The sequence below is a fragment of the Melospiza melodia genome, chromosome 1 (assembly GCF_035770615.1).
Source record: "Melospiza melodia melodia isolate bMelMel2 chromosome 1, bMelMel2.pri, whole genome shotgun sequence".
NCBI lineage: Eukaryota > Metazoa > Chordata > Aves > Passeriformes > Passerellidae > Melospiza > Melospiza melodia.
The window spans coordinates 144,566,596-144,638,684 of NC_086194.1; the positions used below are offsets into that span (position 1 = coordinate 144,566,596).

Sequence of the window (72,089 nt, forward strand, 5' to 3'; positions counted from 1 at the left end):
GTGCCTTGCATCCTGATACACCTGTTCTCATCCCTTCTGCCTGCACCTCAGCAGGGAGCCGTCACAGTGTCTGCCTTGCCTCAGCTCACATGCTGGTGTCTGAGAATGGGGATGTTTCTCTCCCCAGACTCACTTATAGACTTTACTATTCTCATTTAAAGAAAAAACCTAGTTTAGTTTTTAGCATCATCATCACTGTCTCAAAGACAAAGCTAGCCTTATGCCCATGCTCTGAGTGATGCTTCACTCAAAGATGCTCTTCACTGACTTCAAGGAAGCTTGAGAAGCATAATTGTGAGTGACCAATTCTAGGGAAGCAGACACAAAGGGAGAGCATCACAGCTAGGGATGGCATGCAGTGTGGGCTGTGCAGCTGCAAACAGCCCCACACAAGGAAGAACAGCGGTGCCAATGCCCTGCTTTTCCCACCCACCCGTACACACCCAGGAAACACATCTACAAGGAGCATCCTCCAAATTGCAAGCTGAAAATTTGCCCAGGGCCCTGTCTGTCTGGAAGCAGCGTGGGAGTCTGGTATCCCTGAAAGCTCTTAACAATAAGGCTGGTTATCCCCTGAGAGACGCAAATGAGCTCCAGCTGGACAGTGAGATGAGAAGGCAAAGGTGGAGCATCCCTCTCTTTGTGCCAAGGTCTTGGATACTGTCTCCTCTAGGCCAGCAACTGCTCCCAGGCCTACAAGGTGTACAAACAGGTCCCACCACTGCCCTGTTTCTAGCAATGTTTCTAGCAATTAACCTCTACCACATTTGTTTAGTGACTGCCAGTTATGTCACTGGCTTTCCTCTTGCCAGGGATAGAGAATTCTTAAAATTAGTGTAGGGAATTATTATAACGTGTCCATCCCCTTTCATGTAATGACCACATGAGATCCCATCCTACACACTTTATCAAGGGAATCAATCACATCTTCCCAGTGACTCTTACCATAGTGCATCAGGGAAGTAGTTACTGACTTCTGTCCACATTTATCCTGTTCTGGGATTTCCAGAGCCCTTTGAGAGGGTAAGCAGGTCACCTGCCATTTCCCAAGGTTAAGAAAAGTTTGATATGACCAAGGTTAGTTCTGGGGACAGTAAAACAATAAAAAAGGTACTAAAATGCAGAAACATTCAGTATAAAACAATTGCATAGGATATCTGTGTACCCTTGCAGGAGGCAAAAATAATCTGAGCAGCTGTTTTACTGAAATGGTCTAGGAAATCCCTTGCAATGGTCCCTCTTCTTGTTGTATCTTTGGAATGAAATATGTTAAAATGAATTTGTGCATGTTTTACAGGTAGCAACAGCAGAGCCCTCAACACCAATAGGCTTTTTTCATGTAAGACATAAAACATTTGACATGGAATGTACTATTAACACCAGACCGAGGGGGGAGAAGCATCCAAGGACTGATTTCCATTTCAAACTGCATTCTGGCACTTTGTACTCCAGCACCATTGGTGGATCAATATTTAATGCCCGGAGATTCTGGCTCTGCAGGAGTCATGTCAGGGGACCTCTCGAGCCAATCTGCTTGGGTGGAGGAGTGATAATTATTCATGGGCTCCTGCCTCTTGCTCCTTCTCTTGCACAGCCCCACTCTGCTGACTCAGTGCCTTATTCAGTCTTCTCTCCCTCTCTCCACTGCTGTAGCTGGACCCCTTTGCCTTCTCCGCCTCTGAGAGCTGCACATCCCAGCATGGCTAAAACAGCAATGGGTAAGAAAACGCCTCTCTTTTCCTTCAGCCAGCACTAAGGCTGCTGTCTCCTAGGTCTGCTACCTACCCTGGGTGTTCTTCTCGCCCTCCCAAAAGTTTAGGAAAAAAAAAAATCAAGAGAACACTGAACGTATTTTTTATTTCATTGATCAGAGAAAAAAGGAGAGGGTGGGTGGGACATGGGGATGTTTTAACGTTTTAGTATCTAACCAGAGATCGGATTAATTATATAGCAATGGGTGAGGTCGGCATATGAGCACGGCATAATTTTGAAACGGTTTTCATTATTTTAAAGGTTAATAGATATTATATATACATATATATATATATGCATATATATAACACAGATATAGATAGATACTATATATGTGTGTGTGTGTGTGTTTATATATGTGTATATGTATATATATATATATATATATAAAGAAAGAAAAAAAAATAAAAACGAACGGTAAAGTTATCCCTGTAGTCAATGTGCCTCCACCCATCCCCGCCGGCCGGAGTCAGCGCTCCCCTCCACCTCTGAAACCGGGTGGGGAGAAGAAAAGAAGAACGGGGGAGCGGCACCGCCGCCCGAAGGGGCTCGGCGCGGCTCGGGGGCTGCGGGCGGGGCCGGGCCGGGCCGGCGGGCCGCGGTGCGGTGCGGTGCGGGGCGGGGGGGCTGCGGCGGGGCGGACCCCGCCAGGCGCGCACTGCGGCCGGCCGCGCCCAGCCCAGCCCGGCCCGGCCCCGCACGGCACCGCGGGGCTGCGGGCGGGGGCGAGGGGGAGCCGCGCTCGGCGCTGCCCCGGCGCTGCCCGCACCTGCAGTCCGCCGGGGGGCGGGGGCCGGTGAAGTAGGTCACTGCATCACGGAGAGCCGGTGTGCGCCAGCAGCGCCCGCCCTGCGCTCTCTCTCGGGGGGCAGCCGGCGGGGCTGCTGTTACCTCGCGTTTCGCAGCGGCACGGAGAGCATCCATCCCCCTCCCTCCCTCCGTCCCCCGCAGGAGCCGCGCCCTGCCGCCGCCGCGGCGCCCCCGCCCCTGCCCGTCCCGGGAGCGGCCCCGCGGGGCGCGGCCCCTCCGCCCTGCCCGGCCCCGCGGGGCTCTCGGGGAGCGCCTGCCCGCCCGGTCCCTGCTGCTCCTGGCGGGAGCGAGGGGCGGTAGCCCGGCACTGGCCCCTTTGTTCGAGGGAGGCTGCTGGGTAGGGTGGGAGAAAAAATCCCAATGAGGGTGTGGAAGAAGGAGAGGGAGAACAGTCGTGGGGTCGGACTGCTGAAAGCGTCCAGACCCTAACGCTCCTTACGGTTGGTTTTTTGTTGGTGTGGGGGGTTTTTTGGATTTGGGTTTTTTTTCTTTTTTCTTTTTGAGGAGGAAAGAGGCTGGACCTGCATTTGACGCATTCAAATTCAAGTTGTCACAATCATTCACCATTAATGTCATGCACACGCAAATCCCACAAAATAAAGATGAAGTGCTCCCAACACGATTAGCGTCCTCTCCAAGAAGCAAATCCAGTTCAAATTTCCATTTGTGCAGATTCTTGTTACCGCTATTCATCGCATTGCACGAAGTTACAGCAAACCCTCCTGGCACCGGCTGAACCCGATGCATTACCCCAAAGCGTTTATCTGAATGCTGATGTTCCGCTCCTAAGGAACAATTGCTGTGCATTGAAAGCATTCTAACCCGGCTGTGGCACCCTTGGGAGCAAGGCATGAGACAGCTGTAGATGCAAACAGAGCAGGGACGTGAGGGCTGCGGGAGCCTGGCCAGCCCTGCAGTGCCGAGCACGCCGTCCCCTCCCCACTGCAGCAATCCCGTAATCAGTATTGATAATTTGTGCTCGGCCGGGGACTTAGCGCTGCAGAAGGCCTGTTAGGAATTCTGTCACAAGGGAAGGAAGGGCTCCTCAGCCTGGTGTTAATGATCTCTCATCACACAAATATAAAGATTTCTGCGGCAAGGGTGATGCCAGGAATCATTAGGTTTACCCAGAGACAGAGGGACTGTGTGGCGCCACTTTGTCTGTTAATCCCTCGTTAACGAGCCACCTATTCCAGCTATAAAAAGCCATGCAGCCACCTAGCTCCAGTTTCCAAAAATACTATTTACAACAACATTCAATTATAAAATTAAAGTTACTTTATTAAAAGCATCTCCCATCTTTAAACTCACAAAGCTTAAAGGATCCTCCTCACCATTTCTTTAAACTATATTCTTCCTTGTTATCGTTATACATAGACAACATTTGTCTAGACAGCCTATTAGAATAAACCACTTTATTTCAAGAGATACAACAAAGCAAGAAATTTTATTTTCATGTGGAAAAATAGATCCATTCTCAGTAATGCACATTTCCAGTTAGGGCTAAATGAGCTACATTTGTTCCTGTACTCAAACTTTACCCAGTAGAACACTGAAAGAGTTCTGATTTTTTTCCTGTTGAGCACCAGATTTTGCAAAGCGGCAATAAAGGCTAGGTCCTGCTACCACTAGAGCCAGCAAAACGTTTCTAATCAGCTTAAACCAGCCCACTATTATGTTTCTGGCCCTGGTCCAGCAAGGCACTTAATCAGGTGTCTGAGCATGTGAATAGTCCTACTGGCTTTGGACAGAACTCTTCACATAACTCAGGTTAGGCAGATGCAAAACACCTTGAACAAGCCTGTGTTCATATTCTGCAATAGAAAGCAAAACTAAGCCTAAATTTCTATTAAGCTGTGTAAAATAAAAGGTTTTCAGGGAAAGCTCCTTTTACTTATATGTAGGAGTTTCAACAGCTGCAAGAACTTCTGGAGATCATTACACCCTGAATGCCCACAAGATTCTTCTTTCTGTTTAGTTTACATAGTATATGAATGATACATGCCACACAAGCATCTTTGGGGGGTTTTTTTAAGTGTGTCTTTTCTTGAAATTCCATGTAACACTGCTGTACAGAAATTCTGAGGGCTCTAAACTTCGTCCTCCCCCTGACACCATCTTAATTGTGTATTAGATAGAGGGACTCCTTCACACCTTAAGCTCCCAAGCAAACAGGAGGTGTGTTACATAAATCAGGGCCTTTGCCCTGATTTATGGCCCACAATCAGGTCACTACAGACCAATCAGGCCACATATCTGGTTTGATAAACTTACTTAGGGAAAAGTACATTGATGGCAGTGTGGAGGTGAAGCAGTGTGTGATGCCATTGGAACTGAAAAAGTGTTTGAAATCATTATTTCATTGTTTTGTTGTGATGTTTTATTTAAAGACTATTCATTGTTCTAACATCTTCAGACAACCATCATATAGAAAATCTCAGTCCCGATTATGGTTCTGGTTTATTTTATAGAAAGTTATTTAACATAAATACGTGGGGTATGTGTTAATAGTATGTTATGAAAGTGTTTTAATGTCAACTCCTTTTGAGATAGTCAGGAACCCTGTAAGATGATGAATGGGTGGGATTATGAGGATAGAGGAATTGAGGCAGCGCCATGCTCCCTCTTTCTCAGATATAACAAATAATAAATTGTCAGATATAAAATATCTGAGTGAGACTGATTGAACCATTGTAGAAGTACTTCAGAGTTGCTGTTCTGCTTTGTCATTTGCATTTTAGTTATAAGCTCAGACCTTGATACTTACCTTGATGGATGCAAGGCCACTGCTGAGTTTTTCTGTTAACTGAGTACAGCATTATTATTTAATCTGGTATGTAACATACATAAGAAGTCATAAAGAAGTGTATGGTTGTTGATTTTGACTGGTTCCATTATTTTAATAAGTGGCCTTTTTGTACTGCAAAGGGGTAAGAGTTCTGCCTGTAGTCTGCCGCTACACTTAAACAATTGCTTGATTGTCAACAATTGCCCATGAGTAGTCATCTGAATATGAATGGCAATGACAAGCTTCAAGTTAAACAGCATATGGCTAAGTGCCAGGCTGAATTTGGACTGAACACGCTTCTTTCCATATTATTCAGTTTTTAGCTGAAGGTTTTAACCTTCCGCTTTTATAAATAAATGAATATACATCAGCTCTGAATTATTTCCAACTGCCACAGAATTACATGTCTGTAAATAGGAAGTTGCTTTAAGAGAAGAATGAACATAGGCAAGTAACAGAAAGTTATTTATTGTATCATAATTTTGGCAGAAATGTAATTTGACTGAGATACCACTGTTTCAAATTTTTTTAAGAACTAGGAGAAGACATCACAGAATATGCTGGGTTGGAAGAGACCCATCAGGGTCACTGAGTCCAACTCCTGGCCCTGCCCAGAACCACCCCCCAGACTCACACCGTGTGCCCAAGAGCACTGTCCAAACATTTATTGAACTCTGTCAGGCTGATGCTGGGACCACTTCCCTGTGGAGCCTGTTCCAGTGCCCAACAACCCTCTGGGTGAAAAAAATGTTTTCCTAATATAATTTTGGTGTGATAAGGAAGCTGAAGGGGTAGCATTTCAATTAGTTTTTTTTTCTGTGAACTTTTATTACTGAGCTAATATAAAAATGTTGGTAAGTAAAATTTACTAAAGAACTGAGGTTAACACCTATTCATATTCTTTTCTTGGTTTTTAAAGACTTGATTACTCTTCCTACTATTGAGAATTAAGACAGGAATAATTTTAAAAAGAGTCCATATGGCTAAGGATTTATATTGCCTCATAGCAGTTCTTTACTTACCCTGAGGTGTACAGGCAGGAGGGATGGAACGTCATCTATTCCATTTTCTTATGGAATATAACCCATCACACACTGAGGAAATAAAAATAAACTTCAGCAGCTTGAACACTTCCAAAATGTTCTCTCACCTCCACCTCCATTACCATCACCTCTTTGTCCCAATATAAGCTCTAGTTAGGCTAAAAACTTCCCTGTTTAATAATGTAATCCTGTAATTCATTCACATAGATTTTGTGAATTTGGATTTTCTTTGATTTTTTATTTAAGACTGGAAATTTTTTACTATTGGTATTTGTTCAACAATAGTACATTTCTCTATATCACATTTTGCACATTGATTTTTTATTATATATACTGTGTAATCTAACCTTATGGTTAGATTTCTCTCAGGTGACGTATTAATTTCTTTAGAAAAGAATTCTCCATTTTCAAATTAATAGCATTCATTTGAGAAAAAAAAAAAAAACCTCATTGCAAAAAAGAGGTGGGGCACTCACATCCAGCAATATATTTAGGTAGTTTTAGCCTTCAAAGACTATATTGATTCTTCTAATTGCTTGCAGAGAGAAGTCAGCATTTTTTTGTAGTCTAAAACACAGATAGCAGAAGGTTCCCATGACAGATCAGTCTGGGCAATACTTGACCTGTGCAGCATTTTCATGTAGGTCTAATTTAACTACTATAATAGTTCACAGACAAAACAGGCAAAGAGATGCTCAGCGCTTCTGAAAAATAACAAACATTAGGAGTCCTAAAGTAGGCATCCAAAAATGGTGTCACACCACATAATTGGTATAGTGACTCACTAAAAGCTTTGCTAAAGCTGGTACAGCAAAAAAAGCTGAAGATAAGGGACTGAAGGTGGCACCTGGCCCTGTGACCAGTAGGCAAAGAGAGAGAATGTAAATTTGCCTTTCAGCTTAGGGTATCAGGCTTCAAAATCCTTTATCCTGGCACTTTTGGTCGCTCTGCCCAAGAGGAGGAGCAAATGGAACACCATGAAGCAGCAGTGCTTGCTTACCTCTGCAGCAACTACCTGCAAAAAAATCCACTGTCAGTTCTCCATACAAGTCACCTTTAAAACCAAAAAAGTATTGCCATCCTCAGCTGGCTTGTAGAGAACATGCCTTCTTCAGCATTTATCCATAAAATGGATGATAGATGAACCAACTTTGAAATGAGTCTTGCCTCACTGGAGCCAATGGATTGCAGTACAGCCACTGGCCCCAGCACAACCAGCTGCTCTTTAGTCCATGGGGACACAGAGACTGGCAGCTGATTTGGATGAATGGCTGCTATTCACAGTCCTTTCTAGGCTGCACACAACCCTCACACCATTCCATGGATGCAGTCTGAGGTGGTGTTGGTTTTCATTCCCATTAAAAGGACTGTTGCTCTCACTCGGAAGGGCGGGTCCCCAGTTCCACCGGGGACAGGTATCTCAGTCCTGCAAGGTGCTGGGTACCATGACTGCAGTGCAGACAGTACCTGTCCCTCTAGTGTCTCAGAACTTTTCAAACATGGACAAAAATGGCTTTGGAGACCTCAATCCACATGGACCTGCATCCTGAGTCAAAAAAAAAATGGACTGATGCATAAATGCTGGCTCCTGGGAACTAAATACTTATGACATCATGTGTCTGACAAATACCAGCATACAAAGTTGATCTGAAATTATTTCATTTTCTCTTCCACTTATGTTTTTCTTTTTCCTGTCTTCTAATACATAATTTAACCACTGAAGTAAATTTAAGCTATTTCTGCCAGGATGTGCAGTTAAATTGGACCGCATCTGCACAAAATATTAGGCTTTGCTGAATATATTCAGAAATGTTATTTTTCTGAGCTATAGCTTTCACTCCAAGCAGTTCATAAATAAATTATGATTTATGCATTCATTCTAAAGCACAAAACCTATCACTGTTGTAGCAGTTATTATGTGAAATTGTGATCCTTCACAGACACTACTACAAAACAGGATTATTAGGAGTTTTTTCACCAATCTTGCCCCAAGCAGTAGTTTGGAGAGGTGACTGAGGATAGGGTTAGTAGTGAGATACAGGCATGGCTGTCCCACAGCAACAGGGAGAGGTCAGCACCTCTGGCTATGGTCAGGGTCTGCCCAGAGTAAATGTACTCATAATTTGGTGGCCCAGAGGAAAATGTCAGGAGGAATGGTGAGACTTCCACTGTCCCTTGGACTCCTCACACACAGCCTTAGGGAAGCCCTGGCTCGGTCTCTTCCATTGTGGGGAGTGGAGAAGGTGTGGCAATGGGTGCCCTCCTGCTCCTGGGCCAAACAGCTGGTGGGTGGCCTCCAGCTGTGCTGCTGGGGTGTGGTGGCCCTTGTCCCTGTGTGTCCTCCTGCCCACAGAATACCAGAGCCACCAGCTGCGTGTTCTTTCCACTCTCCCGTGGGAAGAACATCATGCTAAAGAGAGGAAAAGGGAGCACACAGGAGGGAGGATGACCTACACCTAGGAGCTGGGATCCCAGGGGCATCACTGGATTTTGCATATATGGCAAAATAGAAACAGTTGTGGAAGCAGCAAATAGAATCTGAGTTCCTTTGGGTGACAGGATGCTTTGGCTTGAGTGGAAATTTTGGGAGTTTGACCCCAGCTCTGGCATTTTCCAGTCAAAGATGTCAATGTAGGCAGTTGCTCCAATGGGCAGGAGTAAGACAGCCAGCAGCATTCCTTCTCAGCTACATTTTAAAAGAAAACTGTGGCTTGCTCCTGTGTTTATGATGAGCCCTGTGCTACCTATGTGTGCCCCACACTGCCAGGAAACAAGCTACACAGATTTCTTCAGAGGACTGGCTGTGAGCTGGAGAAACACACAATTCCCAATGTTAGTGGCTTAAACATTTCAAGTCTGAGCTATCCTTGCTTATCCAAAGTTCAGTACCCTACAATGCACACCAATTTAAAGAGCACAAATTGTGGTTTTCTGTATTCTCATGACCTCTCCTCATCTCTGCAGGAATCTCTGGGTTCCAGATCCTTGATTTCGAAACCTGAGTTTTCTTAAGCATCATTTTAGGCACCTAGTTCCTTTATTGGATTTGTAGGTTAATCATTTTATGACCTGACTTTCTCCTCTTTAAGATGGGGATAATCTTGGGTACTTACCTCAGAGCTGGGATGTGAGGTTATGTTCCATACTGCATGAAAATGTGTAACCATGCTCTGATATTATAGAAGTGCCAAAATCCATACTGATCAGATTAAGAAGCAGAGCAACTTACCTGCTAAAGCTGTATTAGCATTCTGTGCTATTGAGATACTTTTCTATAATCCTTAGGGAATTTCTTAGGGAAATAAAAAATAACAATGTGTGTATTTTATGCTACTGAAGGCACAGAGTTCTACAAATTCAGAATTTTCCCTAAGCTAAGGTATACGCTACTGGAAGGTAGATGAAGTATCTACATTTAAATATATTCACTTATCTCTAAGTAGCTAAAACGTTTGATCTTGATGCTTTCAAAATTGCTGAAAACACAAATTGTCCTTTTGGACTAAGATTTCTGATATATACATGTTTAAATTCATCCTCTGATTTCCAGTAGGATGACTCTGGATGTCATTTCATTGGTGGAGCTCCCTGAAGTGACTAATATAATCATGTCTATTATTTTTCTTTTTCAAAAGATTGTGGAGACCACAGCCATGTCAAAGATGCACAAAATGTTTTTAGCAACATTGCTATATGGAATTGCAGCAGAAATTACCTTTTTTTGGTTTACAGGTATTTTTGTACTGCAAATCCTCCAGTTACCTGAATGGAGCTGTAATGTACCTAGGATATCTTAAAGCAAATGCATCAATATCCATAATTTTTCAAAGACATTTTTGGAAGTGAAATACATTTCTGTAACCCATTTCATTAGTCTGTTAACTATTTTGATGTATTTGTTGCTTACTTTATTCATGTGAAAAGAAAGGGTATCTTATGTCACTCAAGTCATGTTTGTATCAATCACTTGAATATACCTTCTTTGTCTCCAGGTGCTGATTTTTTTACATAGATGTAATACAAAAAGCTATTTCTAAGCTGATATTTTTCTATATGTTCAGATATCTTTTGATGCTGTCAAGACTGTAGTTAGGGGACTTTCAATATTGTATGCTGTAGATAGGAATGAAACTCTGATTCCTGATTTAAAAACCTAAATGTTTAATATTTGTCAACAAACCACTTGTTCTCAAGGCAAATAACTTTTACTGGGAAATGATGTTTTAAGTCTAAATATCATTTTCCAAGTAAAAGATCAATAATGACTTAAGAAAAGTAATAGTAAGGTATTTTTTTAAGCTGCATTGACAATTCAAGTTCCTCCATTATTTTTTTCCCAGTGAAACATTAAGGGAAATATCTTACTTAGGGAATCATTCTGCATTTGATTAACAGTGTAAAGTATTTCATCTTCTTGTTGTGAGAGGCTTGAAAAACAGGGATAAACATGACAGAAGTACTTTCAAGTCCTCTGCAAAATTGTAATTATCAGTTTGCATCGTTTGCCAGTGCTGCTCTAGAGGTCTCATCTCTGCTGGCATCCTGGTTTCTCCACAAAGATGTAGCAAGTCTGTCAAGGGTAGAAATTGCAATAAGAACAAATTCTGAACCCATGCAGCAAAATGAAGGCATTTAGATAAGCAAACAGGTAATCTACAATATGAAGGTTGCAAAAGTATATTTAGTGCACTTCTATGTAGTTATACAAACTGAATTTCCAAGATTAAAAAAAAAAAATTAAGAAAAAGTATCGTGGAAACAGAACATTATATCAGATGGACCCCAGTCTGTCCCTGAACTGTGACTACTATTTTTATAGTCACTTAATGTAATTTGTATGTAGGGGAAAGTCTGAGATAGCAGTTAGGAAAATTTCTATTTGATAAAACTCCCAATGTTCTTGTGAACAATCTACCATCCTAATCCATTTCCCATCTACCACATCCCCATGACCTACTGATTTCCAGTCTCATCCGTTTCCTTGGTACCCTTTCCCTGATTTTCTCAACCTAGTTTCATTATCCAGTCAGTCAAGTGTTATCCTCATTCTTGATCCAGTTTCAGTCATCCTATTCCTTAACTGACTTTACCTGCTTGGTTTTCCTTCTTTATTTTTCTTTAATTTTTCTGCTCTTGGCAATTACTCCCGCAATGCAGATTCAGCTCTCATCTCTTCACACAGCTGCTTCATTCTTGTAGTCCTTCATACTTCCATGAGGTCAGAAGGGGAGGAATTGAGACCACAGGATACAACTATCCTCTTTTTTTTCCAGTTTCCAGTGCTCCTGTGGTCCACAACATCACTCTTTGTCCACATGGAATCAGAATCCAGCACAAAGTGGCTTGAGAGAAGCTGGCTGTAAAGCTGTTTTGTGTCTCTCAGACAAGGCTTAAGGCTGAAATCTGATATTTCACTGACTTATTCCCAGGCCAGGCCTGGACAAATTTTTCAAATGAAGAATGATTCCCTGGCACAAAGCACTAGAACCTTTCAAACAAGTGCAATAGCCACTTGCTTGGCTTACCCACACACATGTATTTTTCCCTAGTCATCATCACGAAAATAGTGAAATGTTTTTAGCTAAAACCTTCTCCAAAATTCAGGAAGAAGCAGCCTTCCAGCCAAGAAAACTGTAGACCAAATTGCAGTTTAAGGATGTGATGTTCAGTGGAAGGACAGATTTTCTGATGCAGTGGGAGAAACAAAGCAGCATAAGGTGGGAAATAGCAATGGCTGACAGTGTTGCACATTTAAATGGCTAAGATGTGCAAAGGCCAGGAACACCAACCTGGACAGAATTAGATACTAAACCAGGGGAAATCTGTGGGTGAAGTAGACTCATGTTGGTTTACATCTGATGAGCCTATTTTCCCCCTTTAAAACTCCCAAAGCATCAACTTGGGAGGAAACCTCTCCTTTATTATTTTTTAAAATCATGTAAGAGCCAGCTACACTAAAAAAGCGGGAGAATTTTATTATTCAGAAAAAGAAACTTCTTTTTTATACTGGAAAAAGATCATATAATGAAAAAGACAGAATAGGCTGTTGCAAATTGACATTTGGGGATATCTAACTCCTGCTGCTTTTAGAACATATTAAAATGCGATGGACAATCCAATTCTGGAAGTTTGAGAAGTCTGTTGTAAAGAACAAGCTAAAAAGCAAAGAAGTTCTGATTTGCTGTTAATGGCAGATTGTTGATGCTGGTGCACAGTGCCCTGAAAATTTCACTATTGCAGGATTCTTTTTTTTTTTTTATTCTAAATGAGACAAACACCCTTACAACAACAATCAGTGGATTATCTCTGCAGGGATCAGCTCCTCATGTGGTTAATTTAATAGCAGAGCAGTGTCTCTGAATTCATCAAGATTTTCTTGTAAGTGTAGGCTGGTATTGCAGAAAAAATAGAGAGGCTCAGACAGAGAGAGCTGCAGAGAGAGATAGACTGAGAGAGCAAAGGTGCTCTAGAAATTTTCAGTAATATTTTGGAATGAGAAAAATACCACTAAATTGAAAAACAGTAAAAAAGAAGGAAGGAGAAGAGAAAGATGAAAAAGAGAGGTGGGTCATGAAAGACTGGGAAATAATTGGGAGCAGTCATATTCCCAAAAGTTCCTATAAATTGCTATAGCATAATCATAATCATTTATGCATCAATTTTACATCTTCAAAAATCAAAGTGCTTCTATTATGCAAATCAGAGCAAAGCTACTTAAAACACAGGTCACTTCACTGCAAGCAGTAGCTCTTGTTCTAGTTTTATTGTAGCATCAATTGTAATAAAAAATATCGTCCCAGCAAATGTTCCCTTTCAGCCAATTTAATCAATTCTGAATAATATACTAATTTCTTTGCACCATCAGTGTCATTTCCAAGAAGAGGCGCCATTCTTTATCTTTCTTTTTTTTCTTGTTAATTTTTTTCATCTTCTGATTAGCATACTCAATAATATTTATAATTTATGCCCAACCATGATAGAGTTTATATGCTGTTGAGACGTATCATTATTTTCATTATGGAAGCAATCAAATGTTTGCATGTATGCATAAAGTCATGGCAGGATACAATAGCAGAAATATAAATCTGGTAATTAGTAGTAATAACTGCATAGATTGTTTAGGTAAAGGTCACATAGAAAACTCTGAAAGCCACAGAGTGACAGATGTGTGTCATATGGAAGGGTTTGTTTCATGAATTTGAGCACCTCATTTAGTGTGCTCACTACCTTAAGCCACCTATTTTCCCAGTTATTCCCCACATCCCTGATAGCCCTCCACTGGACTTTCAGGTATTCTTCCATGTCACTCTGAAATTGGGGGATCCAAGACTGAATGCAGAACCTCAGGTGCAGCTCCACAGCACCAAACCTTCAATCAAAGGTGAACCCAACCAACCCCTCCTGCTGATTCACACCCACCTCTGCTGCTTCTGTCTTCCAAACCTGGATGTTTAAAAGAAAGATTGAAGAAATAGGGGGAAAAAAATGAAAAAAAACCCACAAACTCTCCCTTGTGAGATTTTTTTATGCCAGCCTACACATGCAGAATTTATTTCTACAAACTTTTTAAAAAAATAAGTCACTTCCCCAGTATCCATTCCTGTTTTGGTTCTTACACTTCATCCTTCAGCATTGATAGTTATGGGTTTAGGATCCCATCATCTGAAGCCTCACTTGGGCATTTGTACTTTTTTTGGACTGTGAAGAAGACTAACAGAAAATTATCTTATCCCCTTCCATTTTGTAAAAATAGATTTCCACATTAGCCCCAGTTTCTAGATTTGGTGACCTGCCAAAAGATACTTCTCCTAGTCATTCTGCTGCCCACTTGTTAGCAGAAACACCAAGTGAAAAGATGAATTTTACAGAATTGACTTTGTATCAACGTAGTTGGTGAGGGAATTGCTGTCATTTGTGCTTACTCTGTGCAGTGCTTTCAAAGTCCTTCAAACCCTGAAGACATTATTTTTTGAATCAAAGGATTTCTCCAAAGATACACATGCCTTTGATAGGCTTCCTGCATAGGGAGACTGTTTTAAATTAGGGATTACATTTCTCTAAATCCAGAAATTTCATCCTTTGTAATAGCTCATAATTAAATACAGCCCCTTACGCCCACATATACCCCACTAAGTAGACTTAAAATTGTATAAAAACATTTACATTCCAATAGTCTTTGTTATGAAAAAGGGGATCTAAGCCATACAACATAAAGCATCACAGTAACACAGTTTCCATTATCACACCTCCTCGGGTTTAAAGCAAAATCTTCCATAATTATGAGGTATGTTGACAGGCAAAATCTAATATCAAACAGTTTTATATGGAAACTCAGGACTTATATACTAGGAGCTTATTTTGTTCTGGCATTCAAATTTAAAATACTACTGTTAATTAACACAATTATAATGTGTGTCCCATTGTATAATTGCAAGGATTGGGATTCTTCCTTTGTAAGTAATCTACTTACATATGTCATTTGCAGTTGTGTGCAGAAAGCAAACCCTGTAAAGAAAATGCCTTTATTCGAACTGATGAGACATTCTTATTTTATAATGTTCCACAAAATTAAAATTCCATTCAAAACCCAGAAGTAAATTGGATTTTCCAGACTGCCTCCTTTCATTGTCTTTTGCATTTTGACATTTAGTCGGTAGCCATGGCAGCCAGTAAGAATGATTGTGGAGCATAAAGATGCAGTTGCACATATTTGGCTTTGGGTTAAGTACATTAAATACATGGGAATTGCTCAAAATCAACCCATAAACTTACACAAATCTAGCTTTATATACATACATATATATTAAACATATATATACATATACACGTATATATACTTTTTTATGTATAGACATATATATAAACTTACTAATTAATGATTCTATGTGTTTGGTTTTCAGACCCTATAAAATGTGTTTTCTAGCCTATATATGGAGTGATTAGTTTTGAAAGATACTATCTACAGCACTCACAGCAGTATATTTTCTCTTAAATGGATTCTTCTGATATTTGTGGTGTGAAAATAACTGTGATAGGTTTTGCGCTCAGTGCAATGACTCAACAAGCAAGGAACACATTTAATTACTGGAATGCAAAGATTGAGAGTCAACCCTACAAGAAGTTGTAATTGCATTTATATCATATTGTACAAACAAAAATTTCTACTTAGCTGATTGCCCTGCTTCTTTTTTTTTTTTTCTTTTTGTCTAAAGAAAAAAATTTTAAAAAAGGCACCTTCCATTTTATCTGGCTTATTGTTCTGAGCCTCAAGACACAGCTAAATAATGTTTTGGCCTTCATTAGTTCAAAGCAAAATTTTGAAAATACTGGAAGACATTAAAGCTATCTGCACTTTGGAATGGCACAGTGTTGTTTATAAAATGTATATGAGTTATAAAATATAATATAATATGAGTCATATATTATATCAGAGCTGTAGTTCTGTTAAAAGCGTGTGCTTATCTGAGCCAGAAAAATGGCAAGAATCAGCCTGTCTGATAATGGAAACTGTCACTGTGGTAATCTATCTCTGGTCCCTTGATTGAGGTACTCCACAACAGCTTAATGATGAAAACAGAAAAAGTTTTCTTCTTTCTGGCCCATTCTTTCCTAATTGCTTGCTTTTCCTGAACCATTTTGAGCCATTTCTTTCCTTGATGCTGTATCAATGGCTTGCTTTCAAAACATGTGGGCAGTTCTGCTAATACTTGCTTTCTGGAGAAGCTCAGTATGAACAATTTGACTAATCTCAGCACAGAGGTGAGGGGAGGGACTTCATCATGTAATGCCAGGTACAAGTCCAGGAAGGATCTGTGTCCAGATGGAAAGAAACAGTTGCAGAACTCCGATTTCTATCACCAAGATCGGCAGTAGGCAAGGTGATGTCATTAGTCTCCAGGGATGATAAAAAAATAGCTTGGAGTAAAATGACACTCAGTGTCAAGTGTCAGTGGCTGGTGCATGGCCAGGTGATGCACAACCAGGACGTGTTTGCCCAGCCAACATAAAGGGATAAGGGTGATGCAAATTTAAGTCAGTGGAAGCCCCTGAAGACATCACGGTGAAAAACTAAATAAAGGCCTCTGTTCCAAATACACACATGGATGACAGTGAGATTCAGATAAATAAAATACTGGCAGCCAGCTCTCTCACACCTGCTCTAGTAACCCAGTCTTACTGTGCTGGAACAGAACCCATTTGTGATTCATGCCTTGGGAGGATGCTGTTTGATCATAGTGGCTGCGTGACTAAACCATTGCCATTCTACTTCATCATATTGGATTTGCATCCTCCCTCAAGGCTGCAGACAGCACCTGTAGGGCCTGCAGCGCTGCAAAGAGGTGTCACTTATACAGAATTCAGGAGAGCTCTGTTCCCATGGGGCTTTCCTACAGAATAGGTCTGTGTCCCAAGGCATTTCTTTTTTCATGTCTGTGACATTTTATCCCCCAGCATCCCTTCCCTCTCCTTCTCACTCCATAAGCTCTTTGGCATAGGGTGTTTGCATCTGACACATTTTTACAGAAAGTAGCACAGATCTCAGCTGAGCCCCCGCATACTCCCACAAAGTGGTGATGAGATGACCTTAAGAGCATACTGGGAGGCAGCAGCCATCCCTGATAGCCCAGTTCTGGATGTACTGCTGGGTTCTCTGCTTGAGACACCAGAGGAGATTGGAGTGCCCAACACAAGGACTCCAAATTTCACTTTCCACCAGTGCTGGCTTCAGCACCAAGCTGCAGACACGATGCTGCTGTGGTGGCTGAAGCCTTCATGCTGCTGAGGGAAAGTGGGCTGCTTGCAGGCTTGGCAGCTTCCAATCTGTAACTCACTTCTCCCCACCCCACGCTTAGAAAGACACTGAAGAAGTTCCAGCTCCTTTGCACGTCCTTCCCTGGTGCTTCAGCCACCAGCATGGCCCCGGAACCAAGGCAAGCACCACAGGGAGCAGCTGGGCTCGGGGAGCTCCTGGGCACTGCATGTCCACTTCTGAGGGGGGGATCAGCAATCTGGGATTGTCTATTGCAGGGAAGTCCTGAAGCAAAGTCCACTACGCTGATGTTACAGAAGGCAAGTACAGTTGGTAGCCCCCATCCCAGGAATGCTGAGCCAAAATAACCTGCATGCAGCAAGGCTGGGGTGGTTATGTTGAGAAGAGTCTTTGAAAATCCTTCTGCTTCCCTGGCCTTCAGACAAGTACATCAGGACTCCTGAAAACACTGTTTTTTCGCCTGCATGTAGATGGACATCATGGTTCAGTGGTGCCTACCAGGAGGGATCTTCAGAGCCATGCTAATGGAAATTTTGGAGTGAAATATATGGCTTTTTAAGCCATTTTATATGTAACCTGTCTCAGAAGTGTAAAGGAGATTAATGTCTGTGTCCTGGTGAAAGGGGCATACAACCCTTCGGGCATACAATGCAAAGGAAATGCATTACACACCATGAGCACTAAATCATGGCAGGCAAATCCATCCATTCAAAAACTCCAGAGCTCAAGGTTTTGTTTCTTAAATCATTCATATAAGATTCTAAGTGAGAGATCAGGAGACAGAGATTTTTCTTGAGAACAGGAAAATTAGTGATAGAATCAAACCCAGAACAATACATGGAGAATCCTTACTACTACTTTAGCAGGAGTTCTCAGCTAAAAGTAAAACAGATTTTTCTGTAAGCCATGACAGAGCTAAGCTTGCTACAATGCCAGTCAAAAGAAGCTGTTTGCCCCAGGTGCAGATATGTAACAAAACCAACAACAGTTCTTGAGGAGGTAATGTGAGCCAAATAAGGAAGGTTATTTCCTCCTGGTCTTGCTGCTTTCCTCCTGGTTCTTGCTGAAAGCCTGTTCACTTTTTCCATCCAGTCCACATTCAGGAATATTACTTTGGTTCAAATCATCGCATTGCTGAATTTCCACAGACTTTTTTGCTTCCAATGAATACAGGAGACAGTTCCTGGCTGGGGCTGCCTTAATAGTTTTCAAATTTTGATGTTTGCATGACTTTCACACTTAAGTGATAATCAGAAATTATCTGTGTCTGTGGAGGTCTCTTGTGAAGGTGGGTGTAAGATCGGTATCTTAAACATCAGTATCCTGCCAAATCATCTGAATAGCAGGGTTTGAACTTCTGACTGCACAAAAATTAAACAGTCATGTTCAGTTAACCAGCAGGAAATAAAGCTGTTTTAGGACTACTGTAGCCTTTAAGTTCATTCTTCACTCTTCATCCACCTCATTGTTTTCAAAGTCTGTTTTAGTAACTTACATCCTTTCCTACACAGAAAGCTCGTGGGAAGAAAACTGGGGGAAGACAGATGGGTGTCACAGACATATTTTATGAAAAATCCTTTCATTAGGATCTTTTTTTCTGAGAAGCTGGGAAGTTTCAGCTTCTCCATGTTTTGCTGCTTTGGAATGTGGTTTGTAGGGTTGTTTACCCAGCATGTGAAATTGTTTCTACTTGATGACCAATCATGGTCCGGCTGTCTCAGACTCTCTGGTCAGTCAAAGATTTTATTATCATTCCTTTCTATTCCTTTCAAGCCTTCTGATGAAATCCTTTTCTTCTATTCTTTTAATATATAATTTTCTTTTAATATAATATATATCATAAAATAATAAATCAGTCTTCTGAAACATTGAGTCAAGGTTCTCATCTTTTCCCTCATGCTGGGACCCCTGCGAACACCACCACAGATGGGATGTAGAGGTGCAGAGAGAAATATGGTGAAGGATGCCTTGTAAAGGCAAAGCAGACCTTAAAGAAGGCTGTATTTTGTATTTCCCCTTGTAAAACAAAAAAATATCTCTAGAATTTTTTGTTTTCACCTTAGTTGAAGTTCTCTTAAGTTCAAACACATTTCAAGAGGGCCACAGTCCAGCCAGTATTAGTACTGGCTCCTTAGCCTTCCCCTCAGCCCCAGAGGATTCTGGAACTGAGCTGCCAAGGGCTTCTTCATGCCAGCGTGATTCATGGCTCTGCAAAGGGTGGCTCAGAAGAGAGTGCAGCATCTGCTCTGCCACTGCCATGGGCCAGTTTCTGCAGTTGAAGAAGGAGGAGCTAGCCCATGGCTGTCTTGTCCTGTCTGCCCATGTTTCCTGCAGCAGGCAGTGTGGTGAGGCTGTGGGGCCCCAAGTCCACTGACAGGCATTGAACAGGCACATGTCTGCTGTGCTCCTTCCACACGAGGAGGAAATGTGTGTGCCGCCATTTCAATGACTGGAAAGCACAATGTGACTACAACAGAGTCTGCATCAGTGTTTGTTTGGAGTAATCATGACAAAGTTGTTGTTTTTTTCAAATTCAAAAAACCACTTAATCCAAATCTCATTTTGGAAATGGGTTTACATTAGCTCAACAAAGAAGTCCCATTAACTCATGTCACAGATGACTGTAATAGTCAGGGTTCAGTAAATGGGCTTTCTTATTGTTTCAGCAGTGAAAATTACATACATTGAAATAATACAAAACAGTAACTTTACATCTTAAGATGCTGACATCATAAAGTGAGCAAAGACATTTGACTCTCACCATGCACAGTAAGTAAAAACCAAAGACATGGTACTTGAAGTACTCCAAAAGGTCATAGTCATGATCAATGATAGATTAGGTTGTAAAATTTGGAGCAGTTTTTAATGAGACCTGTGCCACTCTCCAATCTGCATGTTTGCATGCATTTGTATCCCTGCACTAGAATTCAAGAAAACCATTACTGGACAGTCTTTCCATAAGCAAACAGCCTCTTGTGTATTCCACAGGATGGGTTTTCCAGCCAGATCCCGTGCTGTAACCTAAATTATGCTGTGGAAATGCTATGCCAGGCCTTGCACTAGGGGACAGGGTTTATTGGTACAATCTGACACAGTCTTAATAAGAAGCTGAAGGTCAGATCTGTTGCTTGCATTTGGTTTTTTGTGTATTTTGAAGAACTGATGCTACACTGATCCCTGATTTCACAGCCACTATGTTCTTTTATGGATGACACTAATGCTCGATTCCCTCCCAAACAGTTTTAAAGGCTTTTGTTAAGAGAGTGAAATGGATGATCTTTCTGCCTAAACCCAGGAACATTAATGAGGGTTACAAAAATTAATGCTTAAAACTATTTTTTCAAACTCCCAGTTGCCACAAAGGCAGATTAGAGCTGTCCCAAGCTCTTCCTTTCTCATTTTCCAGGCATATTTTAGGAAATTCTAGAGTCACGGTTGACAGAGGAAACTCACTGGTTAGCTCTTTTTTTCCTGGATTTCTGTTTCTTGTTACTTTTTCATAGTCCCTGTTTATTCTATTGCCTAGATATAGAAATATCAAAAAAATCAGGGACAGGGGACAAAAACAAAACTCTATTCTCGTCTCCAGATTAACCTGCATTGCAGTGTATAAAGACTGCAGTTTTAAAGACTTGGTCCCCAAAGAATGGCCCCAGGTGAGTGGGAGTCCTGTGCCACCATTCTCTACAGTGAAGTAGGTGAGCACTGTAGGGATTAAAGAGTCCCTAAGCTGTGAAGCAGCTTTATTTTTGTTGGGGAAACTGGAAAAGTACACATAAAGATAAGATTGTGAGATGGACTCAAACTAATACTCTGGTGGGCAGTGTTTTGCATTCAGAGAGTAACAAAATGAGCCCCACCTATGTGAACCACCAAAATGAGATGTCACTCATGGCTGAGAATAAGGAGTGGATATGATATATTTACTGCAGGGAGTTTTGCTTTCATTCTCTCCATCACTGGTGACTCTATAAGCCTATAAACATCCTTAGGCTTCCTGACACTGAAGATGGATTTGCTGGTCTTAAGACAACCTAATTTGTTTGACTTCAGACATCTGAATGGGACCATCATTCTCTGGTAATGCTAATCTCTCCCTTGACTGAAAAATAAGCTTTCATGATTTCTGCAAAGTAGCTCTCTTAAATAATGGTCAGCATTAATTAAAGTGAATCCCAGGCTAATAGATCTCAGACATGCTAAAAACTAAATGATACCTAGAAACTGTACTAGTCGTGCCCCATCTTGAATTTTAATTCTCCCAGTCCCATGTACTTGTCCAAGTACAAGCCACCACTTTAGCAGCACTCATCATGTAACTTTCTTCAAATACCCCACCCGCTGTGGGAAACAACGCAGTTGGGATTGTATAATGTCCCCTTGTTTGGCAGAAAAGAATGCAGCACATTACTAAAATGGATTAGTAAAAATAAAATTGTAAATTACTGGTCAACAGATTGTGGCTGCCAGTGTTCACAAAATTATATGACTTAAAGCATTGCCTTGACAAACCAAAAGCTCTAGCACCCCAGAGGGAGCATTACCAAAATGACACTTGTAACAAACCACATCGTCAATAACATCCATCAGAAATCCATATAAAGGATGGGTTTGATAGGTCTTCTCTATCTGCATGTCATGCTTAATCTCAATTCTTAATGCTTCAGTGTCTGCCAGAGGAGGAAACTAAGCAGAATTTCAGTTCAGTCTCAGAAGGGCAACTATCACACAGGCTCCTGCCGAGGGAGCACAGGGCTGAGCTGTGTTATGGGTTCCACACTCTGACCATGGGCAATGTGCCAGTTTCCTTTTCCTTCCAGTTGTACAGAACTTCAAGAACTAGTTGACAAGTGGTATTTGAAATGTCAAAATACAGTAACATTACAAATTCATGTACGTGACGTATACGCATAATGTATGTGATTAATATTTATATATATTAATGTGTGTATAAAATACATTTCTTACTTGTGGACCAGATTCAGTAAGGCAAAAACAACCAACACATTTTCCTATATCAGATGTTAATTATAAGTAACATTAACACTTTTCTCCCTTCATGTGTTAAAAATAGACTTGCTTATGAATAATGGTCTCTGCTGTGACACAGCAATCTGTCTGAGCTGTGTTTGCCAAGGAACAAAATGTGACCCAAATTGCCCATGGCCTGTCAGTCAGGACAGATTTTCATTTTACAGTGTAAACTGTAAAAGATTCCTTATAGCTATTGGATAGCAGATGAGGACAGACAGTAAGGGTTTAGCAGTGCTTTCCTTAACCTTCCCATTTCTCCCAGCAGTAAATGTAAATAGGTGGTTGCTGGCTTCTAATGGCAGCCATAGCACTCCACCTTAGCAGCTTCATTCATTGGGCAGGTGAGCTGCAGGACTGGCAATGGGTACAGCCCTTTTCTGTCATTAGCAGAAGAATGCAGGATATATCTGAATAAACATATTATTTGAGATCAGTAGAGCATTTCCAAAGAGGATCATCAAAACACCCCAGCTGACCATGCTTTGTTTCACACATCAGAGCAATCTTGGAGCACAAACAAGTTTAGTTGATAGGTATTGAAACTGGGAGGTGTGTATTAGCAGTATATCCACTGTGCGCCAGGCTCTAATGGTTGTTCAGAGCATGGGACCAGACTAGCCTCAAGAAAAGATCTCCAAAATTATACATCATGGGCATGAAATCCTTAGAATGGTTTCCTGCTGTCCTTCCCTTCTTGCTCATCAGTTTTAGGACTGGAACCCTTAAAAGGCCTCTGAAGGTCTTAGACAGACAAGCAAGTAGAGCCCAAAAAGGAAGAAGATGGATGTTCACCCAACAGAGGGAGTTGTTTCACAGTTTCTAAATACAGCTGTTAAAAATAATTCCACAAGTTTGAGAGAAAGGGTGAGGTTGGCTTGAAACAATAATATTAAGATACATTTGGGACTTTTTCAGAAAAAAAATAAAGTCATGCATTTTTTATTTTCAAAGCCATCTGAGTTTAATCTCTTCTGAAGCTGTCAAACATTTAGGGGCATTTCATAATATTTCTAAGGTTTTCTCTGCAACTCTGAATATGAGGGGCTTATTCTTAAAAAGTAGATGAGGTTCTAGAATAATCACACAGTTTCAGAATTCAAGACCTATAAAACCTAGTATATTCACAGCAAAACTACAAGAAATGCTAATATTTTTTGTTTTAGCAAAAATCAGTGTTCTTAATGCATATAAACATTTAGATCTTGCTGCATATAACTAAAAAGATTCTGTTGCCATCTTTTGTCAACATTGTTCTTGCCTAGCAATTTCCCTATCAAAGCTTTTGTAGTATTACGATTACCATCATTTACTCTCCTTCATTTAACTTGCACAGTTAATGGAATGATATGTAGCCTACATGACTGCACAAGGAGGGATATAATTAGAAAGCCATTGGAAACACATTTGGAAAATAAACTTCATTGCAATCACTGCTGGTCTTCAAGGGTTTTGAAGAGCTCCACTATGAGGCAGGTAATTTTTGTGCCTCTTTCAGGTTACATAAGAGGTCCTGTGCAGATTGCACAAATGCTCTGCCCTAGGTTGTGTGGCCTGGGTGTGCTGCTTTCTTAACAGAAAACCTTCTTGAGATAACAGGCTTCCATTGCTAAAACACTAACCCTTGGGATTTGGGAAAGTACAGTTATCTCCCTGTCTAACCTGTATGACATGGGTTTTTAATCCGCCCATTTTAATTCAGCCATTTTTATCTGACCACCAACTGGGCTGACATTACTGCTTTCAGATTTTTTAACATGGATTAAGGAAGTGTTTAAGGAAAGGAGAGCTGAACAAAGCAGGGCCCCTGCTCTTCAGAGCTGAGCCTGATCAAGGGGGACAGGTCATCACAATGTTGATGCTGGACACCAGAGGAGGTGTGTGCCACTTCAGGTCCTTTGGCACCCTCAGCCCTTAAGTCTACAACAGGAAAACCAGTGTTTGCCACCATGGAAGGTTGCTTGGTTCCCAGGGCTGCAGAAGCCTCCAGAACCTCTGTGAGTATTCAAGCCAAGCTCCAGCTACAGTTAAAGGAGTCTGTAGGGCAAGTGCAGACTAAATCAATACAACAAAAAAGCAAAAAGTAATTCTTGTGAAGGATGGAAAGTCATCTTAATTCTGCCAGTGGCCAGAGTGAACTAAGACGATTTTGCCAGCATGTTTTCAGTGGAGCCATTGCACTGAAGGAAAGAGAGCTGGGAATGTTCTTATCTTTCTCCTGCTGTGTTTTGCAGATGGCAAGCTGGGAAAAAGCTCACCTTTCTCTAATCACTTAAAATGTTGTTAGGAAGCAAAACATATTCAATGTCATGCAAAGATAAAAAATATTAACAAAGGCCTCGAAAGGCAAGATTCGTAGGATGCTGCTTTGCATGCCTTTTCCTACAAAGATATTTCAAGATATACATTTTAGCAGTGATTCAGCAGATCTTGTACAAGATTCTGCCTGTATCATCAATGGCCATGTCTTTAACACACAGCCCAGTGTCCATTTTCTCTGTGTTTAGCAATCTGCCAGGGTTTGATCTGCAGCCACTCCACAACCTTGCTGCTGAGAAGAGTGCAATTCCATGGTATCGGCAGCTGGCTAGGCAAGCCCTCCTCAGGGAAACGTCTGGAAAACCACACCTGTGTGCTTGTTGGGTGGAAGTCTGAGTGAACAATTTATTATGTTAATCATTATTCATAATTCAGCATACATCACATGGACATGATTATAGTAAAATTAGGGAGTTCTCGATGTCTGGGAAATTATTGGTATCTGCTCTATGGCTTTGGAATGCTGAACATTCACTTTATTAAAACTATATTATATTACATTATACTATATTAAAGAGACATAATATACTACATCATACTTGCTTTCTAACTTCTAACTACTGAACTGAAAATCTCGTGACTCTCTGTTCGAGAGTCCCGACTCACACACGTGGATCTAATTGGTCACCTCAGGTAAACAATCTCCAGAATGCATTCCACTTGCACACAAACACAGGAGCAGTAAATGAGATAAGAATTGTTTTGATCATTCTTTTCTCTGCTTCTCTCTGTTCAGAGGGCATGTGAATACCACAAATGATTTTTCTCTTCAGAAGATTTTTGAGTAATCCCTTGCTACTTAGTTGGTACTTAGTTTTAAAACTAAAATCATGTCAAGACCAAGCTTCCATGACAGCCTAAGTTCACTGAAAGCAAAGTCTTCAGTACCTTCTTAACCTCAAATCCTGTCCTTTACCAATGGTTTCTGAAAAGCTCTATCTCCTTTAGGTGATTTATTCAAGGAACATGATTGCACAAGAGGCCCTTGTGCAAAGCTTAATTAAATTATCTAATCCTTTACTGGCAGCTAGAAATTTTTTCTTGAACCATGGATTATTCAAATACCATCATACTGAGCAGCTCCCAAAGGCTCTCAAACCCTCATCATCAATCTCAGGTTTCTTTCTGAGTAGGAAAAGCAAAATCAAAAACCACAAGAGCATCCATAAGAAAGGCTGATTGAGAATTTCACTTGTATCCACAATTTGAAGATCCAAGGACCATCAGATTTTCCTTTAGCAACAACAAGGGCTAATTTGGTCTAATCTGTTAAATACAATACTTTGAGCCACACGTATTTTAAGCCACATTTTCACATGCTGGCAGCAAATGAGTGTCTGCCTCTGTAGATGTGATTTTGATTATAGCAGGGGTTTGTGTGATTCATCATCAAAAGATGAATTTTGAAGCACCCTGCCTTAACATCCATGTGTTATGGAGTGTGGGCAGTGGGTAGAGTGCTGCCCCAGGACCCAGAAGCCAGCTCCAATCTGGGCTCTGCCATTGGCTTGCCAAGTGACAAAGTATGAGACTGTTTTCTTTACTTACAGGCAATTAGGAAGGGTGAGCACAGTGCTCACTGCATAATGATTATATATTGGTATGACCATTTTTAGACCAGACCCTCCTCAGTTCATGACTGGGGCCTACAGGCATTATAAAGTCAGCAAAGATAGCACCATAAAGGTAAATTACAAAGGTATTAATGGCATCAGCTAATATAGACTAGACCTGAGTATGAAAGCCACATATTTTGGCCAGTAAGTGGGGAATGAAAAGCTTTGTTTCAGGTAGTTAAGCATATTAAGGACATTATGCAAATGATTTGATAAATGTATCCTCATTTCTGCTTTTATTTTTAATTTTCTGGATGACATTTTCATTTGTGAAATAATGTCCTTAGCCTATGGCCAGCTTTTCATAGCTGTTCTCAATTGCATTTGGATACATCAGAGGAACTGTAAGAGCTTCATGTCTCTCCACCTGTCAGGGGAGAGTGGAGTCATGGCACTCTTCCAATGCTAAATGCATTTCCTGGTAGCCAAAATCACTTTCCATAAATCAGAGAGGACTGCCTGCATTATGCCCAAGGCTGAGGTCATGTAGGGGACCAGAAGCCAGTTCTGAGAGTCTCATTTGTGATTTGATAAAGGTGCAATGTTGAGAAGAAATAGTTGAAAGTAAATATTCTAGAGAAATCTGCTAGGTGGGTGATGGAGTAGGCTTTCTGGTCTCCAGCCACTCATCTCAGCTCAAGATTCTCAGAGGAGGAGCTGGGGAAGTGAAGCATGCTAACGAGATCTCTCCTTTCAGCTTACAAGGAAAAGATGAAGGAGCTGTCCATGCTCTCGCTGATCTGCTCCTGTTTTTACCCGGAACCTCGCAACATGAACATCTACAAATATGATGGTGAGTGATGTTTACTGGAAGTCATCCTGCAGGTCAGAAAATGTGCTAGTGCTGGGAAATGACTCAGTTGTCCTCCTAGTCCATAGTATTAGTTGGTGAATATTTTGCTGATTTAATAATTTAATTGCTGGTTTGGGCAATTAATTTCTGTGCAGTGTGCAGTAGCCACAATGGTGGATATTGTTCCTAATAGGAGCTAACTAAACTTTTAACAATAACCCTCTCATACTGAGCTGTTCTTTCCCTATGCCCCATTTGAGAATTACAGTTCTTCAAAGCTGGCATAATTCCCAAGAAAATGAAGAAAAAATGAAAGGATGCCTAAAAAATTAACCAGCTTGGGCATTGCTTGCAGGGGGCGTGAAATGGCACAGAACCCTCATATGCATCCAAAATTGCTGTAAATTTTTATCTTTATGAGATTAAGGTATAATTAAGCAATTACAAATAAAATGGAATGTACTCCCGAGAATAGTTTTCAGCCCATAATCTGCCATTGCATTTAAAATGCCCAAGGCAAAGATGCTAAATAATTTGTCTGTGCTTCTGATCCTACTCTGATATCAGTGCTGTTTCTCTCCTGAATACTGCTGGTGTATTAAGGACTTATAATTTCCTACCTTATTGTGCAGACATGGAAGTGAAACAAATCAACAAACGTGCCTCAGGCCAGGCCTTTGAACTGATCCTAAAGCCGCCGTCTCCAGTCTCAGAAGCACCACGAACTTTAGCTTCTCCAAAGAAGAAAGAACTCTCTCTTGAGGAGATCCAGAAAAAGCTGGAGGCTGCAGAGGAGAGGAGAAAGGTACCTTTCCTTAAAAAATTATGCTAGTAATTAGACATGATTTAGTGTACAGAATAGCAGTTGAGTTTCCTGTCTCTTTGTGTGTTTTCCATTGCCATCACTGAGTCATGGTAGCCTGCATGGACAAAAATCATCAATATATTTATAGAAATTAATTAGTTCATTGTCCTTCAACAGCTTTCAAGCAAGCCTCACTGGTCTCAGTGCTGGGGAAGCAAGCATCACAAAATAGACCTAGCTTCAGACAGGGGCCAAGAGGGCTCAAATGCACTTGCTTACAATGTGAGCATAACTAATGCTTCATTCAGGGCATTAAAGCCCTGCATCAATTGCACTGACATCAAAGCCAGTGCAATTATTTTGTCTGAGTTTAAGAGGCAGATCTGCAATTCAAGCAGATGCTCTTGGTGCTACCAGATCTTGACTCCTCGTAGCATCCATGGAAATTATTCACAGGGTCTGCATAAGGCAGCAAAAATGTCTTATTTATGCAATATAGAGGAACATCCTGAGTAGAGTGAGTTTGGGATCATTCCCACACACTTGAATGAAGGCACTAGCATGGCACAGATGCTAAGAGACATTTCTTGCAGTTTCAGTAGTGATGGAAATTGGCTTTCTAGGGTTTTGCACAGACTACGTCTTCCCCTCTTTATGATCCTACCCACAATGGTAAAACACTGTTTCATAATCACTAAGTTTGTCACATGGCATTTGGAAGAGTTGTTACACCTTTCTCACAAAAGTTGGCACAAAGGCAGCTGGAAATACCCATTAACTGCTTATTTGCCTTTCAGCGTGACTGATGTGTTGAAGAGGTCTTCCTTTTCTCTAAGTTAGAGCTAAATCAGGATGCTTTTTCTTTTTACTTTTTACAAAGAGAAAAAGACAAACTCCAGATTAGATAAAACAGAAGATGACAATGAGACACTTACCATAACCAGCCTGAATTGCCAGGCTGGAAATTATCAGTGTTCTATATACACAAAGCATTTGTGCTGTGTTGCACCATTTCAGAAAAGTCATGACTGTCTGCAATGACCACAGAAAAATTAAAATTGGTAATATATTGTCCTGATTAATTCATGTTTCTTTTTGCTGATAAACAAAAGGAAAGAAGCAGAAGCTTTAGGATCTTTGGGCTGTGTCCTTCACCCAGGAGATCAATGTTATTTTGTGGCAAATCAGCTTGCACAATTAAATAGGCATTAGAAACCCCTTCTACCTGCCCATGGAGTCTCTCATAGAGGGTTTCTGAAAATGAAACAAGCTTATATGTCTCTTAAGCCATTTATTTCTCTTTTAAACAATGTAATTTCTTGTTAAAACTGCTGTTGACACAGCTTTTCCTGATGTCATCAAAAACATATACAGAAGTTCAGGTACAGCATCTGTGCCACAGATAGCCAGGAAAAGCAATTCCATTCTCTTTCTTTGCTGTCAGACAAGATCAGGGTCACTGCCAAGAGCCTCAAGGGAATGATTACTCTGGGGTGTGGCTTGTTATGTGTCTGCTGAAGTCAGTAGATTTGGATTACTGACAGGGCTTTAAAACCTGGCACGTAGTTTGGATTTAAAGTGAAACCTGACTATTCTGGACCTCACTAATTTGAACAATTCATCTAGATGATAACTGCAGTGTTGCTACTTTTGTCATTTTTGCTGGCTTGCTAACAATGACTCTGTGGTTCCAGCACACACTCATTAGCACTATCCCTTCTTTCAAACAAATATTTCTGCCAGAGCATTCATTTCAGTAAGAGGACATGACTGTATATCCAAGGAATTTCCATTTGCATTAGCACCTGCAGAGAGGGGTGAGCTCTCACTCATCCCAGTTATGATATTCCCCAAAAACTCAGTCTGTGAAGTTCCTGTGTGCTGAGTACAAATGCTCAAGTAAAGATACAGACACAGAATGAAATGACAGCAATAAAAGGCCTGATATTATGCATATACTTGGTGGAAATTACAAATTGAGTGTTTCAGAGATTTCATTCCATTGATTTCATTACTGTTCATTTCCTCCTAAAGAAAAACTCATCATGCAATAGATTGGTAATCAGTGATAGCAATAGAGACACCTGCCATTTCTTCCCCTTGATACTGTATTCATTTTGAATGAACATATAACTGAGTTATTTTAATAGACAAGATCCTCCACATTAGCATTGCAGCAGAAATTGCTGGGAAAGGAACAAAGAACAGAACAAAATGTTTCTTTACATCACTGTTAAAATCCCTGGTGTTCTCACATCTTAACTATTGACTTCATTTTTGACCCAAAAAAGCATAGTGCAGAGAAGGATAAAAAAGCAATTAGAGGAACAGAAAATCTTCCATAAGAAGATAAATTAAACAGTCCACTTTTCAGCTTGGAAAGAGACAACAGATGAAAGATAAAATATAAGTCTACAAAGTCATGAATGGTAATGGGAAGATGAATAGGAGCAATTATATTCTATTTCACTCAATCCAAAGGGGAAAAAACATTCAAAGAAATCATCAGACAGATATTTCAAAAAGGAATCATGTTTTCATATATTGTTTATTTAAGATATATTTGTTATCACAGACTGTTTATAGGTTATTAAAATGTTATTTGGTTCAAAAATATAATAGCAAAATTGATAGAGCACTGCCTTGTAGGAAATTATGTGAATGGAACTTGTGACTCAGGAAATATGGAACTTGCTGACTGCTGAAAGCTAGAGATATTTGCCCAAATTCATCTAGAGTTTCCCTCAGCATCTTCTTCCACTTTCTGATGCTAGACAAACCAGGCTTTTTCCAAAAGCCAGCATGGCTGTTGTTATCATACTTTTCAATCTATGTACAAAGCTGTCAGGCATGTCCTTCCAGCACAATTTTATCTCAAATCAAGCTTAACTAATGGATGAGAATTGCCTTTTTGGAAAACAAGTTGCTAACGAATTTTACGCTGCTTAGGAATTAGGTTCTGCTCTGTTAATTAGGCAGTGTTCATTAATAAATGTTCAAACTCATGAGACCATCTAGAGCAATACATGCACTTCAGCAGTCTCCTGCTTAGGCTTTTTCCAGTTTGTCATTCTTGTTTATTTCCTAGTAAGCTTTTACAGGGCTCCTTTCCTTTTCTCCCATTTTCTCTACCTCACCTGACAGCCATGACCTCATACTCTCAGAGAGTTTCACCTGAGGCATTTTGTATTTTTTGCATTACACAGCAAAGCCAATTTGGGCTAGTTACAGATTAGTCCTTTCCATTATAGAATCCTCTTTACAGCATGTCATTATTATCTTTTTTTTTTTTTTTTGGCATATATGTGCTATATTTTCCTACCTTGGTGGATAATCAGACAGATCTTTTCATCCTTCTCTGTTAAGAAATTAGAGCACTGCGACATTGTATGCAGCAGAAGTTTTCCTTACAGATATTTAACATTTATCAATTTTTACCAATTGACCTTGAATGTTCAGCTGTTATTATTAGTGGTATACAGACTTCAAGGGGCATATATCAAATTATTTGTTTTTATTGTCTATGTTCAATTTACTTAGTAGCATAAAAAAGAAACACTAAAGGGATGTGCATTTCTTCTAGACTGTGGATTATAGACGAGAAATTGTATGTAATTAAATCCTTTTAATGGCTTTGTGTTGGGATGAAACTGAATCAAGCTTATCCCTAGAGCTTAGTGTGACAAAGAATACAGGAAAACAGTCATATTTTTTTTTAATTTCATGCTGTTGGATACAGACTTCCAGCTTCCTGGGTTTTTAATGCTGTTGCAATGAAATGCCACAAGACAAGCCTGCTGTCCAGGCTGGGCTTGGCTCACTATGCTCCCCCCAGCTGCAGCCAGCCCAGAGCATCTCTGCTGGGCTTCAGCACCCAACTCACTGCCCCTTTGAGCCAGCAGCCTGCCCGGAGGGGGCTCTTGGCACTCTTAACCCATCTCTGCTTTTCCATCCATGTTTAGTGTTCTGTACAGGAGGCTGCTGGGGGAAGGCAGCAGAGCTGGGGACAAATGTTCTCCCCTGGACATTGCATGGCACCTACAGAACTGCTGCTCCAGGTGACAGGCAGAGAAGGGATGTGCTCCTTCCCTGTCAAAAGTCAACGTTTCTTCTTCCATCTAATTTCTGTTACCCTTTCCTACGAAATTTTAAGGTGAGAAGAATGGGAATGAAGACAGGCAATGCCCAAGACATATGTCTCCTGTCTTGCTCACCTATTGATCTTCCTTTCTATTGCTGCTGGCCCTCAGCTGCGCTTCTGTGGAGAAGTAACAGAACATGAAGCATTTTTCCATGTAAAGGTCCCAGTAATAGGTGTAATCAGCACCAGAAACAGATCTTTCTGTCACATTTTGATTTATACCATAGTGTGCCAATACACAGTTCACTCCTAAGTAACCAAAGAAATCAAAGATAGCAAAAATTCCAAGAAACTTCACAGCTCCTCACCCAAAAACACACATTAGCCTATAGAATGTGGGTCTGTAGGAAGATGTTTGCTACCAACAAGGAGAGGATTTGGTGTCAGGCACCAGGGTCTGTCTTGGAGCACATGGAGCCATGAGCATACATCCCAATGCTGGCAAACATTCTCTCCCCACTCTGCCATGAGCTTCTCTGCCAGTAATGAACAACCATCAGACAATTTGACATTGATCCTCATTAACTTTATAATGCCAGGCCTCAAACTGCAGCAGACCATGAGGGCAGAGGCTCAGGTGGAACTTCTTGCATGTCCCCAACATGCCTTGTTCAGCCCTGCAGGTCAAACCATGAGAGCAGCAATTTTGTGCCAGCTGAGGAAGAGAAAGTTTTCTTGAATCACAACATGGAAGGGCTTTTTATTTTAACTCTACATCTCAAAGGTTGTTTGGAGACTGTACAAAAATAAATTGAAAAAGAAATCCCCACCTAAATTTAAGAAAAATTTTTCATTATCTAGCTTCACTAGAAGCAGAGCTTCACCCATAGTTACAGATCACATCTCTGACTCTCCTGCCAAATGGATATTTCTGAGAGAAGTCTAATTTGACACCATTCCCATGTTTTTACATGGAAAAATTCCAGCCTCAGTTCCTTCTACTGAAAACATCAGTACTTCAAGTCACCATACCAAGGCTTCACCTTGGCATTTACATTGCAGTAGGAGCCTTTCCTCCTGTCTTCACAGTCTGCTCATTAATAGTTACTCTTAGATACACACTGTATTGAGGAACACCAACATTACTGCAGCTTCTTCTGAACAACTGCATTGTTAAAAAAGAAAAAACAGTCAGTGAACAAATGTGTTGTGAAAGAGGAGCACTCAGACGCCCTAGTAACTAAAGGTACTGCTATCTGAGGTTGAATACATTCAAGCTGAAATTTCCAGCTTAAAAGCAGTTGTCTGAACCCATTTCTTGTTTAAGAGCAATAAAGAATTAATTTTATCTCTGTATCAATTACTTCAATATTTGGATATATCTGTCAAACAAAGATAGATAGATAGATAGATAGATAGATAGATAGATAGATAGATAGATAGATAGATAGATAGATAGATAGATAGACGTGAGAAAATAAAGCAGCTCTTACTCAGATAAGGAAAATTTTCTTCATGTGAGTAATAATTAAACAATATATCTCCAAAGCCAGTTTCCATAACTAATTTTGCTCATGAAGTGAGTATTTAGTAGTCTGCATCTATCTCTGGCCAGCTAGGTACCAGATGTAGATTTCCTTTTGAACCACTCATCTCTGGAAACTGAAGATGCACATGATAGCTTAAATAAATATGACCTGAACATCACAGGAGAGGAGTTTGCCTGCAGTTTTAGCCCATCAGTATGTTTCTTGGAGCAAAGGTATCTGTACCAGGACTATTCTCCAGTATTTTTATTCCTCCATATTTAATTATTAACAAATAAATATTTTTGTTTCTCCACATTATTTTGAGGCCATTTAGTACCTTAAGGAGGCTTGTAAAATGGAGGGAAAGTGGTTTTTTTCCAAACACAGATAGTGATAGAACAAGGAAGAATGGTTTTAAACTAAAAGAGGGGAGATTTAAATTAGATGGTAGGAGGAAGCTCTTTAATGTGGGGGGCTGAGGCAGTGACACAGGCTGCTCAGAGAAGCTGTGGGTGCCCCATCCCTCAAAGTGCCCCAGATGAGGTTGGGGCTTTGCACAATCTGGTCTAGAGGAAGATGTGCCTGCCTATGGCAGGGGGTTAGAACTGGATGATCTTTAAGGTCCATTCCAGTCCAAGACACTCTATGAAGCTTTGATTCTGTGATGTAACACTAGATGCTGCAGCTGGAGCTGCATTGGTTATGCCTTGTTATATTTAAGAAGTGTTCTGAATATTCCCCCTTGAATATTGCTTTTTTTGCTCCACCATTTCGTATTTCTCTCTCCTTATTAGTTTTCCTTATATTTCATCTTGCTAACAGCCTTTTTTTTTTCATTTCCTCACCACATCTGTGTAAGAAACACCATAAGCAATATACAACTGTGTTAGAACTATCAAAAATTTGAAAATATCCCTTCTAGCGCTTCAAACAGTGTCAAAAATAAATTTGAAATGAAAACCTCCTATGTGTGTTGGAATCCTGCATCACTGTGGAGCTGTGTGAGTCCAAACACAGCCATTTAAAAGCCAAGACCAACAACAAAGGGAGTCTATTAATCCCAGCTCCCCTGGGTATCTAGGGTCATTCATTTACCCATTTCTGGATGTGTAGTAGACTTTGAACAGACAGGGTGGCCAAGTTCTTTTGCCAAATGGGCTGGAAACAGAAAATAATTTGACAATCCAGTACAAACACATAGCAGGCGCCTTCCAGAATTGTCATAAGGGGATTTCAGAATGATCTGAGCACCAGGGAAACAGCAGACTGACAGCTGGGGTGCAAGGCCATTAGAGAAGGGACATCAGTCTGAATGACATTCTACCCTGTGGATGTTTCATGGCAGGGAGGGGGGTTCCTTTATTTTGAACCAGTGCCAGTGATTTTCCTGTCTCAAAATTTGTCACAATGTGCCCTTAAAGACGTATTGTACAGGAAAATCCCATTAGGGGTTTGCAGTCACTTCCTGAGGCCTGGTTCAGCTTTCAAGCAGTCTCTTTCTGGTGCCAACCCAATTTGCATCCAGTAAATACTGAATTAGAGGATAAGGATTTTCTTCATTATCATGAATTATAGGACAAATTACTTTTGAATGTACTGTCTGCCAGCACAGCATCCAGAAATGCGTGTACTTTGATATGAGGGTCTAATTTTTCACTGTTCTCCAGTATTTATGATAAAAAGTCTTTCCAGAAGGCAAAAGGTTTGAATGAAGAAAACAAATCTTGAAAAATGGGCAAGTGCCTCAAAATCTCAAAGGCATTCTGCTACCTCCATTGAAAGCAAATGCTCTTTTAAAAAATGCTTCTTATCTGCATGGTCCAAATCTTACTTTTTATTAGCGCATGGCTGTGTCCTTGAAAATTGTTTTCCAAATCTGAAAAGGTCTGATTTTATAACTCATTATATATGCATATTTAAACACCATGAATGCTAGCCTTTCAAATTTACAAGTCACTTCTGAAATGTTTCATGGGAAAGGACATTATAATTACTCTGATGGTGTCTTTTCTATTCAAACTGCCTAGAGGAAGAGAAATGAATTCCCAGATTATCCATTACTTTTAGATCATTTAAGCAAAGGGTTCACAAAATTCATATCAGCAAACAAAATTTAATGATTGTAACTTTTCCAAAAGTAGATGAGAGATTTCTGTTGAGTAGTAAATTAAATAGAAAATGCAGAATAACTTTAGAAGCACTAGTCAAACTGGGCCACTCAGGTTTGTCCACAAGTGGGAAAGAGATGAAGATATTTAATTATTTCAGGTTTACATTGCATCAGATCTCTTGAAATAACTTTTTTACTTTGTAAATTAACCTACAGTTAAGAACTTTTAAATGCTAAGTATCTGAAATCAAACATTGTGTTCCAAAATAAACTACTTTTATTATATTATTATTTAAAATTCTGATATTTTTATTAAACCTATGGGGCTTTTATGATTTTTTATTGCTCTACAAAATTCCTTCTTTGCCTAGCTCTACTTGACTTTGGCTCATCCTTCTTCTATATTCCATCAGTGAAATTCCATCTGCTTTTGGCTTCATCTATCTGAGGAGTTTTGTTCCCATGTGCAACATCTTTCATCTGGCACAACAGAGTCAGAGACATGAAAAGTGCTTGCTATATTACTCTGTTCAGCATATGCTGCAAGGGAGAGAGGAGCCAGGAAGAGTCTCAGGGAGGTCCCAGCCCTTCCAGGAGGCCATTCCTGCCAGCAGGTGCTCCAGGGATCATTTTGGGAAATGGAGAAATGAGCCTGTAGCCAGGTCAGAGGTGAAACCCATTAAGTGATAGGGATGGAGGGAAGTGGCTCTCTCCTATCATCTCAGGCAGGCCATTACAGCCTTTCAAAGCCAGATGTGTTTTACCCCAACATCTTGCTGCAAGATGTTCTGCCCTGCCTTTGCAGCCTTTTCTAGAATCTCCTTTATTTGCCCTGTCAGTGCATTTGGTTTTATGCATATCTTACTTTCATTAAAATATTTGTTTTCTCCTAGTTGAGTCTTGCTCATATAGAAGAATTGCAGCCTTTTTCAGTCCATTTAAAGCCACATGATAGAATTTTGAATGTTTCATTACCACTAATTGTAATTAATGGTTAAACCCCTTAATTTAGGCCACAAACTAACTCATTTTTATGGATCACAATGGCAACAGTGCCTTGGGATCAGCACTGAAATACACAATTAGCCTCCCAGTGCCCTTTTTCATTCTCTGTTTTTCTATTTCTTCTCATGCTGCCTCTCATTTATTTTATCCAAAAGCACATGATGTTGCTCATCTTTTCCAAATAACTCTTTTCAACTAGACTTGCCTGGAGAATGGGCCCAATGCTGCAAGTTTTTGGCTTCTTTCCTAGGATTAGTGGTTTCCTGTTAGAAATTTCATTGAGTACACATAACAAAGCTTATGCTTCTGAGAAGTGAGAGAAGGAAGAACACAATATTAAGCATGGACTGCATGTGTTTAATTCCTACTCACAGTTTTCATCTTCCTTGAAAAATAAAAGCTTTTAACTAAAAATTTTTGGTATTTTCTATGCAATAAAACACTTATTTTCTCTTCCTAATGAGTGAGATTAATCTGAATATAAGTGTAATGGGAAGAAACATTGTCTGAGTTGATGCTGCCTGTCTTTCATGACAATAAACTTCCAAGCCTGTTATTAACTATTCAAGCACATTATAGAAGAGTCCAGCCTGGGTGAAAATTGCACCTGTCCTGCATCAGTAATCTCCACAGAAATGACTCTACATTTCTTCAACCTCAGGTGCCTATCTCTAAAGATAAAATGTCTGTAGCTAAGAGACTGCAGCTGTCAGAGGTTGAGCAACCACTGCAGCGATGCAGACGAGCCAGGGCAGCAGCACCGCAGCATTTTTGTTAACAGAAGTGCTTCGGACATTTCTCTGCTGCTGCTCCCTCAGGCGTGTACCCCACATTCTGCCCGTGCTTCTAAACCTAAAGCTAACCTAGTTCGGTCACAAAGTAACCTCCTAAAAAAAGGCAGCAAGCTTTACACAGTTTCCACACTCAGGGAATTGTTGCCCTATGGCAAGGAACTGTGCTCCTTGGCAACATGCTTTGCTCCACATGAGTATTTCTTCTCAATCTGTGTCTCTGTTTCCAGTCCCAGGAGGCCCAGGTGCTGAAACATCTGGCAGAGAAGAGAGAACATGAGCGAGAAGTGCTTCAAAAAGCTTTGGAGGAGAACAATAACTTCAGCAAAATGGCAGAGGAAAAGCTGATACTGAAAATGGAACAGATCAAAGAAAACCGTGAAGCTAATATAGCTGCTCTTATTGAACGCCTCCAAGAGAAGGTAACCACACCATCACTCCTCACCTTAGACTAGAGAGGAAAACCTAATCAATATTTTGCAAAGATGATGTGCATAGTCCATATCTCAGCTGCTACACTTGAGCTATTTTTAAGTCAGAGCTACTGATGCCTGTCTAAACCCTCCACGCACTTTGGAAAAGGACTGAAGTGCTACAGTCACACAATCACAGGGTGGTTGAGATTGGAAGGGCCCTCTGGAGGTCATCTGGTCCAACCCCAGGCTCAAGGGGGGCCACGTAGAACCAGATGCCCAGGGCCACGTCCAGGTGGCTTTTTAATATCTCCAAGAATGAAGACTCCCATTCCACTCTGGGCAACCTGTGCCAGTGCTCAGTCACCTCACAATGACAAAGTTTTCCCTGATGTTCAGAGGAAGCCTTATAGGTTTTAGTTTTTGCCCATTGCCCCTGATCATGTCACTGGGCACCACTGGAAAGATCCTGGCTCTGTGTCTCCTTCATTCAGGTATTTATAGATATTTGTAAGATCCCCCTGAGCTGTCTCCAAACTGAACAATCTAGCTCTCTCAGCCTTTCCTCACAGCAGAGACTGAGAGATGCTCCTTAATCCTCATGGCCCTTTGCTGGACTGCCTCTAGAGAAAGGCTGGTTTTCTAGCTTTTAAGAAGTTCTGTGAACAAATGAAAGGTCACTTGTGTTTAGATTTTAGCTTCTAAGAAAAGTCACTGATCAAATCAAACAACTGCCCTATGTCTGTAATTCTTGGTTTCTCAGAGGAGAAAGATGAAAAATTATGGGGAAAAAATCTTTCATATACAGCAAAAGAGGTCTGTCTTTCCACAAGTCTTGCAAGGAAGAGAGTAAATTTTCCTGGAGATCTTCGGTACATCCAGAGGAAACAGGGAATCACAAACCCTAGATGCAAGATGAATATGCCTTTCTCCAAAAAAAAAAAACCTACCACACAAGGGAGAGAAACATGCAAATAAAGATTAGAAGTGTTAAGAAAAAATTAATTAGTTCTGCATGAATGATCATTTGTTTCTCTCAATAATGAACTTCTAATATATTCTGATACACTATTTCAATAGTAATTTGGCTAAAGAAAATAGCTCTCAGGTTTTCAAGGCGACCTTCATAAGCACGTCTACATCTGTGATGGAGACAAAAGTCTTTGAGAGTAGGAAAGAAACAACAGAATCCAAAGGATGATGTCACAAGTAACTACACAAACAGGATGATTCTTGAGCTTAAGAGCTATACCCAGATTGCTTGACATTTTTGCATGAGCTTCATTTGCAGACACATTCCAAGACCTTATGAAAAAAAAAAAAAAGGAAAAGCAAATTAGTTATTCTCAAAGTCCAAAAGGAAGTGGGAAGGACAGCTGATGCATCTCTCTGTCCTAGGTTAATGTTAACAGACTGTTAAACCCTCAATGTGACAGCATATATGCATGAAACCCAAGAAAGACTTCTGAGGAAAGATGACTGTAACTTACTTGGAAACATTTGCACTGATCAGTAATTTAAAATACAATTTTGCCAACACCAAAACATAAAAAACAGACATAATTTGCCAACATCAAAAGTGAATTCTTAATATACAGAAAAAGAAGTGAGACATCTGTTCCAAGTCTTCTAAAGTTACACTGAGATGTGAATTCCTCAAGGAATTTGTGTCTGCAAGCTACTGCAGAAATAACTTCTGTATGCTGCAGTTAATAGGAACACCAAGCAACAAATCCCTTATAAAATCTAGCATTCAGTATTACAGATCTTTCAAGGACTGATTTACAGGTTAAGTTAGTGCAATAGATGATATTCTTTGTCATAGCCAGAGAAAGACTCAAGTGGACAGGTAGCTTCAGTGTTCAGACTAAGGAAATTATTGAGATGTTCAGATTGACTTATCTCATTGAAACTAAGTTCTTGCATCTTTATTACAGTTCCTAAATGCTACAAATAACAGAGTAACTAACATACAATGTGCAGGCAATTAATTCCTCACTCATCCTTCCCTATATTTAGTTTAATATCCAGGAATTCAAAGGGCAAATGTGAGCATGTGGCACATTTTGTGCTGCAAGCAGCACCTCTCTATGTGGCTCTTTTAAATGAGACTCTGTGAGGCACTGAGGATTATAAGACCATATCAGATAAAAGACTGAGCTCCAGAGCAGGAGTAGAAAGTAAACACAAAATGTGCCTCAGGCTGGTCTGGTGGATGACACCTCTCCTGTGTTGCTTCTTTTAAAGATGGTTGTGCTGTGAAACAAGTTTTGCACAAGCATCAAATGCATGACCTAAAGAGCTTGTCAGCTTGAACCTCCCTGGGCAGGGGGAATGAGAAAAGGATTTGATTTTTCTTTTCTTGATGTTTTCCAGGAGAGGCATGCTGCAGAGGTCCGTAGAAACAAGGAGCTCCAGGTGGAACTGTCTGGCTGAAAACAGCAATGGTGGATGTGACCCATCCCCACCATTAGTAAACTCCCCCTGCCTATATTATTATGGATCATGCGATATAAGTATGGGAAATGTATGACGTGGTTTAAAAAAAAGGTAAAAACAAGAACTCAATAAAAAACTTTAAAAAGAAACAAAAAAAATAAAAACAAAATTAATGCGGTCTCTTTGCAGAATGATTTGCTTGATGTTTAAAAAACTTGGATCTTATTTTGTAAATACTTACATTTTTGTTAAAAAATACAATTATTGCATTATGCAAGTTATTTCATAATCTTACATGTCCTGTAACAGGCTTCTGATGTTGTCTATTTCCACTCGGTTGAATTTGCTGGGTCTGTTCATTTGAAGCACCTCGTGTCTAATTCCATTCCCTGCGACTTCTCATTCCAACCCACCATGAGGTCAGTAGTAGTTCTATGGTGCTAGAGGCCAATCATTGCCTAATAACCTAGACTGCTTTGCCATCTATAAGCTTTCTTGAAACAGTGACTAGATCACAGGTATTGTGACTTCACATTCAGCTGCCCAAGACAAAAGGCTCTTAAAATGGTTTTTCAAAGGCAACTTATGCTGCAGGGCTCTGTACTGTGCTGTACAATTGAGGTTGAATCGCCACGTAGCGTGTTTGTTGCTTCAACTATTTGAGGTGAGAGGCAACAAAAACACCTGTGCAACAGAATGAAATGAAGCAAGATCAGTTTGAGACAAATTTAAAAGAGGCACGTTGTAACCATCAAGCTATGACAAGTTTTGGATTATCCAAACAGCCATACAAATGCTAATTGTAAAGTGAGCTTAATTCACCACTTGAAAATGTATTGATGGAGCAACTAATAGATAGCATCAAGTGGCTTTATCTGTAGGTGCCATGATCTATGATACTTATCTGATGCTACCACATTACATGCGTAATAGTACAAGAGGCTACAGAGTATTTCACCTGGAACCATGAGCCAGTTGTTACTGTTTTTTTATGACACTGCTGACTTCCATTCATCATGACCTTTACTCTTCAGTGTTAGCCAATCCTACCTAGGGACAGACATCTAGGACTAAGAGGGCTGAAGCAGGAGGAATGACTAGACAGGGTGCTTGTGCCAAGTACAATATCACCAAACCCAACACATCATCCCCAAAATAGCTGCAGTTTTGAAGTTGTCCCTACCCCCCCTGGAGGTTGCTGCCTGCATATTCTACTCTTCATTAGTGCTATTTTCCTGTATGTCATTGTGAGCAAGCTGTGATTAATAAAGAATTGGGGTTCTGTGAACTGAAAAAGGGCTTGTTTCTTCTCTCTTGCTCCATTACCTCTCTGGCATGTGCCCATGTAAGGGGAAAACCTAATGTGGTCGTAAAAGCATGGAAATGAGACTTAAACAATTATTAATAGACCAAGCCTATTTCTCTGCTAATATGGGACTAATCCCTGCTATGCATTTTCCAGTGCTTAGGCTGGCTGTTTTTAAAGATTACCATATAAACTGAGCCTATAAATGTGACCACTAGCACTGAGTTTATTAAAAAGAACTAGCTATATACACATGGACATGCAATCCTTAATCCTGACTCAACATTGGGGGGAAAATGGAATCTGGGGAAAGAAAAGTAAATAATCTATCTCTGGGTACGTACATCAATAACTACAACAAGATCCTGAGTGTTAACACACTGGTTTTCAGGGTGGAAAACATTAATTTATAGGATTTATTGAAGAACAAAATCACTTGGGTTCCTGCTGAACTACAGAGCTGAGATGTAAAATCGAATTAGACTCCATTTTTAACTGGACAAGTGATAAAGAATTATCCCTAGGATTAGTAGAAAACTAAACTAATTATTTGAAGTCATCAAAGTTGCATCATTTACTCACTCTTTCAGAGAGGTGGACTTTATGCTCTACATCTGCAACAGTCAATTTTTTATTTTAGCAGATCATTTTGTTTCAGGGCCAAGAGGTGGCCTGCAGTCAAAAAGCAGCAGAAGTTGAATGTGGAGAAAGGCTGTGAGCTCAACTCTGTGTGCAGTGAACTCAGAACCACAGAATGAAATTAGTACTCCAACTTGTTACAGCAGCTAAATTACTTATCTTTCTCATGAAATTACCAGAAGTAAACCTGGCATGGGAGCCAGATAGCAGATGTTGAGTCTGGAAGACATGAACTTCAATGTTGCCAAGCCTATAAAGTTTGTATATTGCTTTAAGCCCCAGTAAAAAAAAAAAAAAAAAAAAAAAAAAAAAAAAAAAAAGACATTATTGTAATTAAATTTAAGGTCCAGGATCTTAGCTTGAGGGATTGTGGACTCTGTTTTCATTTCCCAATGGCAAGCCACTTACAGTTTTCCCTCTCCATTGATTTAACAAATTCTGGAAGTACTTCAAGGCCTTTTCCTGTTTGTCTTCCTGGCTATGGTTGCTCAGAGAACAAGCCAAGAACAAATCTCTGCTGCTGAGCCAAGCAGGGCAACCTGCATCACTGCCATGGGGTTCAACTCTCTTCCTCCCAAAAAAGGGTGTCCACACCCAAAGTGCCAGCTGGGATGGTCCCCAGCACACTCTCACTCTGCCACAGAACTGTGCTTTACCTGCTAAGTGCTTCTTGACAGGCGCCCAGGCTGCACCAGGGAAAAGAGTGAAGATCCAGACAGTGGGAGCATTGCTGCCCCAGGTCACAAACCATGCTCTGCTCCTGCTCACTTGGCTCTTTGAACAGTGGAGGGTCTACAATTCATTCATATTAATGTATAACTATGCTTTGAAAGCCTGTTTGCAAATGCACTGCCTATTTAATCTCTAATAGCAAAAAAAGAAAATATCTGGAGACCTGCAGAATAGCCATTTCCTTCTTTTACTCCTTCTTTACATTTCCTTATATTTTGCTTTAGCACTGCCTTTTTAGCTCCTCCCTGCTTGTGCTAGCAAAAGTGTATTTTGGCCGTGGGTCTCTCTTCATGTGTAGCTTCAGATAAAGAATCTCCTTGAAAAGTAAGAAAATATAAGTATAAAACAGCTGCTTTTAAAGTATTACCATTTGGGTAAGACAGGGCTTTTTTAATTCAATGGCAACCAGAGGGTTCAGGGCTTTTAGATCAAAAAAATTAGGCTTCTTGTTTGATTAACTGTAGATGCCCAAGTCCATGCCATGAGCTGGGAGTAGCTGCTGCTGAGCTGCGGAACATTTTCCACAGACTGCCTGAGACCTCCCACAGGACAGGAGGGAGGCTGGAGCACTGGCATTGCACCACACAGATGTTTCCTCCTTTCACCGGGCTCTGTGATGCCTCAGAAGCAGGGCAGAGCTGTGCACCACATCTAGAGAGGCACTTCTGGCCTCTGACCTCTGCAGGTCCAAGGACTGCCACTCCAGGTGTGGTTAAGGTTAGATCTCCTCTTGGTTAAATCATCAGTTGTGTCAGAGCTGCCACAAGGCGACAGCCTGAGTAATCAAACAGGAATGGCTCAGACCTGTCACACTTCTTGTGGTACTACCAAAGCCACAAAATTTATGGTCAAACCAATTCACAGAATCATTACAATCACAACAATCATTTAGGTTGGAAGAGACATTTAAGATCATTGGGTCCTGGCATTATTAACCTGGCACTGCCAACTCCACTGCTAAACCACGTCCCTAGGTGTCACGTCTCCACATCTTTTAAATACCTTCAGGGATGGCAACTCAGTGACTTCTGTTCCAGTGCTTGATAGCCCTGTTGGTGAAGAAATTTTCCTAATATCAGAGTCACAGAGTCACAGAATCATTTATGTAGGAAAAGACAATTTAATCCAACCTATGACCAAACACCACCATGTCAATTACACCATGACACTAAGTCCATGTCCAGTCTTTCCTTAAATACATCCAAGGATGGTGACTCCACCACATCCCTGGGTATCCCATTCCAGTATCTAATTACCCTTTCTGTGAAGAATTCCTTCCTAATGTCCAATCTGAACCTCCCTTGGCACAACTTTAAGCCATTTCCTCTTTTACAGTCGCTTGTTAGCTGGGAGAAGAGACCAACCCTGCTACAACCTCCAAATATTTCCAGAGTCAGAAGGTTTGGATGTATGGTTTAAATCCACCACCAGTTCAGAACGTGAAAACAATGCCTTTTCTCTCCCCTTTGTTATCATGCTTCTTGTCAGATGAAGGGTTTTTGTTGCTTTGTTTTAGAATGACTGGAAGACAACGCTAACCCTTCTATAGCCAAATAGCAATGTCTGCCCGTTCCTTCACTCCAGAATCCCCAAACATGTGGCTGATGTACAGCAGCACTGTACACACACTCAGAGCTGCCTGCCTGTCTGCCACCCAGCAGCCCTGACAGAGAGATGGGCTCTGTGATCAGCACAGGAGAGTTTTACTCCCAGCACCTAAACCATGAAGAGAAGAGAGGAACTTCTCTCCCCTCTCCCAGAAGGAGTGAGACATTAGGGCAGCACGAATATCTTTCTCATCCCACTGTTGCCAGATCCCATCATGTCAAATCAAACCCTCCCACCAGGTTTAGATGGAGAGAAGCAAAGATTGCACAGGAACAAGCAGCCCCACATCCATCTTGCACCACATGCTCTGTCCTGAGCACATTCCAGAGGTGGGAAGAGGAGACATTCACTCAGCAGAGGGGATATCACCAGGGGGATATTGGGATAATTTCAGGCAGCTTTCCCCGCGCCTCAGGGCTGGTAACACAGTGATGTTGGTGCAATACTGCCGTGCAGTGGTCAGAGTTTACAGGGGGGAGCATCTCTGAATACACCAGGGATTGATTGCAAGGATTTTCTCTGAAGAATATCCATCCCATCTGCTGCACAGTTTACACTTTATATGAGGTAAATGGTGGGTTTGAAATCTGAAGCCTGAGTCCAGACATTTTTAGGTTTAACTCCTCTCTAACAGGAGTGGCACGACCACAGATAGCTGTAAATCCAAAGACATGACTGATATTTTTGTGTGGAACATGGAGCAGCCAGAATTAGAATTATTGCAGCACCACCATCAGAAGCACTCCTGACTATGGTAAATCCTGCATTACTGAAACTTCAAATATGTCTAGAAAGCAACATAATGCACAGCAGCCAGCTCAGAAAAGAGACTGAGACAATTATAAAAGCAATGTCTAAAGTACAGGGAAGGGCAAAAGAAGCTACTTCAGAAACCATCAGCAGATTAGGTACATTTGAAAAGTAGTTTTCATCTCCCAGTGAAGGAGAGAGCATGGTCATCCTTGAAGCTGTCCCCCTTGAAAAACACTGAACTCTTTCTCCATCCCCACACCAATTCCAGCCCACATTATATATGTGTATGTGTGTGTGTGTGTGTGTGTGTGTGTGTGTGTGTGTGTGTGATCCATAGCTCTGTGAGCAATAGGAACCAGAATATGCTTGGATTATCCATGGATTAGGGGGTTCTCCAGTGTGCAGTAAAATGCCTGTGCTCTAGCCATTCATAATTCCAGTGCTGTGCTGAAGCTCTGATGCCATCTGATCTTTTAGTTTTACTCCTGGGAGATACATGGAGATTCCTTTTGCTATTCAAAGACCATAGGAATGCAGATAATAGATAATTTACTTAGGGAAATATTTGCCTGCTTCAAGTCTACAATATAATGCCATGCTTCCATTCTTTTGGGTGGCAGTAAGTAGCTGCTGGAAAATGTCTTCCTGCTGTAGCAGTTTGGCTTTGGTGAAATGGGTCACAGAAAAGGGAGATCCTGGGCTATTCTTGATGGAGACATGAAAGGCATTATCCCAGATACAGCCCAGACAAATGTGATATGAGGAAACAGCCAAGCTACAACTTAAATTTCTTTTAGCTATGATAGTTGCAATGGATTTTTAAACAAACTTTGAAAAATAGGTTCACCCTATCAAAATACATTTTAAAAACATTAGTTCTTTAAAGACACAGCTTTCCAGTAAGTTATTTAGATAATAATTTCTACATATTCACAAAAGCTAAATTTCCCCATGTACAACTGCTTCTGACCAGAAGATGGCAATCTCTTATTATTTAATAGGCAACTATAGATGGCAAATTTTATTTTGAAGAGCCTTTCAGCCTCTGCAGAATCCTGAAATCCTGCTATGTGGAGTCAGATGTTCCATATTTACCCTAAAATATGGGCTTGGGTTTATATAAAACATAAAAGATAACACTTTTCTCTTCAAAATTCATTGGTTTTGCTACATTTCCTTAAAAATACAGCACTGGGCAGACATTTAAAATAAACTAAAGGATAAGGTGGCCATATGAATGAACAGGTTAATATTAGCTGTTCCTTAGTCTGGAGCTTAGAGGCTGATTCCTGCTCCCAGCAAGTCTGAACCAGCTCTCCTGAGGGCTGGATGGAAGCAGGAAAACATCACTGCTCTTCAGAGAGATTTCACACAGGCTGAAAAGGGTGATGCTCTCAGCATAGGAAAGTGGAACATCCCTTTCTGCACTGTGTTTTGCACTTAGATGTTTGCAAATGATGAAATGAATGGTGGAGTGCAGCGGCATGTGAAGAGCTGTCCACGAGCAGGTTGCACAGAGTGCATGTTTCCCTGGCACAGGTATGAGCTGGGAGCAGCACTGGATGAGAGCACATCTTCTGCCTCCAGGGACAGGTTTGGAGGCAGCGCAGCTGCTTGCTTGCAAACACAGCCTGTGCTCAGATTAACAGTTCCTGTCAGACCTTGGATGTCCCCATGAAGGGCCAGCTCAGTCTGCCTTTTCCTGCTCCTCAGACACCCCACCAGTGCTGGAGGGAGCCTGACCCACCCAGCTTCTCCCTGGGTGCCTGTCCATGCTGGCACAGCCTGTGGCAGAGCTGCAGGGAAAGATGTCATCTGGGAAACAGAGAGAAGAGGAGGCTGATGGCGGCCACTGAGAGATAGCAGCAAACTGGCAGCAGCAGCCAAGCTGGGGGAGAACAAAGATGAAGCTGGAGGATGCTGCTTCTGCTCTGAATTTCCCCAATCCCTGGCACCTCAGGATGGGTCCTGTGGGAAGGTGATCCATGCATGGAAGTCATGGTTTAATCCAGCAGGCAGCTAAACACAACACAGCTGCTGGCTCATTCCCCCCACCAGTGGGATGGAGGAGAAAAATGGGGAGAAAAAAGTAAAATGAATGAGTTGACAGTTTTATACGACAGAAATTGAAAGGTAATAATAATAATAATAATAATAATAGTAATAATGCCATAGCAAAAAAGGGATGCAATGCAATGCAATTGCTCACCATCCACTGACCAATAATGCCCAGATGTCATAAGGCATTGAATATCCCCCTCAGCAGCTGCGTTCAGCTGATCCAGCTGTGTCCCCTCCCATCTCCTTGTGCCTCCCAGCCTTCTCAAAGGGATGTGGTGTGAGAAGTTGCAAAGTCCTTGACTTAGAGTTAGCACTGATCACCAAACTTCAGTGCATTACCAACACTGCTCTCACCCTGAATCCAAAACACAGCATGGTACCAGCTCCTAGGAAGAAAATTAACTCTATTCCAGCTAAAACCAGGACAGCAGGGTCCCAGGCATGCTGGGAACTGCACTCTGAACCCACCCAAGATGCTGTCCAGCACTGACACCACTGCAGGGGTGTGTGCCCTGTGCTCCCCAGCTCACAGCAGGTCACCAGCACTGGGCATTATCTGCTTGTCCTCTGGCCAGCTGTTGGCTCCATGTCAGACCTAACTGTAGAAATGAGGCTACTTCTGCATTTTACAGTGCATTTTTACCCTCATCTTTTACACAATAATCAGGTGGTTGGACTGGTTTCAAAAATGTATTTTTTTTCCTATGGAAAGATTCATGATGAGTTTTTGAAGGCATGCAGGCTTCTCTGTTCTCTAGGGGTGCACCTCCACAGCTTTGATAGAGCTCATTGGCAAACCAAGCTGGAATTTACAATGTTGACATTAGAGAGATTCCTCCCCATTGTTTTCCATTAGTTTTGTGGTTATCCAAGGTGTAGAATTTCTCCACAGTGAAGCTGAAGGCAAGACTGGACATCTTCTTCCAGGGCTCTGGACCATGCAGAGTTTACAATATTGACAGGCTCTCCTTTGGCCTGTGCAAGATGCTGCTGTGCCTGGCAGATGCCAGGCAGGGCTGGGGAGTCCCCCATTCCTGGCAGGGAATGATCCTGGGATCATTCCTGGGACACAGGGTGCTCACACCAGCTGGCCTCAGTGCCATCACACGTTTCATGCTCCCAGAGGCACCAAGAGGTCCTGGCTGCACAGAGTCCCCTGCCTTGCCCAGGGCACCTGCAGCACAGTGTGGGGGTGTGTTCAGACAGCCCCACGCTCCTGGCCTGGGCTCAGAGCCTGCTCAGCTCAGCCAGCTTGGAACCAGGATCCTCCCCAGCCAGGCTGGGAGTCCCAGGATGCTGGGAGCAAGCACTTGGCTGCTGAAGCACAGCCACACAGGCTCCAGCTCACCCTGAGAGGCTACTGCTTACTGCTGCAAGCATGGAGCCCTCTCACAGATTTTATGGAAAACCTGGATATTTTCTATGCTTTAATACTGGGAAAAAATCCCCTCCTCTTATTTGAACCAATAAAATATAGGAACTGCTTTTTCATCACTCAATTTTTCTCCTTTCTGAGAGAAATTAGATCTTTCCTAGTTTAGAGGAGAAAAATTCCCTGCACTGAAAGAGAATTTCTCCTTTCTCATGGACTGTAGCACAGGGGGACAACTCAGCAATCAGATACTGTTTTACCTGCACTCTTCTATGGATTTTCCAGGCAAAAAAAAAAAAAAAAAAAAAAAAAAAACAAAAAAGAAGGGAAAGAGGTTTCTACACTGAAGATAATTTCTTCCCAGGTATGTGGAACACATAGGTGTAACCTGTACATCCCCTTTTCTTTCCATCACATTTCAGACTACTTTCCAGTAGGCTTAAAGGCAGGACAAAAGCAAGAAGTCAGCCAAATTTATTACAGTTTCCTGAAGAGCTCTGTCTGCATTTTGGAGCTCTAAAGTCCTTTGCCCAGCATAGGATGATGTGCAAGTCTGAGGTGTAAGCAAAAATGAATAATTAAAACAGAAACACACCATTTTCTAAGCAGCATCTTGATTTCTGTGGAAAGGGGAATTGCACTTTCTCTCCCAGCAGTGAAAATCAACCACAAATACTTCAACATTGATTCCTGGCATGTCCATACCCAGAAACTTAACCTTTCTTGGTTTGCCTAACATGGGAAAAATTATCTTTCTCCTTATTCTGCTCCATGATTTATTCATTATTTTGGGGTTAACAATGATTTATTTTCTTCTTGCTAGCCTTGTAGTAGAAGATATAGTTGCCTGAAATCACAAGAGGTTTTTCACAATGCATATTATCCCACTAAGAAAAAGGTTCAAAATAGGACTTTGCATCTTTGCATCACTATTAAGACTTTATTGGTCTCCGAATGACCGCTATGCTCACCGTGGTCTTAAAAGAAAGTAAATAGAAATTAAATACAAAATTATCTCCATTACACTTAGGCAGACAAGAACTGACTGAAAATAGAGGTGGAAGTAGATAGAGTTGCAGTTTTATTCAGCAACTGGTCTTGAAGAAATACCATACATTTGAGACTATACTAAAATGCCTAGAGAAGTGTCAGAACAACTTCAGTTTTTCTCAGAATTAGGTAAGACTCATGAATGTCACCATCCTGATGGGTATTTCTAAGAAAAAGCCTAGAGATGGTCATAAATAAAGCAAGAGGCTTTAAGAAGACAAAATCAAGTGGATATGTGGGTGAAAATACAAGTATTTATGGTAGTCATGGCATTGCATTGGGTAGGTGCTCACGTCAACAGAGGTAACCCTGTCAGTAACTGTAGATATTTTATTAAATTTAAATATGAGGAGTCCACTATGGCATTACAAATTTGGCACTTTTCATAGGAAGGGTACTGGAAAAATCATCTCCATCTCCTCATAGATGTTGGCTATGATATGCCCCTGAAGTCAAACAATCTACAAAACATCAACAACTCCATATGGAATCCTAAATTATTTTCACATACTTATCAAAAGCCAGCCAGGTGGGTGGGTGGTTCTGCTGAAAATGCCCTGCATTCAGGCAGATGCAAATACTTGACGACCAGTAACAGATTTTAGAGCGTCTCTGAAAAGTTGGATAATGTTCCTATAAATATTATTAAATCCAAAGCCACTCGAAGCAGAAGTTAAAGCTTCTCTAATTTTGCCTTCTCCCTCACAGTTCAGATGACTCACATGCTACCTATCTTAGTTAAGTGGGCTTCTCTCATGACCCAAGTCCCCAGCTATCCTTACAAGCTCTCGTCCCCTGTGTATGGCACTGGGCCTTATTTGGTGCAGCAATCACAGGAGAATGAGAGAATGGGAATCCATTAAATTCTCGAGTGCTATTGAATATTTCGGGAAGGACACTCCCCCCGTACTACAAACTGCTTAATATTTTCTGGCAAACAAACTCTCAGAGTCTGTGGTAAAGAAAAATACATAAAGGAGAAGGCAGAGAGTTTCTAAAGTATGTTTTAGCTTACCCCATGTTATGTATTTTGTCCATCATGACATAAGATATCACAAATGCGGGTACAAGTGTTTCATGGCAAATGCAGGTCATTCTTTGGGATTTGGAAAAGGGAATAAAGTAACAAATAACAAGGTAACACATCATTTTTGGTGTTTGGACCTCATCAATTTTTGTGCACTTCTTGAAACAGTGCCCTGTGGAAACTTGTTAAAGTCACACACAAGGAACTGCACAGAATCCAGTAGTTGTCAAACTGGAGTGTTCTACTTTATGAAGAATTAACTTTGCCTCTCAAAACCAGCTGTGGATCTGCAAAATTACTTATGGAAAAGTTTATTTCCCTCTCTTTCCCATTAATCACCATCTGATTTACTTAATTTACTTAAGCCAGGACCTCTTTTATGGATTCTTAAAAGGGAATGGACAACAGGGCAGACTTAGACTGGGCGCTGGAAGCATTTCTTTACCAACAGGGTGGTCAACCAGACCTCAGTGTGTTGAAACAGACCTCACAGAGAGGCGATCAATGCTCCAAGCTTGTCAGTGTATAAGAGGCATTTGGACAATGCCCTTAAAATCATGCCTTAATTTTTGGTGAGCCCTGAGGGATCAGGATGAGATGATCACTGTAGGTCCTTTCCAACTGAACCTGTCTGTTCTATTTTATTATGTACTATGCCATTTAATTGTTTTCATCCCTGAGAGAATACTGAATAAATGTTTGGTGGTGAAACAATATCTTGGTTTTTCTTATTCTAAAGAAAAATGGAAGGTGATATAACAGCCACTATAAATACATCCTCAAAGCAAAATCTTTTCAGTTATAAATTTAAGCTTTTGTATTTTGATTATACTTTAAAAGTCACAAAGTTTAAAATTAACTGTACACTTCATAAAAGAAAAAAAAATATAAAATAGCACTTAAGAGGTATGGCTGTTCATTTGATCTTTGCATGGCTAATAAAAGGATCTGATGTGAATATTCCCTTAGACAAACAGAAATTTGTTCCACTGTGTTATTTAATGTTGGATCAGGCACTAAACAGGTCATTCAAAATTCCATAGTTGAATAGTTGAGTCATTGCAAAAAGGAAACATTTAGACTCACTTGAGTAAATAAGAAAATTCACACACCATGACCTATATCCTCTTTTTTTTTTAGATACCACGGCATAATTGTGCCTAAAATGGGAGGTACATCATTGTTGATCTGTAACTGTGACAATCATTCTTTCATTCGTCACATGTGTCCAAGCACTACCTGTATCTGACTGCAAACAGAAATGGAAGCAGTATCAGCAAATTAAATACTGTCCTTGGCTGCCTAGAAAAAAAAAAAAAAAAAAAAAAAAAAAAAAGAAGAAGTGATCTGGTTAAATACTTGCGACTTCAGGTGTGGCTCAGCTCAGGAACTGCATCTCTCCATTCTCTGACATGGATGAACTTTCTGAGTGAGCCATCAGAATAGAAGGGTTGGTCCAAGGCATAAAAACAGCAGCAGACTCTACATCCCAACCAAGTACCTGAGAAATGGCATGTGGTAAGAGCATGCCCTCATATGATGGATGCAGGCAACTGGGCTCATGTTGACAGCAAAAAAAAAAACCTGCATGGAGAAGTTTGCCTGCTTTACCATCACTCCCAGCCACAAACCAACCTATCCCCAAAGCAGGAAGGCAGGCCACAGCCTCGTGCATCCTACATAATTCTCCCTTCATGTTTAATGCTAAACACAAAGTCAAGGACAAGCTGTAGAAGCTGTAGTCAGGCATCTGTGAAGATAATTGCAAAGATTATCTATTTTCACCCACCCCAAAGAGGAGTTTCTTTATCAGTCCTTCTGGAGAAAGATGCAAACAATAGAATGCTTATGCTCACTTGGTTTAACTCTACATGCTCCCAGTGTTCCATCACCCAGAACATTTAAGGGAACCACAAGAAACTGCTAGGAGTAGGGGAGCTCAGTAGCAATCCCACATAATTTAAGGTTATTTAAGATTATGGCAGGATAGTCCAAGTGAGCAAAGCACCATGTAGGGGCCAAATGAGAAAAGAATCTGGTTCATCCTAGTGTTGAGAGATGGCTGACCTTTGAGCAAATCCACTCATAGTTGTTATGTAGCGGAGCAGGTCTGAAGTGAAGACAACAAATGATGCCTGGTGATGACAGCTAAAACCAGAGTCCTAAAACATCTCTCTGCTGAGCAGAGCCAAGCAAAGCATCAGCTCGTGCCTCTGATCACAGGCCACCAAGAAAGAGCAGCAGCATTCCTTGGCACATTCCGTAGCCAGGCAACTTTCCATGGCTATTTTTGACAACTACCAGGTGGTGGCCAGCCAATACATTCTGCAGATGGGCAGATGATCACATCTTGTTGCCAAAAAGCTTTATGTGATTTACTCCCTTAGAGAGGTCCCCCATATTTCTAAGCTCACACCCAAGCAGCAGCATCTCGGTACAGGGTGAGCTGAGAAAAAGTGTCCAGCAGGTGATTTGTCACTTCAGCTTACTTCTCAGAAGATAAAGCAGAGCTTGCAGGGTTCTTCCAACTAGCTCAGGGGAGCCCTCAAAGTTACCTGTACACCCAGAGGAGGATTGTGTCAAGCCCATGAAGGTGCCTTTGCCACGGGTGAAGTTTGTTTCTGAGCACAGACGTGCTGCTGTGCAGTGCATCTCAGGCAAACAGTGCAAACATAAATCTGTCCAGATCTGGGGGGTGCTTTATGGAGAGCTGAAGCCCTTTTGAGTGGCATGCTTCTGCCAGCAGAAAATAAATTGTGTGGATCTCATGCCAACTGAGAGCATCCCTTTCCAGCATTTTCAAACACAAAGTCACGTAGGAAGATGCCAGAGAAGTAGTCAGAAAACAAAAGAAACTGCAAGCCAGGGTCTCCAGTGGAAATGGTATTCATGTCAAATGACATAAGTGTCAAGCATGAGTCACTGCTGCCATTTCTCCCCTCCCAGATGAGGGAAACGTATACTCTGTGGCCAAGGCAGAGCAGGACAGGATGATAGATATTAGGCAGTTTGACTCCAGTGCTAATGAGCTGCTAGGGTTTAATAGAAGTGTCTCTATAATGCACACTACATTTCCATAGCACCCAATGAAGGACTGGAAACTGTCCTACAGCCAGTCAGAGTTTACCAACATTTCAGTGGCAGAAAGCAATACTCTTGGAAAGCTCTCCTGAACCACTGCCCACATTTGGTAGCTGTGGTGACTAATACAAAGCTGTTGTTTTAAAAACAGCATTAGAACAAGAAAGCTACTTCATTTCCCTCCCTGATTGTAGGCCAAGTGCCAGCAGTGACTGACAGTTTGATCTGCCAAAAAAGAAAAGTTTAGTGGGGGGGATGTTTGTTATTTAGACATGAGAAAAGTGCTGCACCTTTGAAAGTGTGTACACATAAAGCATGTCTTCATTTTGAGAGCATGGTCTTACAGAAAAGGGGCTGCTTAAACTAAGAGCAAAGTAGGCCAATCTTCAGCCATTGCAGTACTGTGAGCAAAGCTCCAGCAGCTCACAAATGCCAGGAATCTGCCCTATTGTCTGCCTTTCCACCCCACTTTATTGTCTGTGAAGTTTGCCTTTAGTCTACCCAAGTTTGGTGTACTTCAATAACTCAGTCAACAGAGGGAAGCAGATGGCAAACATTTCCTCCCAGAAGCCTGGGGTTTCTTTCTGGCATCTTAGTGATATGAGAGGTATCACAGATACCTCTTGCCCAGATGCAAACCCTCTGGCCAGCACCACTGTGCTTTGCCATCAGTTTCCTCTCTTGTCAAGGCATCACTGACTCTTAAAAGTCAAAGTGATCTGGTTTAATTTTGGGACTAGCAGTATACATGGTTTGAACCTTATCTCACTTCTTCAAAAACTTATCCAGAAAAAAAAATACCTGTTGGGAAAGAAACTGCTGACACTGATTGTTTGCTGCTCACCTGGACACCATAAAGGCATGCATGTTGTTAAGGTCACACTGTGTCATCCCTTGCACGTGATGTGCAGGCTGGGTCATCTCCATGAATACAGGAGGAGGTTCAGGGGCCAGGAGGGAGGATTTGCTGTGGTGCCTGAAAATGCTGTTATTTTTTTAGGTGTTCCTGTCTGTGAGCCTGCAGGACTCTGACAGTTCAGTGTGCCCAATGCTTTCCACTATTTTCTCATTTTTTAATAACACATAATTCAAACTTATGAATAGTGACTATTTCACCAGAGCCTAACCATAACCTGTCATCTGGAATAGGCATTTGCAGTAGTGAAATGCTTTTGCTCCATGGAGATACCAGTACAGCTCCAGAATAGAAAGATATTTTCTGACACTAGATTACTTACTGTAAGAGATATCTCAGTGTTCAGTGGCACTGAATTCATTATTTGTCCATTTTGACCATGTCAGACTTCATCCCACAGGTTCCAGAGAGAAACAGCAATCTCCAGCTGCAACTGTGATCTCATCCCCTGAAGACAGCAGGGCGAAACTTCTAATTATTACCCATGGTACCAAGTCTCTGCACAGGTTTTTTGGTTTGTTTTGGTTTGTTAAAGAAATCTTCTTTCCTTATGCCACAAATGTTAGAACTGAGCCCTGACACAGTTGCTGGCCTCAGAGGGAGAAGAAGGAAAACCCAGGAGAATCAGCCCATTGCACCCCAACATGCAGAAAGCCACAGAGACGTCAGGGCACAATACATACTATAAAGTTCTTTGCTGGAACAAAAGCACCCTCATTGCACTCTCATTCTCTTTTAAATCAACAGAGTTGTAAAAGTTATTTCTATAGGCATCTATTTTCTCTCTCTCATAAAATTGTTTGAAAGCATTTCCCAAACAGCCCTGTCGCTATTGTGCAGCCCAGCCCCGCCCCAAACGGCGCTCCTTGGCTCCCATGGGCCGCGCCACTGAATGCCGCAATCACTCTGCTGCCTCACAGCCTTCCTCCTCTTGTGAAAGCCAGAGCACAAACCAAAATTGTTCCAGAGACACTAATCTGTGTTTTCTGTACACTCCTCAAGAAGAGACACAACTGACCTATTTTCGTATGTCCTCCAGAAAAGAGTTTTCCTACCCAATCTAAGAAGATTTTGTCTTTCTCTCCTTACAAAGGATTGCAAAACAAGTCCTAACAAATCCTAATTGCCTTTTTTATTTCCTCTGACATCATCATGTGAAGACCATTTGCCCAAGGTTAGAAGGGCTCCTTGTTCATTCCCTGAATACATCACTCCAAGTCAGAGATTGGCCATTTTGAACAACTGAGCCGTGTGTAGGCACAAATGCCTTGCTGAAGCATCTAGCCCTTTATTAGTGCTGCACATTTGTCATTGTTCCTGGTATCAGACAGTACAACTAGAGAGGCAACAGAGGGAAGCAAGCAATTGGTTAGGGAGAAAATAATCTGTGGCATTGTTTGTGCCCAGGGAAGACTGTAAGAGCACAGCTGTGTCTGCAGAAATTCAGGATCTGGGGCACCTTGTGCAAAAGGAGTGATGTTTTATTGTCAGCTTCTCATCCAGGTAATTACATCCATTTCATGAGCAGAGGCAATTTCAGTGAGAATAAAGTTTCAGCCTTATCTGATGGTGATCCTATCTGTTGTGTCCAAGCAACGGATACATCACACAGGGTAGGAAAGCACCACGATGTTTCTGGCAAGTGAGGAGGATTGAGGGGAATATCCCCTCCTTTCACATATGGGCCCCTTTTCTCAGCCCTCGCCTTTTTCCACAGTCCCAACAAGTTTCCTTTCATGCCTTTAACTCCGCTCAAAGCTGCACTCTAAATGCCAATTTTCACATCCTAGACATTTTTATTACTGCACATTTTCCACTGGGATCCCAGCTGGCACCTTGCCATGTCCCTACCATGATCCAGTGCCACAATGGCAATCTGTGCCATCTCAGCAGTCTTCAGCTGTGCATGCCCCATGATCACACAGAGCCCTCACATGGGTATTTTTCTCCCTTTAAACCCACTCTTACCCAGATCTGGTCCATATGAAGATCACCTATATGTGTCACCACTTATCCCTCCCTGTTGAAAGGATCTGAGTATTGAAGACCTTGAGCCCTACTGATAAACCATGCACGTGATGATTTGAGACATCGTAAGTAAAGCCATGGCTTCAAATAATTTATTTAACACCTAGTATATTACACACAAAAGACTGTGTTAGAAACACAGTGCTGAGGTTTGAAGTCAAACACCAAAAAAAAAACACATCTAAGGGAAGTATTAATTTTGCCTACAAAACTTGTTTCATTCCAAACACTGGCTGGATTTCCTTTCTTCAGGGTGTAGTAAAGGAATCTGGTTGTTGCTGAAATAGCTGAATGTGTTAGGAGACTTTGGAGTGGAAAATGCAGTCTTAGAGTTGAGGGTAAAGAAAGAACTGGATTGTTTGGGTTTTTTGGGGTTTTTTTTGGTTTTGGTTTTTTTTTTTTTTTTTTTTTTTTTTTTGTTTTGGGGTTTTTTTGTGGTTTTTTTTTTTTGGGTTTTTTTTTTTTTTTTTTTTAGTTCTATTTCCTTAAGTGCTGTAGGAGACTAGGAAAAGCCTTCCTAAATGTTCCCTATGCTGAAACTCTGACATGGGAAGTAACTCAGGCTGATGTGAAGAACTATTCACCCTCTGGGGTTTCCAGAAAATCAAGAGCAGCTGTACTTTGAATTCAGAACTGCTGCAGAAGTCCTGAAGAAAAAATGAACCCAGTTTGAAACACCTCTGCCAAGAAGCTCAACTGTTTGATTTTCAACTTTCTGAGTCCCAACTTCTTACCCAAAATATGGTGCTATACCTCCACAGTACACTGCAAATGTCACCTGACTTTGGGGATAGGTTGAGACTGAAAAAGCCCTGGGGATAAGGAGTTTATTAATAAAAAACCTACTCTTTAGAATTAGACTTCAACATAAAAGGGGTCTCAACTTTTCCCTGGTGCCCTACCCACTCGCCTGGACTCTGCTTCATTCTGCAGCTTCTGTGATCTTGGAGCAAAGTCAAGCTAGGTGCTGCATAGAAGCTCAGTGTACAAAATTACCTTCATCCTCTCTCCCTGTCCCACAGGATTAACAGCAGTGTTGCACAGTACAAATGAGTGAGGAGCAGACATTGTCACCAAAAATTAAATCTGAGGTGGCACTAGCCCCTGGCAAAGTCTTCTCTAGCCTTTTTCAGTCAGTCAGACATAGCTGTTAAGGGAACATTTTTGGGGATGTGTCAAATGCAATCTCATAAAAATCTCCTTTCTGATGGGAGTTTTAGGTTATAAAAGTTAATGCAATGCAGATAGCTGAGTTGAACAGGCTGCTTCCCAACAGACTGGTATAAAAAGTATTGCATTATATAAAGCTTGAATCACAGCTTTCTCAGCAACTGCTTAGTACAGACTGGGTATCTATCTCATGAAAGGCAATGAAAATAGTATGGAGAGAAGGCTGCAGTACCTAGGAGAAGACCTGGCAATAAGATGGGGATTTTGAACCTTTTTTTTTTCCCATTAAAAAGTATACAGCCAAAATGAAAGCTAAAGAATAATTTCATTATTACTCCCTCTTTATTTAAAAAAAGCATAAAGTCAGACTGTCTCACTAGTACATTATGAGGATACTGATGCAGTTAAAAACAAACAAACAAAAAACCGCAGGGACTTTTCTACCCGGAAACCTGTTGTGTCACTCCTTCAGCTTTGTCCCTGGTGGCAGACCATGGGAATTCCCAGTCCCGGGCCCCTGTGGCTCTCAGCCAGCCCTGCCTTTGAGGCTGTGCTTTCAGCCTGGGATGTTGCTGTGCTGCAGGGGCAGAAAATAACCCTTCAGTCTGTTTCCTGGCAGGATGAGGTCGGGTCCGAAGGGTCCTGCAAACCTCTGTCAGCACCATGAAGGAGCAGGGAGCCTTCTACCTCCCAGGGAGGAGAGAAAAATTAGACAAACTTTGTTTAAACCAGCAACAACCCGAAGAGTCCCATAACATATTTTGCTTTAGTTTCTTTCATGGAGTATCTTAGTCATTCAGGGCTCTCAGAGCTTGAAGACTGTCTGAGCAGAGTACATGGGATTTCATCTGTCTCCTTTGAAGCAGGCATAGATTTAACAGGTGAGGGAATGACAACCACTTAGCTTTACATCTGCAATCACACCTCTTGGTGTGCTTGGTTAATTTGGTGCCCCACATCCCAGAACATATTTGTAGCCACCTGGTAGTTCAGCCTCTGGCTTCATGTGAGAGCTGCACCTGCCCCCTGCTCAGCCCATACTGGTTTATGTGGTGGGAAAGGTCTGTGCAGCTGGAACTGAAGTACAGAGGGCCAGACCTTAGAGGTCTATTAGAAGGGTTTGTCTTCAGAAGAGCTTCTCTTTCTTCTTGCATGGCATTTACAGCACAACACTGACTAATGCACCTTCCCCTGCCCACACCAACCTGGTGGATATTTGGGTTTGGCCCACAGGTATGTGCACCATTAGCATCTTTACCTATTCCGATCCTTAACAGGGTAAAGTTTAACAATTCTTATGCCTGCTGCTATTTTGGGGAAGAAAAAGAGTCATTCTGTCATTGCATGCTCCAGAAAACATGAAAGTCTCTAAGGAGCCCAGGCTTCCTGTTACCAATGCCTTAAACTTTGCCCCACCTTTGGGAAGCACAGGCAGCTAGTGGAAGAATGTCATCCACTCTAACAATTGATTTTCTTATGTACAATAACGTCAGACCTTTTAAATAAAAGGCTGACCTGTCTCCTTCTAAAATAATTCATCTGTTTTATGGAGTGTTGTTCTGATTATATACAATTCCCACAAGAAGGGAAGTACCTTTAAAATAAGGACTATTCAGTACTAGTACAGGATTTCCTCTTGTTGTTGATAATTTCCTCCTAACAGAAGACGCAATGAATCCCAGAGAAATTCAAAGGGGCAATCTACAGACAGTTAGGCATCTACATCATACAGGGAACATTGTTCAATCACATTGATGTTTTCCTGATGAAGTAAAAAACAGATATACCTGCTGTGCAGCATATAAAAGAGTTCCTACAGCACACACTGCAGTTCCCTTTGCTACATTTTTTAATCACTATCCAATCCCACTAACTTTCACATAATCATCCCTGAACAGCAACAAATGACATTTTTTCTCTATTCTTCTTTTGCTACTGAAATCCAGCCTCTGAAATGGCCTCTGCTGTTAAAGAAGGCAGGCCTGGTGACAATGAGAGGATTGCCCAGTCATTATCAGCATTATATAGCAGATATATAACATGAAAGAAGTTCTGCGTTCTCTCTACCAGATGTCCCTTGACTCAGAAAGCGGCTCCATACTCACCTTCACTAGAAGGGCTCATTTCCCACAACTGGTCAGAACATGCACCTGCCATACACATGTAATTGTGAAGGAGACCTCATATCTACATAAATGGCTAATCGATGCTGAGAGAAACACCATATCAAAACCCAGGAGCTAAGTGGCAGCACTAACAGCTAGGTGGTAGCTGCTGATGAAGGCTGAGTGGCTGCCAGTCACTAGATGCTCTTATCAGTTATTCTGTCTCAAATTCTCTGTCAACTTGGGTCATGCCTCATCTCATGCTTTAATTCCCTGAGCTCCTTATATTTACTTGACTGGACTGTACAAATGCAATCAGCACGCCATGCTGTGATGGACTCTTACAGCCACTGATGTCCATCTAGCCCTGGTTTCTCCTTAGCCAGTGGGATGACCCATCAAATTCAATGAAAACATTCACATGCATTGTTTCAGCACCTTATTGGTTTTAAATAACACGCCTCACTGTTTGTGTGGTGCTCATACTGAGAAAAATTATGAATACTGAGTACTACCTTCCCTTCTCTAAATTCTCTACATACTGGCATGCAGCTAATTTTTTCATCTGATGTCAGGTATTTCTGTATCTTTGCCACAGGCAATGCAAACAATGCATCTCTTCATTCATCTGTTCACAGCTTCAATTTTCCTCTGATCCTACAGATCAGACTTCCTTCCTTCTCCTGCCATTCTCTTGCAGAGCTGCTTCACCAACTTTCCTACTCCCAAAATCCTTCCATCTGTGAAAGCAGAGCAATCCAGAGCAATGCACGTACCTGTTTAACCTGTTGTTAATGTTTGTGCCTGGGCTTTACAGCTTACCTTGGAGAAGCCACCTGGAAAGCTCCAAGACGTCTCTTCAGTGCAGAGAGAAAAGTGTGGTCTGCAATGTCCTCCCTGTGCTGAGCTGCCCCAACGAGCAGGAGGTGTGCAGAACTGCTTCCAGACATTCCTCCCCTTCCTTGCCAGAAGGTTTCACCTGAAATGAGCAGCCTGGTGAAAGACTCTGAAAAGGTCCAAACAATGTAATGTGGTTAGAGGGTCCACAAGCAGGGCAGAATGCCCCCACTGCTCAGCTGTCCTTAGTAAGCCCCTCCTGCATTATACAGCTGTGTTACATGATTTTTTGAGATAAAAAGTAAAAAACAGCTGGAAGGGAACCTACCTCTAAGAACTTTGCTGGGAAGTCTTGGGCAGACTGCACACTGCACGGGTCAGAGCGAGGCAATTTGTTTGGTCCACTCCTTCAAGCTGCATGAATAATCAGTAGAATTTGCTAGACAAAAAATTTCACAGGACTAGGTGGAAAAAGAGAGAACAACATCTAATACCCAAGCGCTTCCTTAATAAAAGCCTTCACCAAATGAATATTTCAGACTCCCAAAAGACACCTTCGAGGATCTGTATCTTCCAAGGCACTGGCATTTCAACATTTATGACTGCAGACACGCTACTATATTGCAAGCATGAGTCAATGCCCACATCTCCTGGCTCCAGAAGAAAGGGATTGTTCTAATTTTTATTTATAAGCTGGGCAAGAGGAGAGAGAGTAATTCGGTTACAGGCAAAGCACACACAGACCCTGCAAGGTCAGGTAGGCTGGTTAACACATGAACATATTCGTGCCTCAGTGTACTGAGTCACAAACACCACAGTCCATCTCTGCATCCTTTCATGTAAGGCCTCAGAAAAGGGCTTTGTACATAATTTTTGTTGACTTCCAGCACAAAGCCCGTGGCCTCTACATCATTCACTAGAGAATTCCAGCGCCATGTAGAGCGTGTTGCAATCCAAACTGGGAGTTTCTGGCAATAAACATTTGTGAGTATGCACACAATATAAAACAGGAAGAAGGATTTCAGTTTATCTGTGTTCACTTGAGCTTATTTGTTGCTTGGGGAAAAAAAAAAAAAAAAGCCTGGCAGACTTCCCACCACTATGCAATAGTCTAGGAAGGCTCCTGTCACCTGGGGACTCACATGCTGATGTGTGAGTGAAGAGAGCAATAGGCAGGATTCATGGGGTTTTCAGCAGGATCCTAATAAACTCTGTCATGCTACTAGTGTTAAGACAGGAGCGCTGAACAGAAAGTGTCCTAAGAACTACTGGCAGCTTCTTCCCAAAAGCTAAAAAATGTCACTTTCATCAGCTATTCCTTTACGCCAAAGCACAGAATGGATTTCCAGAGGTTTGTATCTGGTTTTGTGCAGCATTTACCAGCCTTTTAAATTCATTCTGCACTCCACGCCAGCTTCCTTAATAAAGGAGGATAGTATTAGCTTATATGCAGTACCACATCATCTTACATCCTGCACAAAGCTTTAGCCTGAGGATTTCCAGATGGACACATTTCATCCAAAGCAATTGAAGATCGTTGGGGGGTCATAGGATCAAGGCACATATGCATTTCCTTTCTTTTCCAGCATCCCTCTGGTTAAGCTTGTGCTCCTGAATTGCTCTTTTGCAATAGGGTAAACAAGTAAACCTTTTGGACTCTGGAGATATCTACGGCCTAAAGAACCAAGCTTATTTTGCCTTTCTCAGTTTCTCTTTAGAAACCTACCATGCTGTATGTCTCAGAATTGTAGTTTTTAAGAAATAACAGCATTTATCATTCATGGAGAAAATTTCCAACTGTAACTGCCTCTCGAGGAAAGGAGACCAAACACTGTCATACCTGTTTCACTGCTGGCAAAACAGATGTATATGAAGTGATTGCTAAGACAGATTTACAAAGTTGGCAGTAGCCCTGGACTTACAATCCTGGTGTTTCAGCTTTTGGGCCATGCATTTCCCATTTGATTTACTAGTTTTTGTGAGTTGCTAGAATTCATTCATTTCTTTCTATGATAACAATCAGTAGATTTTTTAATCCCTAAAAATGAATACAGAATTACTGCAAAAGTTGAATTAGTACTTTTCATTAAAACCTTTGTCATTGGTAATAGAAAGAGAAGACAGTGGATATAGAGACAAACACCAGCAGCAAAACTTTTATTGCAGTCTGCTTCTGAAGTCCATTCAAGGGTAGGACAGTGGGACAAAAATAATTATAGGGGTCTTTCTACACAAAAGAGCCAGCTATTTAGAGGGAGGCAAAGTCATTTGAATGTCAATGAAATAACCATTAAAAGGCTGAGAAGCATTGCCATTTATTAAAAGATCTAAAGAATAGTTGCGTGCACTATAGCAATCTTCTAGGTAGGAGTTGTTAATTTGCTATAAAAACCTGTTAGGGACAGGGCAGAGCATAATTAAACAGGAGACAATACACACTGTGAAAGGAAACTGGATTTGGAATTTTACAGCCTCTTATTTCAGGTTTCTACATGAAATACTATGCTCTATAATCTCTCCTTAATAACACCTATGTATTTCTAGCTCCCACAGTGTTTTGCATTTCATTTCTAGCAGTGGTCTCTTTCAGCCCCAGAAGGAAGGTAAAACAAGGTTACGCACTTGAATGCTCTCCCGCTCTTTCCAGCCTCACAGCAACCCTTCTTCCGAGAAAGTCTCTCATCAATGCCACTCCTTAATTGGCCCGAGAGCCCCTCTTTAAACAAAGCTCTCCTCTCCCACAGGGCCGAGTTCTTTCTGCTATTCTGGCACAGCTAAATCCAGACAAGGATGTGCCATTTACCAAAACAAGTGCACTATAAATTCAAATGTGCAGGAAAGAAGTAAAGTACTTCCAGAAGTTCTGCAGGTAGGACAGACTGCACAGGACAAAACCTATCTGGCTGTAATCCTGCCAGGTTTTTACTTCAAGTAAAGGTGGTAGCACTCAGAAACAAATACAGGATCAGTCAGAGACCTGGGGTAGATTCTGCACTGATGAACTGAATGTGGTCTGAACCTCATTCTAACATACAAAACTTCATTCCAGAGCTACAGGACAGATAACAAGTTCATGAGTTACACAGAAAAGGACTTCGTATTTGTAAAGACGATCACTTTTTAATGTTAATATAAGTCACTAAGAATATTCAAGTGCAGTGCAGCTTTAACCTCTTCTTTAGCAGAAACCCTCCTATCTTCACTACCTGCCCACGCACTGCCAGGCACATAAAAGTTATGTGCAAAAGAAATCCTACATTTTCCTTCCCTTGACTGTTACTCCAAGACACTGTGGTTCTTCATGTACTCAGCTAGCAAAGCTACGCATGCCGTAATATCTGAGAAAAGTGCAAATACAAATGGCCACAGCAGGACTAAGTAGCAATCATTCAGTATCTCCTGGGACACCCACAGGCACAGAATTCTCCACTGATATATATCAGACAATTTAAATACTTTGTTTTTAAAATACTTTGTTCATTCTCCTTTATTTAGCCACAACACAGATACAAGAGCAGGCAAACCCCTTCCAGTGGAACTCACTCAATAAACCTGTTCAGATCAAGATTCTTAAGAAATCAAGCAAAATATATGAACATGCACACACTCTCAGGCACACGAGAACACAGCAGAACCCTTAAAAATGAGGAGTGGCACTTAACTGCACCTAAAACACAATGGAAACATCACCTACTTAGGATGCATCTGTTAAACAAGGCTGTGCACTGAACAGGTTCCCACTGTACCATTCCACTGGCTACTTAAATACCAGCATCAACTGTTTCAGCTGAAAATACGAAGCTGACAGAGAAGAGTCTGACCTCAGATACCCAAGAATTCAGGCTAGCAGAACAATTACTCCACTGTAACTCAAAGCAGGATCTGGCCCTATGGAATGAAGATGCATGTGACAAGCTCTGGCTGGGATATTACTGCAGGTAAAATACCAATTAACAACTTTAATTCCCAAACCCACCACCAATACAGCATGCAATTTGACTTTTGTACCCTCCCCACTCATACTGCTCCTTTTGATGGAAGAAATAGTGTAATGGTTCTAAGAAGTGAGTAAATATCTACTAGGGACTAGAGTAAGATTGTCAAATATACCAAATGGCTTCAGAAGAATGAGGAATTGGGCTCTTAGATAAAGCTGGTCAAGCAGGTCCATCTGATTTGTCAACGCTTTGCTCAGAAATATACGACTCAAATATAGTTTACAAAAAGAGTAATTCTTTATAGAACATCTCAGTGTCAAAATACTAACAAAAACACAGCTTGTAAATTCTGAGAAGAAAGGTCTTGGAAAAATTAGTAACAAAACTAAGTCATCGCTAACAATAATAGGTGGTATCTCTTCATAAAAAGCCAGTCTGATGTACTCAGGAAAAATGAAACATTTGAAACAAACTGTTTACAAAAGTGACTTAAATGCTCAGCAGAGATCTAACACAAGTGTTAACAAACCACTATTGTAATTTTATTTTTGGACAACTTCAGCAACTATCAAAAAAAAAAAACCAAACAAACAACCTGTTAATACAAAAATGTAGAAAACAAAAAGAAAAATCCAATGAGACACTTTTTAGACAAACTCGGTTAAGGTGAAGCTGTACCTTTGTCCCAGTTACTAAGAACTTCAACTGTAAGGGTGGCATAACCCAGCTCAGCTAGGTCTATAGGCTTGCCCACCCTTGCTCAAGAGTCAGCTCTCAGAAGGCGCCAATCTCAGTGCCCCAGGGTCTGTAGGGTTTGCTGAGCACCGCTGACTGCGTTGGTGTCGATGGGCTCAGCACGTTGGGGGACAGCAGATGAAAGGAGCCAAACGAGAAGGGGAACGCAGACAAAGATGCCATGGAGGAGAGAAGAGGAGGAGACAGTTTGGTGGTAGATGTGACCACGGGGAGCACTGGTCCGACGCTGCCATTTGGGGGCACTCTGAGTGAGGGAGTTTCAGCATGTGGGGCAGCAATTCTGGTCTGGTGATGTGGTTCTGTGGGAGATGCTGTAGTACTGGTGTTACCGTGCCCGTTTTGAGCCAGCAGCAACGGGTGAGGTATGTGAGGGTGATGTCCAAAGGCGCTGCCCCAAGGAATGTGTCCAATGCCGGCGTGCGCACTGCTCGCCGCCTCCCGCTGAGAGGCGTAGTTGTTGAGATGAGACACGAGCCGCACCCGCAGGGGGTCAGAGGCATCCAGACCCTCTATGATACTCAGGTATCGAGCAACCTCAGCCAGGCACTCTCGAAACCCGAGACTCCGGTAGTCCATAGCCAAAGCGTGAGCATCAAAATAACCTAAGAGAAAAGAACAGAGAATGAAGTCTTAAGATGTTGTTTTCTAGTCATTGTCTACGAGTAGCCTCCCCACTCCACCCTCTCCTATAAGCATATTTCACTTGGATGTGGTTAGTATTCCCAACCATAGACTAGCTGCCAAGCTCTTCTTTTTTTTTTCTCCTTTTTTTGTTTAACAAGCTTTTCTTTTATATCTGTGCTGTGATGCTGCAAGTCCCAAGACCAGGCACAAACTGCCATTTTTAAACTAGAGGAAAGTATTTTTGTTCCTTCCATTTGTCTCCCTTGTGCAAGTTAAACCACAGCACACTGAAATTCATTAAAAACACAAGTCCTAACTTATCAGGGGAGACTTGAGCAGGCAAAGTACTTTTTTCTTAAAAGGGCCTTTCAGCATTTTACTTATTTCATCCTGTATTTTTTCCTAGTTTTGTTCTGAACTTTCAGAAAATTAGAGAAACAAGCATTAGACACCAATAATAACTGCTTTCCAAGCTGCCAAAAGCTGATTCACTTCTCAATGCTGACACACTCCTAGAGAGACGTAGTCACTCTCCTCTAGAACAACTCTCTCCTCAGAGCTAGCACTGCAAAACCTTTCAGTGCGAGTGATGCCACAAATCTTGTGAAGTAGAGAAAGTCCCTCATTCCTGATGAAGCGCAAGAGAGCTGCCGTTCACTTTCTGCAGGCACTGCCAATGCTCGGGAATGCGCTGCTCTCCCAGCAGCCTCCCTGCAGGGCTGCTGACTCTGTCACGCACAAAACTTTACCTTTCCCTCCTGCTGTATGCAGCATTTTCAGGTGATCGACAGTCATCTGCAGAATCTCTGCTTTTTCCAGCTTGGCTGATCCCTAGGAGAGAAGGGAAGGCACGAAACGTTTCAGGCAGCACCAGAGCCGTTTCCGAGGGGTGACGCTCCCTCCCGGGCAGGGATGGGGGACACCGGAGGGTCGCTGGGCGCTACCTGCTTCTCAAAGGCGCTGGGCACCAGCCTCCTCAGCTCGGACAGGCTGTTGTTGATGCGGTCGCGGCGGCGCTTCTCGATGATCTAGGGCAGAGAGCGGGGTCAGCGGGGCCGTGCCGGGCTGCGGGGAGCCGCGGCCGGCCGGCGGGCACTCACCCCTCGGCGCCTCTTCCTGGCCAGGATCTGCGAGGTGGTGGAGGGAGACATGGAGCCCGCGGCCGAGCTGAGGTTCCTGCGGGGAGCAGCGGGACACGGTCACCGCGGGGGTTCGGGGGTGCCGGGGCTCCGCGGCGCGGAGGGGAGGTGGGGGGCGCGGCGCAGCCCGCCGGAGCTCACCCATTCTCGTCCGCGCTCTCCTTCTCCACCTCGACGGCCTCATCCAGCTCCTCGCTGTCCGACGAGCTGTACTCGGGGTGCGCCCGCTTCATGGCACCGACGGCGGGGCCGGGGGCGGCGGGGCGCGGGCGGCCCTCGGGGAGGCGGCGGGCGGCGGGGCGCGGCAGGAGCGCGCCCAGAGCGCGTCCCGCGCCTCGCCCGGCGCCCGTCTCTCCCATGGAGTTCCCACGCCTGGCGGGCGGGCAGGAGACAGCGGGCAGAGGCAGGGAGGGACGGAGGGAAGCAGGGATGGATGGATGGATGGATGGACAGATGGATGGAGGGATGGAGGGAGGGAGGGAGGGAGGGATGCGGAGGCGGCGGGCACGGACGCAGCCCGGCAGAGCACGCCCGCCGCCGCCCGCCGCACAGCACCGCCACGCGCGGGGCCCGCCCGCCCCCATTGGCCGCCGCCGCCGCCGCCCCAGCCAATCACCGCCGGCCGCTGCCGGGGCCACGCCCCCGCCGCGGGGGAGGTGCGGCCGTGGGAACGCGGCGGGGGGCGCGGCGGGGGGGGGGGAATGGACGGACGGATGGATGGACGGATGGACCGGTGGATGGATGGATGGACGGACGGACGGACGGACGGACGGACGGATGGATGGATGGATGGACGGACGGAAGGATGGACGGACGGACGGATGGATGGATGGATGGACGGACGGACGGATGGACGGATGGACGGACGGACGGACGGACGGACGGATGGACGGATAGACGGACGGATGGATGGATGGACGGACGGACGGACGGACGGACGGATGGATGGATGGATGGATGGATGGATGGATGGATGGATGGATGGATGGATGGACGGACGGACGGACGGACGGACGGACGGACGGACGGACGGATGGATGGATGGATGGATGGATGGATGGATGGATGGATGGATGGATGGATGGATGGATGGATGGATGGATGGATGGACGGATGGACGGACGGATGGATGGATGGATGGATGGACGGATGGATGGATGGATGGATGGATGGGCATGTCCCCAGCTGGGGAGCCGGTGTGGGTGCTGTGCGGATGGACAGGACAGGGCAGCACCCTCGGGGCTCCCGCCAGTCCTTCTGCCAGCCACTCCTGCTGGGGTCCCGAGCAGCCCGAGCCCAGCGGAATCACTGCACCCTGCAGAGGCTGATGAAGCTTCTGGGGGCTTCCCTAAGGGCCTGGGAGAGCTGAGTGAGTACAGTCACAGAATAAATGAGGTGAGAAGAGACACGACAGACCAGACAATGGCTAGTGCCACACTAAGTGCCACATCCACTCTTTTCCTAAACACCTCCAGCAGCCCATTCCAGGTATCACCTTTGCTGTGAAAAAATACTTCCCCATGTCCAACCTGAACTTCACCTGGCACAGCTTAAGACTATGTCCTAATATCCTGTCATTGATTGCCTGGGAGGAGATGCTGATCCCCACCTGGCTACAAGTTCCTTTCAGAGAGTTCTAGAGAGTGATAAGATCATGCTGATAATTTTTTCCAGGTTAAAAGAAGAAGGGAAAGCCTTGGCAAGAGTAGCCTGCCCTCTTTCAAAAAAAAAAAACCAAATCAAAACAAAAAAACCCTTGGGGTTTTTCAGTTTGTTGGCAATGCAAGGGAAATCAAGGCATCCCTCTTTCCTGTACCCTCCCAAACTGCAAATCTGCCAGCCACATCCTTTTCTTGTTTTCTCCCTCCACCACGTACCGTGGCAGTGGGCAGAAGCACGAACAGCTTTTAGAAGCTGAAAGCACATGGCCTTTGCTGGCAAGGAGGGAGGAATGACAAGAAAGGTCAGCACTGGATACAGGATGTGTGGAGGCCTGGCTGGCACGCTTGCTGTGAGTACATGCTGCCTTGCACTCAGCAGGGCCCTCAGCCTGAATGCTGCATTCCCCCAGCCAGTCCTCTTCATTCTGCCAGTTTTCTCAGGCTGAGGTGCAGGCAAAATAGGACAGGTGAAATCAGGGCGTACTCTTTGAGGTGGTTTCATACTAATTAAATTTTCATTTACATGGAGCCTTTTAACTCAGGCTCCCTTCTAAGCTGATTCTTCCACGTTTCACAATCGGATGGACTGGAGGATAACCAAGATGAGCATCATGTGAGAGCAAAGAGTTGATGAACCCAGATTTTCCCATTCTAAGGCCCTGGGATAATTACCTTCAGCCTCCCATTGATTTAGGTTACCAGCACAGGGTTGCCTCAGATTTCATGGAGGTGCCTATATTTTTGCAAAGTATCTCAAATAGGAGGGAAATGGAAGCAGGGACCGAGCTAAAAGTAGCAAAAGACCTGCAGTTAAGAAGATAGAAACAGTCCTGTAGCCACCTGTAAGTAGCTAACAGAAGATGACAGAAATTTTCTATTTCCACATTATTTTTTTGACAAAGCTATCCTTTCTGCAGTGCTTTAATTAAGTTTGTGTCAGCACTTCTATTACATGAACCTTCTCAGCCTCTATATTTTTGTTGTGAAACTTGTCTGCCTGCACCACTTGCTTCTACAGGTCAGTGAAAGGTACAGTGACATTTATGCCTTTCTGGCCTGCAGTCTACACATCTGAGTTCTCCCATCCAGGCAGATATAGATCTTCTCCTACTGTGGAGAAAACAAACAGGGTAGAAGAAGTTCCTTGGGATTAAGCATCGATTGCTTGGGAGTAGAGGTGTGGCCACCCAGGTTCCCAGCAGCTGGATCCTGGAGCTGCCCCCATCTTTAGCTCTGTGAACCACTGGGGCCAGGCAGCCTCCAGAGAAGCTTTCTGAGCTTGTGTAGACACTGACTTCTGCAAATGATTTACAAGAACAGGCAGGTAGAGTGTAGCTGTGCCCCCACACAGGGTGAGCAACTGTGGCTGGCTATCAGCAGCTGTGGGAAGATAGGAAACGTTTGCCTGTGTGTGGTTTCAATCTCCCCATCCAGCACTAGGAGGAGCAGACAGCAAAACCAGCTTTAAATTGCTCTTGTGCTTTTCTGGTGCTGGGCATGGATCCATAGCATTGGTCTAATTGTTAACCATGGCCCAAAGGGGAATTTTATTAGCTCAAAATTACCAACACACCAAGACAGCACTGTCATACATCTCTCTCACCAGAAGGGCAGACAGGAGAGCAGCCCATTGCTCACCAAACCCCAAGGAAATTAAAACAGGGCATAAAAAATAAAACTGAATTTCAGGCTCCACTGATAGCTTTGCACCAATGAGGCTATGAACCTTAGGAGATGACAGCCCTCTCTCTTGTCCCCTACACTGTCACTGTGCCTCCCTTTTCCCTGTTTCACATTGCAGTGCCCTCTTACCTCCTACCTGCCCACCTCCTACTGCAGCCACGCCATGCCTCAGTCACTCCATCACCCAAATATTTCATCTCACACCCCTTCCTATCACACACACCATCACACTTGACATGCCCTCACTTGCCACTCCCCCCTGCCTCAGTTTCCCCATTGCTTCCAGGTCTGGCACAACTCAGCATTTCCAGATCCAGGGTCTACAGCCACATCTGGCCCCCAGTGCCGGAAGCAGGAATGGCAGGACAGGGTACAGCCCTCACACCAAAGCAGACTCAGGTTTGAGACAGCCAGGGACTTTTGTGGCAACTGTCCTTTGGAAGGGAGTAGTGCTAGTTTTTGTGTGCACCCCACATTTTTCTTTGGGTTGGATGCCCCCCTGTAGTGATTTCAGTGCCACTCAAAGCGCTTGAAGTGGTGTTGTTTATTGCTGCTGCAGGCTTCCCTCCAGCAGAGACCTGCCACTGCTGACCCTTGCTCCAGTGTGTGTGTGCTAAATTAACTCCCATCCCCTTCCTTTAGGTTTTCTCTCCCAAGAGAGCAAGTGCTTTGAAGAGTAATCCCGTCAACCTGTCACCCCAAGTCCCGGAAACTCGCTGTTGCTATGGTTACTGTGCCCAATTCAACTGGTGGCTCTGGCACTCACATTGCAGCCAGGCAAAAACATCAGGGCTCCCCCCTGACCGCCCCTCCCTGCATATATCCAGCTGCAGCATCAGCTCTGCAAGCAAGAGGTTGTTGCTCCAAATCTTGTGCTTTGCTTTATGGAGTTTTGGCTGAGTGTTGATTGTTGGTGCCACTGACACAAGGCAAAAGTAGTTATCACAGGTTAAATGGAAGTGCTGGAGAAGTGAACGGGAGTGACAGAGGTGGGTTTTAGACTCCTTGCATGATCTGTTAGCAGTACTGTGACTATAAATATGTTTCCTCAGGAGCTGAACTCTGACACTCCTGTCTGCACATGCCAGAGTTCCAAACAGGCAGCTCAGAAGTTAGGCTGGGGTGCTCCCTAAGCACACTGGCCCCAGCTTCTGTCAGGCAGGTGCTGAGTGTATGTGCTGGAGCTGTTGCTGCAGCAGGAGGACACAAACCTCACACATTCACATGCATCTGTAGTGATAGCCAGATCCTCTCTTCAAGCTGACCAAGGACAGGGATAAATAATATTTACATCAAAGTCTTTACTGTAAGCAGAATGCTCCTGCTGCAGTGCTTCTGCTGCAGGATGAGTTTCAAGTGTCATCTTTTGGAAGCAGTGTATAGCTATGAATAAGCAAGACTAGCACTGTCAGCACAGTAAGAGCAGCAATGCAAACAGATATCTGTTCTGGATGGCTCCAACAGGTACTCTGCATTTACCTGCTTAGGCTTCAGCTCCTCTCCAAAA

At 42.4% G+C, this 72,089-nt stretch overlaps 2 protein-coding genes across 2 annotated transcripts; one reads left to right on the forward strand and one right to left on the reverse strand.

Annotated features, from left to right (window-relative positions):
- The first annotated feature begins 1,405 nt into the window (after positions 1 to 1,405).
- STMN2 (stathmin 2) lies at positions 1,406 to 41,392 on the forward strand. The gene is made up of 5 exons (XM_063170738.1): positions 1,406 to 1,718; positions 26,828 to 26,923; positions 27,556 to 27,728; positions 37,475 to 37,666; positions 40,034 to 41,392. Exons 1-5 carry the CDS (start codon positions 1,700 to 1,702, stop codon positions 40,091 to 40,093), a joined length of 540 nt encoding a protein of 179 aa, XP_063026808.1. The 5' UTR covers positions 1,406 to 1,699; the 3' UTR covers positions 40,094 to 41,392.
- A 23,600-nt stretch (positions 41,393 to 64,992) lies between these two features.
- Positions 64,993 to 67,510, reverse strand: HEY1 (hes related family bHLH transcription factor with YRPW motif 1). Its single transcript, XM_063170751.1, has 5 exons — positions 67,380 to 67,510; positions 67,200 to 67,275; positions 67,044 to 67,127; positions 66,849 to 66,930; positions 64,993 to 66,077 (listed from the first exon to the last, which is right to left on the reverse strand). The coding sequence occupies exons 1-5, from the start codon at positions 67,469 to 67,471 to the stop codon at positions 65,494 to 65,496; spliced, it is 918 nt and encodes a 305-aa protein (XP_063026821.1). The 5' UTR covers positions 67,472 to 67,510; the 3' UTR covers positions 64,993 to 65,493.
- Between the last annotated feature and the right edge of the window lie 4,579 nt (positions 67,511 to 72,089).

Excerpts from the sequence above, each read along its gene's own strand:
- HEY1 (XM_063170751.1), bottom strand. The coding sequence starts at position 67,471 with ATGAAGCGGGCGCACCCCGAGTACAGCTCGTCGGACAGCGAGGAGCTG. Across the intron at positions 67,276-67,379 it reads GAGAGCGCGGACGAGAATGG|GAACCTCAGCTCGGCCGCGG; the intron begins GTGAGCTCCGGC and ends TGCTCCCCGCAG. Across the intron at positions 66,078-66,848 it reads GCATACAGCAGGAGGGAAAG|GTTATTTTGATGCTCACGCT; the intron begins GTAAAGTTTTGT and ends CTTTTCTCTTAG.
- STMN2 (XM_063170738.1), top strand. Across the intron at positions 26,924-27,555 it reads GAACATCTACAAATATGATG|ACATGGAAGTGAAACAAATC; the intron begins GTGAGTGATGTT and ends CTTATTGTGCAG. Across the intron at positions 37,667-40,033 it reads TTGAACGCCTCCAAGAGAAG|GAGAGGCATGCTGCAGAGGT; the intron begins GTAACCACACCA and ends GATGTTTTCCAG.